Source organism: Platichthys flesus, chromosome 23 (assembly GCF_949316205.1).
Source record: "Platichthys flesus chromosome 23, fPlaFle2.1, whole genome shotgun sequence".
Lineage (NCBI taxonomy): Eukaryota > Metazoa > Chordata > Actinopteri > Pleuronectiformes > Pleuronectidae > Platichthys > Platichthys flesus.
This window is the reverse complement of record NC_084967.1, coordinates 2908123-2969070: the sequence shown is the minus strand read 5'-3', so window position 1 is coordinate 2969070 and position 60948 is coordinate 2908123. Positions and strand designations below refer to the sequence as shown.

At 44.5% G+C, this 60948-nt stretch overlaps 1 protein-coding gene across 3 annotated transcripts; it reads right to left on the bottom strand.

Moving 5' to 3' along the window:
- Positions 1-1895: 1895 nt before the first annotated feature.
- Positions 1896-49979, bottom strand: lmo3 (LIM domain only 3). 3 transcript variants are annotated; one of them, XM_062382416.1, is made up of 4 exons: positions 49554-49979; positions 43431-43644; positions 12685-12810; positions 1896-4058 (listed from the first exon to the last, which is right to left on the bottom strand). In XM_062382416.1, the coding sequence occupies exons 2-4, from the start codon at positions 43634-43636 to the stop codon at positions 3953-3955; spliced, it is 438 nt and encodes a 145-aa protein (XP_062238400.1). In that variant the 5' UTR covers positions 43637-43644; positions 49554-49979; the 3' UTR covers positions 1896-3952. The 3 variants fall into 3 exon arrangements, with proteins under 3 accessions (XP_062238400.1, XP_062238401.1, XP_062238399.1); XM_062382417.1 differs by lacking the exon at positions 49554-49979 and adding an exon at positions 47671-47894; XM_062382415.1 differs by lacking the exon at positions 49554-49979 and adding an exon at positions 46911-47065.
- Positions 49980-60948: the final 10969 nt, after the last annotated feature.

Here is a 60948-nt window from a genome sequence, read left to right as displayed (position 1 = left end):
CAGATAAAGTTGAAGCACAGCGTTGCATCATGATCTGCAAGGAAGAAATTCTCTCCGTGCTGCAGGAGTGTGCCCCTGCTCATCTCTGTCACTTGTCACACAAACTGTATTTAATTATTAATCAATGGTGTGGGATCATGAATCCAGATAGTTTTGTCCGCCTTAACCCTGATGTCCTGGTGGACGTTACGTCTCCTGTTGTGTGTAGCAGGTGAAATCAAATGAAAAATCAATTTTTTTTCAATTTGTTTAAATATGTGTCATGTAAAATCTGGAGCAAATAAAAAACCCACAAAGTAAACTTGAAGTCATCTACGTCTCCTAATTACTTCTGATTGTCGTCAGTGTTTATTGTTAACATGTAAATTGTGAGCAGGTCAGCAGGAGTGAGGAGAGAGGAAAAGGTATAAGGACCACCGCTGCTAAATGAATGTAGTAGAAAGATTAATATGTATGTTGTCACTGTGATGACACAATGCATAAGCTGTATATTGAAATATTCCATCATATTTCCATTATCATGTATTTTTATTGGGATTATTTAGCTGGTTTTGATGTATAGCCTTTGTCTGAATGTTCTATTAAAATTGAAATTATTTCTACTTACAATTTAAGGTTAAGTAAAATAATATTTTGTAGAAAACATTAATTTGAAAATCAAGTATTCAGCTTCATTCACAAACTGGCCACACTATTTTCCATAAACCAGTCTCTGTGCCACAAACCAGCCATGAAAACCTTATTCCCACCGTAATGGTAATTACACCATCTGTGATATGATTGTGATAGGTGCTTGTAAGATAAGTGCTTGTTGGATTCTACCGTGTGAGCCGACAACAGACATGTGTTTGCACTGGGCTCATACAAACACCCCCACTTATCTGCATATGTCGTAATGGTGCAGACGGCCTTCACATTGTGTTGCATCACCCCTGTGTCCACAGACAACACAGCGGTAATGATGTCACATTATCGCCCCGCTGAGCCATAATACCACATGACACATGTCTGCCGTTAGTGAGAATGCTTCTTATGGCTGCCACACTTTCTTTTAATTTGACGAGGCTGTAATCTCCATCTACTAAAGGACTTTCAACAGCTTGAGCCTAATCAAAGAGTTTCTCTCCCTTCTTTGTGTCTGTGGATAAGGAAATTCAATTAGCTTAATTGGCCTGGATATTATGCTCTGTAATGTGGTGTCGACAAACTTCACAGGGCACTTTAGAAGCACCCCGCTAATGAGAGCAATAACTTTAATCCAAATGTTTTACCTCGACATTCCAGATGATTCTAAATTGAAATCCAGGTAATTAGCTGAAACAACCCACGAGGAGATGGATGGCTTGGCCCTTCTTGATGCCCGCTAATGGCAAAGTATAAATGAGGTGTTGCATTTCCCCTTGTTCCACGTGTGACACATGACAGAACGAAAATAGAAAAATCCACTTTTAACTCCGGCAAGATGAAAGCCTGTCGTGTTTTTATAGCTGCACAAAAGGTGGATTTGAAAAAAAAACCCAGATAGAAATTGTGATCTCATTTGAAATGAGGAAATTTCAGCCCTGAAACCACAGCTCTTCACTCTGAGCTCCCTTTCATTTTCACAAAACTAAAAAGGGCATTTTACGAGCAGCAGAGCTGGGGATGTGATTTCAGATCAATCCTCTATCATAGGCTTCAGCATGCTTTGCTGGTTTGGTTAATGAACAGGGAGCCGGCTCTTCCGTCCACTGGTATTGCATGAAATGCTGGATATTTAACCTCAGCTGCCTCAGTAAACATTATGACTTCTAAATTAAAGTGCAAACTTTCTTCTAGTATGAATTTCTTCTTGTGAAATAACAGTCAAATCCATGAGAATGAGGGAGGGAAAAAAAAGAGGTCACACTCACTGGTAACACAATAAAACTGTATTACATTTGTGCTTAAAATTATTACAATTACAGTATTTACAAGCGTTGTCCTAAAAATAAACATCTCATGCTGGATGACACATAAAAAGAAATCATTGTACAATAGCAAGCAAAAATGAATATTTCTTTTATGTACACCCATAATTTACAAATTAGAGAAGGATCTTTTCTTTACCAGCTAAGAAATGTTGCTGAGCGCCGTATCACACGCTCAGATGCTGATATTTAATATTAGAAACATGAACATTGTTGAATGTTTGAAAGGGATGTGACTCCTCTGCAGCAGGGGGGGCCATCACGACTCAGATGACTGACCTGTCGTAGAGTGCAGGTGACTGAACCCAGAGCCATCCTCAACATAAGCCAGTGGTTGAGAAAACATCGACTGGATTTCCGTACCAGCAAGTCAAACAATGCAAAATCTCGGACAACTGGTGAAGCATTGAACATTTATCAAATAAATAGTGTACAAAAAAGTAACCAACCCGCCCTCCAACCCACACCGATCCCTTCACCCCCCAACGACGTCTACAACATCCTGCCTCCATGACCAATGTGAAAGCGAGATTTCAATAAATAGAAAGACTGTTTCCGGCAGAAAAAGAAATTGCACAGCCTTCCACCGCAGGAGAAGAGAGCCTGGAGTCCCAGTCCAACCCACTGCTGAAAGGAGCTCTGACGGAATGCATTTTAGGAATGGAACCGACTCTCGTCACCTCATGAAAGATCTCGCACAGCCGGGTGTTTGTCTACAGGCATAAAGTCTGGTCCATAACGTTTAGAGCTGCTGTAAATGTATTCTTTTATTTCATTTTCAAACAAGCTGAGGACACAACGTTTCACACACTGCAGCTAGGAACAGACTGAGCTTCATTTTTACACATCCAGCAGACAAAGAGCAACTTCAGCATCTCAATAGAGAAACAGACAATATTTACTCTCACTTTAGCTCCTCTTTGGTCTCCACCTACTCCCGTGATAAATATCTGCTCCGCTTCGGTCACCTGCTAGTTGCTGCTGACTCAGTGTGACTTGTGTGTGGTGGTGGTGGGAAGGCAGGAGGATACAAGCTCAGAGCCGAATGGTGGATAATGATGTTCACATTAGAATTAGTAAATGTATCCATGTATAATGATGTCGCCTGTTTTGACCTTTGAAAGGTCATTCCATTGACATTCAGACTTTCTAATCACACATTTATTGTTATCTCTGGAGTGGTGCGAACACAAAGTCACATCTACATGACACGAGTCATCATGGGTCGACAGTACAATGACTCTGTTGTGGAACAGCTTTGGAATCTTGAGGGTTCTGAAACGACTATATGGACCAGACCAAGCCTTGTGAGACTGCACTGCAGAGAAGTGCTCATCCTGTAGAGGGATCCACACACACACACATACACACACATACATACAGACACACACATTGCAACAAATCACTCATCCCAAGGCGTTAGTTTTGCCGCTCTTCAGTTTACATTCACCGTGCTTTTTAATCCGATATCAATACAGTAAAAAGGTCTTCATCGCAAAATTACATTGATTGACAATACCTCAGTGTGTTTTAAGATTCAAGTAGAAGTTGTTGACTGTGCAGTCATATGGGACGCTGTCTGTCCTTGTCAGATAAACGAGACAAGTCTGGTTTTTGGGTGGGTTCACTTTTTTTTCTTCCAACAACTGGGAAACACCAGTTGGTTAGAAATTGCTCTGGGGCCAGTGTTAGTTGGCCTGAATGGAAGAGGCAGCATCCGTCAGTCACAAACAAAGAAATGGACAAACTGTTGTTTCATAGTTGTAGTATGTTGTATGCTTCCAGGGCCTTTCCCTGCCACGCCGGCGTCTCTATGGCTATTTTGTACAGCAGAATGTGTCCCCTCCAAGGGAGGCTTTCTTAGTTATGTACATGTGGGGGACAGAAGATGGACAGGAGGCTATAGTGCTTTTTGTTGTGTGATTGCAAGCTCTCCGTCAGTCTCTCTCTTTCTCCCACTGCTCCTCTTCCTCCTCCTCTTCCTCCGTGCCGGCCTACGAGGGTCAGCGGACCTGGGGAGCGTAGCCCTCCTTCATCAGCCCCTCCTCGTAGTCTGTCTGGCACAGGATCATGTTGTTCTTCAGGAAAAACTTGTCTCCCACACAAAACCTGCACCACACAAAGAGAAAGAAGAGGAGGGGTGGGGGTTTACATAAGCATCAAAGCGAGAATCTGATCATTAGTTCTGAGCTGTAGGCTAACAGGCCCAGCCAGCTGCAGCGAGAGCTCTCCGACTACAGTGCTAAATCTCTACCTTAGCTACCTTCCGCCCCCACCACACACACAAACACACGCTTAGGCTGCAGCGGGGCCATGTGCAGACAAGGAGTTCTCCTCTAGGAAACAGTCAACTCAATTACAACGGGGGAAATGCAGGGCTTGGGGGGGTGGTTGTTAGTCTGAGTGGAGGGGTGGGGGCTCTGGTGTATACGAATAGAATTATCTGTGTTACAGGCCAGGGCTCCTTTCTACCTGCAGCTACTACAGAGCTACTACTACCGACCACGGCAATCCTGTACTGGTCCAGCCATGTGGAGAGGAGGGGGGTGGGGGGGTGGGGGGGGGGTGGGGGGGGTGGCACAGTTACGCTTGACCTTTCAGCACAGCACCAAGTGGAGATTATGTTGAACACGTAAGAGCGGTAACTCTCACTGTATTGTCCTGAGGGCTGCTTATCTCCCTCAGTGTGCAGGTTGGACAAGGTCGGGAAGCGGCGGTGCCAGTGTTTACCAGGGGGGAGGTGGAGATGGGTTGGGGGGTGGGGGTGGCGCTGGGGGCGCGGGGGCAGCGAGAGTGAGCCTGGCCCCCGTTTGACTTCCCTGGATGTCAAGACGGCCGAGTTCAGTGCTGGGAGCTGCGCCGATGCAGCCCAGGTACCTGAAGAGCTGTGTAGCATTTACTCTGGGCTGCAGGGCAGATTGAGAGCATGATTTGTTACATCCAGCTGGGACCAATTAGCAAGATTCAGATCCACCATAGGTACTGGCACGAAAAAAGTGTGAAACTGGTTTTGTTTCCTGAAATAAAGCCAATTGTTCAGAGGACGAGGTGGCTTTTATTTTGAAAGATGCAGGCTCAAATATGTATTTTCAATTCATGGACGTATGGAATGTGGATAAACATAACTCCAAGTTGATTTTAGGGATGACCATCCAACCTCCCAATTACTGTTGGAAATTATTGAAGTGGCCCTTTTATTCTGCTCTTTGAAAGCTTTGTCCCAGGAAACCGAAAAGCATTCTATTAAGAAAACCTTTTAAACCTATCTTTGTTGAAATTTGATCGAATTTAAGGTTTGGAATGGGAGCGCAAATTTTTTTCCTTACCCAAGTTAAGCGAAAACCTGCTTCTACCCCACGTCTGATTGGCTCACCCTGATAGTCTTAATCGAAACCTAACCAATCATCAAACCTTTACTAACCCGACCAACCAATCTTTGTTTTCCACTTGGGGTGGAAAAGAAGCTTTAGCGATGGCGTAATGAGCAGTAACTTTTCTCCAAAACCTGAATTATCTTAAAACATTTACATTTTTAATAGGATGATCTCACGACTCAGCAACTCAACAGCTTTTTAAACATATTGGCAGAGTGGGCTGTTTGACAAAGTGATTATACATGAGGTGAAGGTGTGTTTCACGAGAGGGTCTCATTCACTCCAGTAAAAATGTTGTGCTCTCTCCCAGTATCTGTCAGTGTATGTCTTTATTGACACGGAGCCGACTCCCACTTTAGCTTTATCTTATTTATTTATTTTTAACACCGTCTCTCCCATCGCTGTCATCTGAGCCCATTTCACACAGCCAAATGGTTTCTGCTCGGTGAAATGTCAACAGCATGTGTGTCATATGTGCACCAATTATGATGTGGATATTACACTGGGCCCATCACAAGCATGTCTAATAAAAGACCTTGTAATGCCCTCATGTTCCCACTTTCTTAAAAATCATCTGCGGGGCACATCTTGTGTAGAGTCCTCTGGTACAGTATGTTGATGTATTGGTTTGCTGCAACTAGAGATTTAAAATCCATCTATTAGTTTTATGGGGTAGTGTGGCCTAGTGGTTAGAGTGGTGGTTCTTCAACGAGAAGGTTGCCGGTTCAAACCCCACTCTCTTCCATCTGCATGCCGAAGTGTCCTTGGCAAGATGCTGAACCCCTAAATGGCCCCTCATGAATGTTGAGTGTACTAATTGTAAGTCGCTTTGGACAACAGCGTCAGCCAAATGACATGTAATGTAATGTTGCTCAGTGCTGATATAAACAATAAGAAAACATTTTTTACTGGGTTAGATCCAGCGTTATTAACGTGCAAAAACCTGCAACCAAGCCTGAGTCACTCTGGTTTGAGAAGCTGTTAATCAAATTTCACCTTCAGTCCAGCTTTTAGAGTTATATGCTTCCTATATAAATAGAAATGTTTAGACCATAAAAGGGCATGGGCTGAGCCTAGCATTTACACAGGAAATCAAATAACCAGACCAAATGTAATTAACAAGGTTCCTCTACCCAGTAATTTCAGAGTTTTTATCTTATTTTAGATCAGCTCCACATTTTCTTTATTAGGATTTGTACAGAATAGGTCTGCAAATGTAACACAACACATATACACTGATGAGGACTGTGTGGTGCTGTAAAAAGCTTATTTGGTCGAATACACAATGTCTCATATGTCCCATGTGTGTGTGACTCAGTTTGTGGTGGCAGGCTATTCACCCCCCCCCCCCCCCCCTTCCACCCTGCCGATGGAAACAGTGCAGAGAGTTTTGCCCTTTAGACTCTTCATGTTGTTTGGATGTTGTGTACTCGTTTATTTGAAGCATGTTTTGAAAATCTCTAACCAATGTGCAATTAGGTTGAAACCAGAAGAAGGTCAAGGCCATGACATCATATTCACACTCATCGTTTCAATGTTTTCCTCATGCCATGGAGGTTTTGTTCGTCTGTCCGCCTGTTAGGAGTATTTTGCAAAAAGGTACTAGATGGATTACCTTGGTAACTTGCTGGAAAGATGTTGTCTGGGTATGAAAAGAACCCATGAAATTCTGTTGCAGATACACAAAAATGTTTCTCTCTGTTTAACATTGTGAGCTAGAGCTTTTGCAACTTTTTCATTGAAGAGAAGATGGATCTTGATGAAAAAGGTTGACGTGTTCAGGGGAGTGATTTATGAGTGTATAGAATACAAGTAAAAATGTGGATCTAATGAAGTTAAATAAGGTTTCATTAGGGGACTGTAGGGCCTTGGTGGAGGTGTTAAATCTTCTGAGAGTTTTGTTTCGTATGATACAGATTTTTCCTATATTACATATGCTACCGCTCATCACAGGAGCTGGTAAAGACCACACCTTCATTAATCTTGGTAAACCTTTGACACATCAAAAAAAGCTTTATATATTAGCAGATTCTGAGCTTGTTCTCTCACTATCGGTGTTATACATCACATGATTAGGGGAAACTACCCTTTCTTTCCAGTCACGATGGTGTACCACCTTTGTCTGAATATACTATATAACTGCGCCTAGTGTAAAAAAAGTCTCCATAATCTGCTGGGGAATTTGTTTTCAATGTAAAAGCTGTATTTGGTGAAAATACACCCTTTTCCTTAGTGGGTTACAGATCAGAGATTTCTAGATTGCAAAACGAGGGGGCACATTTCCACTAACCCCAAGTAATGCACTCAATGTACATGTACCAACACGGGGGCTGAACGCTGGTAAATGTCCCCTCCAGTGAACTGACAAGCCTCTGTTTCCCACATGTGTTTGCACGTGTTTTAAATCCACCATGGTGGTTGTAAAGGCACAGCGAACCTGAGGACTCATGAAAGCTCGTCTCTAAACGGTCGAAAAGATATTTAATGTTTTGTTGTATCGATGCCACGATCTCCTTTTGGGGGTTACAGGTCTCCCTTAACACCACATCTGTTATCACAAGTATCGTATATAATGATGTGCCATCATATCACGGTTTCTAACTTTACAGGGCATTCAGTTTCTGCTGGAGCTATCTTCCCCGGTACCTGGGCTGCCTTCACTTTCCTCCCTCCATCTTCCTTCCTTTACTTAGAGGTGACTGTGACTAATGAGTCTTTGGAGACCTATTGTTGTAGGAGGAAGAGAAAGAATGGCTTCCACGGGCACACACTTAAAAGATGTATTGCGATGCCAGCCATTTGCCTCGGGGGCTCGTTTTAACTAGAGTATTCACTTTCCACTCAAAAGAAGAAACAGGCAGGGTTGTCAAAGGGAGGAAATAGTCTCAACTGCACCAAATCGAATTACTGTTAGGATGCATACAGGTTCAGAAACACTTGGCCCTATGACACTGATGCTTAATTGTGACGGTGTGTTGTAAATCTTCCGCGGCAGATTGCTGCTGGGCAACCAGCGGCGCCACAAGGACAAGTCGAAGATGAGTTTTTCTTTTGGGAATGTAACGCAGAGAATACAATTTCAAATTTGGAACGGAGGAGATCGACATTATTTATTTATCTAGTCTCCATCTTCGGTGATAAAAGTCTGCTGCCGCTGTTGGGTTCAAGAACACGGCTGGTTCTGTCTCCATCTAAGAAGTTCTGTCCAGGTGGATGTGGGGCTAATGAAGCCATAGTGTTAGACCCATGCAGTGGATGAGCAGTTTCTACAGACACACATTTGGGAGAGGGTTCATGGACTAGTGCACAGTCACAGTAATTTGAGATACGCGTGACATTTTGGAAAATAGATTTAGGGCACAAAAATATGGTGAAGGTAAAACCCACTCTTTAGCAGTTGCACTTATCTAAAGAAGAGGAGGTTTCCTTCCCAACAGAAACTGTCAGATCCATCAGAAATGCCCTCTGCATAGACATAAGGCAACAGGCAGATCTTGAGGGCAACAAACACGTGTGGGTCTGGTATTCACCACAAGAATTTCGCTATCTGGAGTAAACCACATTTGGTGCGACAAGGCTATTCCATTTCAAACGTTCCTGCAAATATAGCCCATTAAAAACGGCAGCCCCTTGGAATCCATAACTCAAATGGACACTAACAACATGTGCACAGCTTGTCAACTCTTTATGATGAGTATTGTCTGAAAAAATGGAGGCCTTGAAGGACGTGGCCCCCAATTCCTTATATATGAACAGGCTCCACCGGTGTAGAGATTTTGACATTTATTTTACTTATACATTTTGTCATTGTTACATTTTGATTTTTCTCCACAGTGCAGAGCTGTGTAGTTGGATTGTGTTCTGTAGTCAGCTGGCTGCACAGGCTCTGAGACCTCACCACCAATCATACACAAAGTGACAACTGTGTCCCTTATTGCCTATTAGGCCCCTGTCTAACAAGCCTAACTCATGACATACAAGGCACCAGTGGTTGAGCTTAGCTGTGCTGAATCCAATTGGTGTCAGTTTCCCCTTCCCGAGCTCCAGCGGGGAGCCTCCTCCCTATATCAGCACTGACCTTCCCCTGCACTGTCACCCATCCTGCTCCAGCTCTGCTCCGCACTACTCTAACCTTCCTCCAGCCTCCCCTAGACTGTGGCCTCCAGCTCATCAGGGGGAAATTGGGCCAGCACTGGCTAGATGATGAGGCTGGACGACAGCCCCATCGATTAGCTGTCCCCCAGGGCTGATCTGTGGCTAACTGCTTGCTGGATGGAGTCTCATATCACTTTCATTATTCCCATCACCCCCCCACCTTCAGTAGCACCTTCCAAGCTCCTGAGAACCAGCTCCCCGCCCGTTTGGCTCCCAGACCAAGCCGGTGCTTCCTTTCCTCAGCTCAGGTAGGGAAAATAACAGGTCTGAGTGGTGGGAAGGTCACGACGATAGATTTATGTCCAGTTTAAGAGAGTAAGGCCACAGTGGGTGCAGACATGAGCAATCAGAGCCAATGTAGGATCCTATATTTTCACTGATAGACCAGGGACAGGAGCTATTCACTGCCCTCAGCTTGATACCATTTCAAAGTCATGCACAGAGTGAAGAAGGAGGTGGCGGGGAAAAAAGGCTGTTGCTCTCTGGCAGATACACAAGTAAGATAAGTGGTCGGGCTCATCCATTTATCTCATTCTCAAGTCTTCTGTCGTGGCGAGCAAGAGACTGGGGACAATTTGATGGCGGTGATGACAAAGAACGAGAAAGTGGTCGCGGGTCGTGATGGCACTGACATGTCCACCCTCGGCTAATTAGTCTGTCATTTAAGCAAGGCCCCCGTAATAAGAGCAGCGCTCGGCACTGACCATTAGAGTCCTGCAGCGAGTCCCTGATGAAATCTGAATAATCCCTCGCTCTGGGTCCCTTGTCCTTGCTCAATGGGCTACAGTAGTGTAGACATACCCGTAAAGCTATCCAAAGCTGCATTAATGCATGAGCGAGTATATATGTGCGTGTGTGTGTGTTGCGGGGGGGTGGCTGTGTGTTCATACTTGATTGTAGCAATTCCACCTTCAAACGCCAACACAGGCCGCAGCTGACCTGCAGGAGCAGCGGATAATTACACGGCGTGACCCCCGGTGACCCCATGATTGCCTGCTCTGTTTATCAGATTTCACATTTTATGACAACGTTCCGCCGAGAAATCTCTGGGCCATTTGTGAGATGGATTAGATTGCTTTATCGAGAGGGCCCGTGGGGCCGGAGGGGAGGGGGGGGGGGGGGCTGTCGGGTTTTCATGTTTGTTTGAGGCCGGAAAACAAGAAGGGGACAGCGCGGGGGAGGGGGGGCGCAGAGCCGGCATAGATGAACAAGGCAGTAGATCGGCATGCTAGACAAAGATCAGAAGTCCCTTTCCTGCACGGCTGCAACAAGATGTTGAGAAACTATTCAGGGACTCTTAAGTGAGATCAGATCTCCTAATAGATTGCACGCTGGGGCTGAGAGAGTCTGCAGTCACCCACTTGCAGAAGACTAGTTTTATTTTGAAACTGTAATGTCGTCATTAAGAAAGCGAACTAGTCTGAACATCTTTAATATTTTCCTTTGAAATATGTTTTTTTGGGATCCTCTGAACGAATATTCCTGCACAGCTCTACCAATGTACAGAATCAAAATTGAAAACAAAAGTCAGAGGCGGGGGGGAGCAGCTTCAATTAAAGCCAGTGCCACATGATAAATCTGGTGCCGGGTCCTGGTGAAATTGTGATGGGCATCTGAACGGTGCTCGCAAAGCCACAGCGGACCGGGCGGACCACTCTGACGTCGATTTTATTCAACAGTTCAGCAGCTGCCCTAATGTAAAAAGAAAGATTTGCTCGCGCTTAAATGGGTTTTAATGTGCGGGACCAGAGTTGGCCAGCCTGGGCCTGGCTGATGAAGATTAGCTGACTTCTTCCATTAGGGGAGGCTGCCTGGTGCAGCCGGCTGAAGTGGCAAGACAATAACCGAGTGCTAATTGTGCGTAACCAGGTCCTCTGCCGTGTGCATGCACAATGTGTCTGCTCTGTGTGCGCGTGTGCTTGTGTCTGTGCGTGTGCGACAAAGTCGAATTTGGGGGCAAAAAAAATGAGAGAAACACAGGAGCCAGACCAACACTTAACCTTCCTGACGTTCCCCTGTAATGTTTACTGATGGATAGTATTTCATCTGACCTTCAAGAAAAAGCACTTTGATAACATTCTGGTTTGCTCATTAGCTCCAGGAATGTCCCCAGAGGGTGTTCGCAGGTTGCATTATGGTTCCATTAAAGTAACGTGATGATAAAATCTGGGAACATGGATCCTGTGAGGCCTTTTCAGAACTTGGGAGATGGAGAATGGTAATTGGAGGGTTGTGGCTTCTTTGAGCCGTGATGGCAAAAATCGCAATATTTGTATTGATATTCACAGAACTAAAGATACACAAACTGGGAGGCAGTGGGACTCAGCCAGTTGGATGAGGGAGACCTTTTGCAAGGTCGTATTAAGGAAAATAGGGTTTTAACTTTTAGTATAGTGTTTTGAAATCTGATCTGAATAGTTCTTCCACCATTGCATGCACTGTACTTCTCAACGGGGCCCTTGAAGAATTGTGACAGTGTTTTATTGTTGTCTCTTGTTGGCTTAGGTGTATTTAAAACTAAACTCTATTGGTTTAGACAATATTTGACTGTGAGACACCCTTTACTTTTATTAATTAGTGTAATGCACTCACAGTGATCATTTCAAAACACAACAATGAACTAAGGACGCAGCACTGTTTTACACCAAATAATTAATATTATAAGCACTGAGAGCAGATGTGTTGCAGGGCTGTTGTGTTGGATTGTAATAGGTAGTATCAGCGTACATAATAAACTCATTGTGGGGCCGCCATAGAAGTTCAGTCAAGGTGACACTGAGTTTCTTTAAGGAGGCTTTTCCTATGACGAAGCTCAGTGCCTCCAGACTGCTCCCTCTCTGGTGCTGTGGTCAGGAAACACTGTCCTGAAGTCTCTGTCCACATCCTGATGCACTCAGAGCCCTGAGTAATGAAGACTTATGGGAAGCATATGTATGGCCGTGTAACTGCACCTGTAGCTCGAGGCTGACACTGTACAGTAGTAGTGCAGGATCATAATCACTGCACTGGGCACGGCAGGCATCCTTAAGGCCTCGGAGGTGTCCGCTTGGACACCGGTTAGAGTGATAAATTTCCGGCTGTGGGATATTGCTTTAACTACGAGGAGCACTTGGGATTTCACCGCGCGGCAATCTAGCGTGCCCACACCGGCCCTCTACCTGCACGCAGGTACGGGAGAGGAGCAGGGGTGTGGTCCGATCGCTCACCTCTGATTGCAGAGCTGGCATGCGAAGCAGTCCAGGTGGTAGACGTTCTCCTTGGCCCTCATGACCATCTCGAAGGCTGGAATGAGCTTGCTGCAGGCCGCGCAGTTCCCCGTTACACCAAACAACCTGAGGGACACGCACACAGAAAAAGGACAGATGTTAGTCATCCCAGTACACAGTAGTAGGTTAGACTATGCATGTGTTTTCATTCTAAAATGACATTTTAAAACAAAACAATCTCAATCACGTCGAGCATTTTACCTGCATATCAGAAATATTCTCTGTCCATTCTAACACACCTGAAAACAGACAGATCAACTGACCACATGCAGAGGTCATGCGTGTGTCAGTGCAAACACGAAGCAGATTGTCTAGTCTGCTGTTGGGTGCTTAGTTGCACAAATTACCACGAGGCCTTCACTGCTGTTATTGAGTCGAGACTCTTCTGTCTCTGTTTTAGGGGCTTGAACACTGAAGAGTATGTTCTATGTTGTGTATTGAACCTTGTTATAACAGTTATAATAATAACTTTATTTGAATAGCACATTTAAAAAAATGCCACTACAAAGTAGACGTGTAAAAACGACATCAAAGACAACAAGCAAAAATATTAAAAAATGATAGCGTGCAAAATGAAGGACAACAATTACAATAATGGCAAAGGAAATGATACATATTCAAGTAAAAGTCATCTATTTAAAGTTCGTTTTTGTGGTTGATTTAAAACTGTTCTAGTCTGGATTCCTTGAGTAAAATAATCCAAAGGGTTAGAGGCTTTGAAGAGGCTGATATTAACCCTGACCCACTTATAAGGTTTTGGGCTGGATGGAGCATGTTTATGTTACTGTCTCAGCGCAGCACATTTGAACTTTTGAACAACGGTGACTCCACCCACCACCGTGTCCCACCACTGCATCCCTTTACATGCACCCACCAGGAGAGAAGGAGTGCAGCTGCTGCTTCTGCGGCTCCTTGGTGCCTCGGAGAGGGAGAGTGGCAGCTGTCATAGAGATTGTGACAGGCACGCTAACAGGCTCTGAATCAGTTTCAAAAATAGGTTGGACAGAGCCGGGCTACAGGAGCGCCCTATAAAAAAAAAATCGCAGTGGGCCATAGAACTAGATGGGACATGGCTGGCACTACTGCCCAGGGAGGACCCTATTATTTCCTCGCCTGCTCCAGAGACATTAATGTGAGTATTCATTAGGGATTCAGGGCTGTTACTACACAGGGACCCAGACCAGGCCAGCAAGGGAAGGAAATATCTGATAACGAAATCATATAACAAAATAACCTATTAGGCAGACTTCTTGAGGCACTTTTAGCCGTCGTTGTTAAAATGATAAAACGCCGTGCCACTCTCAGAGTCTGTAAGAGATCGCAATCTGATAAATGATCTCAGGGCTCGGGATATGCAGGGTTGTTTATTAACCTTCAGAAAGCATGTTTCCCAGAGGCTAAGGAAGCAGATAGATTGTGCCCTCATAAATACCTCCAGAATTAAGGACCACTGTCAACACACCTTGAGACAATGAGGGATATCTCTTGGAACATGGTAGGTGGGTGGAAGCACAGTGGGCCAATTAGATGGATTACTGCTGACTTAATTAAAAGAATTATGCCTTTTCCTTTGAGCAATCTAAATTTAGATACATTTGTGCTACTGCTTGTCCTTTCTCTTCTTCCGCACAAATGTGCACTGCCTGGAGGGCCTCACATGAAATAAATGAAATGATGATTTCTCTCCTTTCAAAGCTGAGTAATTGATCTAAAAGAACAAAAAAAATGTCTTTGCAAAAAAAAAAAATATGTGAGATATAGGGCGAGATAATGAGCGTCTGAGGACAACAGCGTCACTTTGTGCAGCAGCTCGGGACAGGGAGTCGTAACGCGGCCACCTCTCGCCGCGCTGGGGCCGAGTGTCCTTGTCTTCCCGTAACCTGAATCATTTTCAGATAGCATACACTCAAGGCCCTGGATTATAAATGATGGAGGGCATTTGTGTAAAAAAGCAGCGTTTTAAGCTCTCTGCCTGTCAGCTCGAATCAAAAGGGTGTTCTGTTTCACTGTTCGCCGTGTCTGTCCACGCTCCTCTCTCATCTCTTGCAAATTTAAGCTGGCCCGCGCAGCTGAAAAGGACTGTCACACTACTTGGCTCGGAGAAATCCTGGGTGAGAGTGGTCGCATCTGTTAACATCCCGCGTTTGTGTGCGTCTCCCGATCCAGGGAGTGCATGAACCGGTTTGAACTCTGCTCACACAGCAACCACAAAATAAATAAAACCATCTCAAATATGGTGTGTTTCTACCATGAGGTAAAACTTGTAATTTTACAAAAAATAACGTTGTACTTTTAAGGGAATAAAGTCATACTATCACGTGTAGTATAATCTCAGGCAAATGAAGTCATTGTTTAAGGCTATATGTCATTTTAGAAGATAGAGGGATACTTTATTGATCCCGAGGGAAATTTTAGGGGGAAATCAGAAGACCGGCCTGTTGGCTGGGTTAAATTATGACTTTTTTTCAAATTAATTATGACTTTATAACCTTATTCTTGTAACAATGTCTTTATTTTCATTAAATTACAACCTTACTTTACATTACAAGAGTTATATTACAACTTAATTCTCATATTATTGAGACGTTATTCTCCAATCTCAGAATCTATTCATCTTTATGTATTTGTTTATCATTATTCATATGTCCGGTTGTGCTGGGCTGGTGGAACTGCTGATCAGTGCAAGTCCCAAAAACAAATAAGATAGGAATTAAAATGAACAAGGTTGTTTGCTGTGTGTTTAGGTTTAAGATCGCCATTGTTTAAAAAGTTACAGATAGAAGGCGATAGAAGGCAGTGGAATCCAAGTGTCCCACTCAGTGAGATGAAACCGAATGAAAACGAACTCCCAACGAGCCTCAACAGAACTTCCAAACTTCTTTCCGCTTCTCATCCACTTGTTTTCTGCATAATTCATCCCCTACTTTCCCGTGCAACTTTAACCACTGCTCTAAATGATTAAGCCTCCCAACCTGTGCTGACTTATGGGAATACATATATCACTACCTTAAATCAAAAAAATTCTCAAGCTGAGGTAAAAAAAGTAGAAGTGCTGATAACGGTCTTCAGAACTGCAATCTGCGGCAGCCAAAGCATCCAGCCAGCCTGGCTTTGCCGGGCTCCTGTGTGGCAAACACTCTTCAAACCGCCGCACACAGGAAGCCCCGACTCGCCCTGTGGGGAGGGGAAGATAGATGGAGCGTACCTGCCACTCGTCTTTCATCGTTCCGCCAGTTTGATGCCACAAACGCTAATGGCTCTCAAGGGAGGAGTGAAATTAAGCATGGTTTGGTTATAATGAATTCAAAGGCACAGGCTAAAACCCAATATGAGCATGCTGGTTTTGGAGGCCCTGTGTGGTTGAGCCGGCGGCTTTTAGCTTGGGATTATAATTTGCAATAAATGTATAAATGTCAAATGCATCTGTCTCAGGCTGACACTGCTGCAGCTGTCTGCCATATCTAGAAGGAGGCAGCTAACTGTGGGTCTGCTTGAGAAAAAAAAAGAAAGAAAGAAAAACAGAATAACATATGTAGAATAGCTGGGTTGACATACACTTCACATCCATTGCTGACAAGACAGCATGTATATTTAAAGAGGCTCAAGATACAACACGGAATTAAAATTCAACCCTTGCTCAAATCTGAATTTGAAAGAGTATGGGGGCCGTAAGTGCCCAGCACCTTGTTTCAGGCGGGAGGCGTTCACTGTGCCTGGTACAGCTCAGTGCTACCTATTTGATGAGGGGGATAACAGACACCAATTAAATTATTACGCAAGGCTTTAGCCCAGTGGACCCCAAAACCCAGCCGCCAATCCACCCAGCCCACTCCTCCCCCCAGCCCCCCTTGGGAGAATGCAGTGGTGTCGTGCCAAAGCTTTTTCTCATCTTTGTCAAACTAATTCAAAAAATACAATGCTGCCCCCCCCCCCCGTTGGTGATAAGTGGGATGTAGGAAATAAAATGTATTACCCTTGACTTTGTACACGGAGCCGCGGATACTGTACAACACAAACATGACTGTGGGTGGAGGGAATTTTCTGAAAGCCTGCTCTCAGAATACAGATATACTATATATATATATATATACACAGTTATATCTGTGCCATGATTATTATTTCACGTGAGGATAACACACTGCTCGTGAAACCCCAAACTGCTGCAGCAGCTTTAAAGAGTTACTCAGCAGTGAATCACGGCTCACACACTACAGCTTGCCCGACAAAGGGAAAACAAATATGTGGCCCTTCACACCCGATAGAGAACACCTAAGCCACGGTAAACTGGGATTTATAACGCAGACTGCATGTCGTGTAGTCGGATCATGTCGGAGACCCCCTGACAAACAAACACACAAACACACACACACACACACCTTTCTGACATTGCACGAGGGGTACCTGCGCCTCAACTTTCCATCCAGTAAAACACAACTCTGTCAACTGCAAAGAAAATGTCTTTTGTGTGGATGTTACTGGAACAGACACATTCCCAGCTCTACAGACACTGGGACAAATACTGGTTGCACGTTTTCACACGGAGCTCAGTTGTGAACAAATGGTCCCGGTGAAAACTACTCACTGTGTCTCGTGGGTTATTTGGTGTGACGGGCACACTAATTCTGGAAAGAGATGTTGACGTTGAATGCATCAAAAGTGGAGGATAATTAAAGAGACAAACAGAAATATCTTAAGAATAACAATAAAGTCTTAGCTAAAATGTGTAGACGATCATGATAGAGTTATTTCTGAATATCTGAAACACAGTAATTAAATAGTAAACTGCAAATGTATATGGTACTCAAAAGGTATACGATCGGCTGTGACAACTGTAATATAAATTCTTACTTTCCTTTGATTTCCCCCAGAGGGATACATACCACTACTGCAATATAGAGAAAAAAAATACATATACACATGAACTGACCCTTTAAAACTAACTGTAGAACGCTGTCTATTGAACAACTTTGAAACCACTGGGAACCAATTTACCCTCCTGTCCCCGGTCCCAGCCCCCATCTCTTCCATCTCTCCCACCACTTGAATTGCTCCAACCCCGGCGTGCATTTATCAGCCGCTGGATTAGAATTTGTTTCCTCATAAACCATTGATCATCGGCCTATTACTAGGCAAATGACAGTTAATTACCCACTACATTAACCACAGGGACCTGGGGACCGACTCCCTGTGCCATCAGTCAACATGATGAATGTGGCAAGTTCAGTAATGCACGGCCGCTCCCTCGTCTGCCTGCCACGCCGAGAACAACACCTGAATCTCACTTCCAGGCACCCAGGGAAAATCTATGGCAATCTGCATAATTACAGGCTCAGGGTTAATAACGGACAAATGATTTGCTGCATCTCAACGTTGGCCTATTTCTTTTTTTGTGTGTGTGTGTCTCTCCTTTTCTTTTTCTTTTTTTAATGGAACTGCGCTTTGCCCATTTAGAAAGATCCACCCCGGCTCGCTCGGGAATTCAATCACGGACGACGTGAAGCTAAAGTTTCAAAAAGTCTGACCCATGAAACGGGACGAGAGGGGCGAGAAATAATTGATTTGATTTGGCCGTGGATGCTTCATTACAGGGAAACAGGGGGATGCACGCGGGGGAACACAAACCGAAAGGTGGGGCTGCAGAAATCCGAGGTGCTGATGCGAAGTGCGGCAGTCGGTGGGGGGGGGAGACAGTTAAGGGTGGCAGATGTAATCAGACTCATGCGTTGCTCAATTTAGTCCGCCCTGCATGTGTGATTGTCAGTGATTAAACAACTCTGGGGGCAAAATTATTTCAATTACCGCGGGCATGACCTGGGAATTGTCTCTGGGATAAGATTTTCCTCCTTGAGTGCCCCGACTTGCCTGGCTGCCGGCTCTATCAGTTCTCATCTGCACCTGGACTCTGATATCCTAATGATGAATTATGGCCCTGCTTTTTGAGAGAGTGCCGACCATACAGAGGAACATTCCTCTCGCCTGTCAGCCCCGCGGAGAGAGCCACCTAATTAGCTCCTCCAGAAACTCCTCCAAACACATTACACACAGCTGAAACTACACACGGCAGTCGTGTCCTGTGCTGCTGTGATCAAATAGTATCTAAAGTGAGGTGAAGCATAGACGAATGTAAGAGATTCAAGAGATATTTAGGAGATTATCCCTAAAACCTCCTCTTCCAAGCGTCACGTAATTCAAAATGTACCCCTGTTCTCCTGTCCTTAAATGAGAAATGTGACTCCAAACAAAGTGACCAGGAAAAGGCTTTCAGCGCGATGAGATTTTGGCCGCGCGGCTCGATAGGCACTTCCCGACGCCAACCCACCTGCAGTCCCGTCGATGGGTGCCAGGGTGTCGCACACTCGGCCCGCAATTATCTGCACCAAACACACGCGGCCCCACGAGTCATTGCTCTTCACAGCCAATTTAGCTAATCTCAACTGGAGGGGAAGGTCCAAAAAAATAATGTGTCCAGCCGACTGAGCTGAAGCATTTCAGTTAAAATGAAACTGTCTTGTCCCGCGCGGAGACAAAATGGTGGAGAGGAAATTCTGGAAAAATGCATGTATTTTTAAAACAATAAAAACATTGTGCAGGTTCATGACCCAGAATTAACAAAGACTGATGTATGGCTTTTGGAAAATACGTCAGGATTAGGAACGTGAGACTGTATAGGATACATATTCAACATCTCCTCCTATACTCTCAATGATTTACCGGAGAAAACAAATCAGAGAAAAAGACCAAATCCAACAACACCTGAGTTCATCTCTAAACCCTCCTGACTGTCTGTGCCACCAGCTTCCAGGCTTAAATGTAACAACCCACACATACACAGGATAGTTACATAGTTATTTGAGGCTCAGTAGAAGTGAGAAAACAGAACATTTGTTGAGGTTTATTTTCAGTGGTGAATCATCGCGCATTTCCCACAGCAGGAAGAGGTCAAGGTTAAATTAATCTGCACGCAACCTGTCTAACTTCTTTCTGAACCTGTCGCAAAAATTGTCATGGACATCTCCCTCATTTGAGCGACGTTATACGTTATAAGTTAATAGAATGGTTGAATGCGACTTATACTGTTAAGCATTTTGAGAATATTGGGAATTTAAATGATTGCATTTATTTAATTCAAACTTGAATAAGTGTGAACCTTTAAATGGAAAAAAATACTTGGTAAATGGTCTTGAAGCGCTTTACAGTTCAGCTTTGAAATTCCCCCGTTCACAGACGTCCATCCAGTGCATCTATGTGCAGCACTTTCTCTATGAAACCGGGCAATTTGGGATTCAGTATCGTGCCCCAGGAGACTTTGGCATGCGGAATGGGGAAGCCTGGGATCAAACCGCCGACCTTCTGCTTCAGAGGACAACAGCTCTTTCCCCTTTGCAGCCTCAATCTCAAACAGATTTCTACATTGTGATATTTCTGTGATAGTTAAATAAAAACTCTTAATTGAATTTTTTTTATCCCATCACACAGATATGTGTTTTGGGAGTGCTTGGCCTTGTGCATCACCTCCAGAGGGGTTTTGGTAATCCATTAATGGAGAAGCTGCTTCACTTGGATATTGGAAATGACAAAAGGCTGCTGAGCTTTTGTTAAGTGCTTTCTCCCCCAATCATAAAGGTTGTACTTCAAATGCGGGCTAAATGATATTTTTTACTGAAGGCCTATCATTTCCTTCCATCACATCACATTCCTCCTGTGCTTTTGAGAAACAAAACAAAGGCACCCCACTCTTAACCTCTCCTTAAGAAAACGCCCCCCCCCCCCCCCCCCCCCCCCTGTCATCGGGGACAATTAAGTGCTGGCTGAAAACAGACCCTCCAGTACGTGTGACCCTCCTTCAGACTCAATCACTCGTGATTACCGGCACCCAGTTTGACCCCTTAGCATTTTCAGATTACATGTGAAAAGCCCTATTTAATTACAGAACTTCAGAACACACGCATTTTGTGAGGCCGGGCATTATTGGGGCGGTAATTGCTGGATGTGTGAAGAGAATTGTGTTGCGTTGGGAGGTTAATGGCAGCCAAGCTTTCCCAAGCACAACATAACAATTATAGTGTGCTTTCAGAGCTTTTAACATCTATGTGCCATCTCATTAAACGGCAAACTGTGTTGGAAGCTGCAGAGAGGCGCACACACAAACACACACACACTCATAAATGAATGCTTTGTATTTTATTTTCTGCCATTTAAACCTTTAGTAGGGGACAAAAAATATTACAAATGACGGATAATTTAGAAAGGGGGTGATGAATGTATTGTAAAAAATCCTGTGCGAGAACTTCCTGTTCATGTTTGCAGCTTGCGATGGTCCAATCCCATTGAATTGTTTATTTTCTTTCTAATAAAAAACTAGTTTTCAACAGAAAATGAATGCAACGCACCTGACAATCACTCCTAAACACCCAAGGCGGAACCTTGTTATTACACCTCCAAATCAGCCTCCGGAAGGCGCCGACATGACACATGGCCCATCAGGTGAAATGCGGTTGATTGACACGTTGTTGAAACACTGACATGGATGAGAATATTATAAATATTCCCGGCGCAGCCTCCGCGCCGACTGTCACAATCTGTCAGCAGCAGCATCTTTTCATATTCATCCCGTTCTCTTATTACGCTATCTGCTACATATCAGAGGGAAATAACTGAAGCGTCTCGCCATCAGAAGAAGGTCAACAATACCTCTTTGATAAACACTGAAGTTGTTTCTGTCATCCAAGAGAAACTATTTTGCAAATACTTTAATTTGCCCTGTTTAAACAGAATAACTGAGTTTTCTTAATTACTGATATTTCCTACATTTACAAACAACTGAATCAGACTTGACATGATGAAATTGGTTACGATGCTTTTCACTGCAGTAGCTAAGTGCTGCGTATAACTAAGTGCTGCGAATAGATGCACTGTATGAATGTGTCTGTGAATGGGTGAATGTAAAAACTGTACTGTAAAGCACTTTGAGTGGTCATCAAGACTAGAAAAGAGCTATATAAATACAAAACCATTTACCTGTAACCGACAACAGTAATTTTTTCATAACCTAAGCTAATGGTTAAGTTAAGAAAACAAAGAAAACATAAAAATGTAAATCAAGTCATTTTTTTTATTTAAATTATTGGAACCCGGTTCATACGCCACCATATTGTGACCATCATACATTTTTAAAACCAGGGGCGCTATCATGTGGGTGTTTCTTCAGTCTGTATGTAAAACGTGTGAGAGTATCTGACAACATTTTCTGTGTATTTTCATTCAGTTTCTGGGTTACTTCTGTGTCCGAACGTGGGACCCTCATCCTCCTGGGCTCCTGCTAAACTTCGATATACATTGTTGCTTTTTTAGTCTGTTAAATGCGAGTTAAATAATTATTGGGTGAAAACCTTTGATTTCCAGGAACAGGTCCACTGAGGCTACATCTAGGCAGACACCCATGTCGGCTTCCTCATTGGTTCTAATCAGTCACGACTCGGCGACCAGCAAAGCATTGATGTGAGTTCCACCTCATCGTCGATCCATGAAAAGTAAACATTGCTCTTACTCATCACCATTGTTGTTCCTTCGCAGGGTGGCTAGGGTGGTCGAGCGGATCGTACACCAACCAGGGGGTCGGTGGTTCGATCGATAGGCGTACGATGGAGAAGGAGCTCCACATAAATGCAGTGTATTAAGTGAGTGGGTGGATGGGAAAACGGTTCTTTAAAGCGCTTTGAGTGTCGAGTCAAGACTAGAAAAGCTCCACAGGCATACAGGCCATTACCTTCTTTGTAGTATTTTCTGTAACACACAACAAACTGCAGAGTAGACAATCGGCTTCCTGTTTACACCACATGTGTACACGTGAATGGGACTTTCAGGTATGTCAGCTATGGACGAACATAGCTTTCATTTTAAAGGAAGACATATAAGTAAGTAAATAAGATCTACAAAGGGCTCATGTTAATTGTGATGTACAAGTATGGCCACAGAGACATTTTAGGGGTGAATCAGGAAGTGCATGGGAAAGAAAATCTAAATATTAACTCTGCTCAGTGTGAAAAGTAGGTTCAGATATGACAGTGAGGCCTCGCGGTCAGAAACACCTACAGACCCTGCGGCATTATGGGTATTAATCGTCCGAAAAATGTGGCGATGAGGCAAAACGGTTGTGAAAATGAAGCCAGGCAGGGCGATCACGATAATGAAGGGACCGAGTGCAGCCAATTAAATTAATGAGAGCCTACAAAGGTCTGGCCAAACCCAAAAAATGGAAAACCATTAAAATCCGAGGAGCTCTCTCCAGCAGCTGCTGCGGAGCGACGCTCGACTGTTTGTGTTTGGAGCGGCCGGAGAAGAGCTGCTACGTCACGAGCAGGACGGCGTGACTAAGACCCCGGTGGAACCACTCGTTCTGTCAGAGCACAAGGACAACGTGTGCATTATGAGGAAGCTGAAACAAGTGGTGTGGTTTCAAAACGCTTAGAACCAGCGTCAATACACCGGTTCTTCAGGGGAAAGTTACGACTCTAATCGATGCCAAGGAAAGACTTTTATTCTGATGTGATTTCAGTACCGCCATTTAGAATGAACTATTAATGATTATTATGTATGTTGTTATTGTTATTTTGTATTAGTTTCTCTGGTGTCTTTTTTTTTTTAACATACTTTGGTGGGTGTTTTTAAATGGGCTCATTCATTCTCATTTTAGAAATGACTTTCACTTTTTTTGTACACTAACTGATCAATGATGTTTTTACTGTGTCTTCATTGGCCCACACTTTAATGTGAAGTGTTATTGATTGATTGATTATTTATTTAAGCCTTTGAAAACACCTTAAGGAATAAGACCCTAATTTTCAATGGTGCCGAGGGTACAATGAACATTTAATACATTGAGAAAATAAATGAATAAATAAGAATGAAATAAATATGCATAATAACATACAGCAACACATGGGAAAAGGTCACAAACAATCAACCCTGACGATTTTATTATTGATCTTCTAAACAGCTCCTGAAATCTGGAGGATTTCGCGGCCCACCACCTCTGTCCGTGCGCGGTAAACTGGAGGGGCCCCACCCTCGTGTTCCCCCCCTCACCCCCCCCACGCCCGCTGATCAGGCTTTCTAAATGCGGTGCAGGTGGCTGAGAAATCACCTGGACACTGCTTGGACAGCACGGCTTTGATTGCCTCTTTAGCATTTCACAGATTAAAAGCGTATGGGAAAGTGGTGGAAGGCGCAATCAATGCAGCAGCAGCAGCACCAGCGGCACCAGCAGCACCAGCGGCCCCTCTGCAGTCACTGCTCCAGTCTCTCACAGCCATGTGCTCAGATACACATCAGATATACCAGAGACAGACGTGACCTCAGCAACACATTGATTCTTTTATACCCCCCCACCCCCAAAACCAATTATAGATTGGATGTCTTCTCAATAATGAGTCTTTGTATGGATTTACCCAGACTGATTTCTTGCAGGCTCTTGGACAAACATCCTAAGATGATGCTTTAAAAAACACTTTCAACTAACACTGTTATATTGAGACTTAGAAAATACATTTTTGGCTCCCTAGGTATAGCAGTACGCCGCTCTTGCATCAGCCGGCCCAGACGAAGCGATGCAGGGCCGGATGCTGTCAGGTAACTTAATGAAGTTGTTAATTCCTTTCCTGAGTGACTTGTTTGTCGATGTGCCCTGGCCAAGGGCAAAGTGTTGTGGAGAATTAGCATTCTTCTCTTTCTTTTTGCCTCCTCCATGAATAAATCAGGCTGTTCAAATTGCCGCATTTACATCTCATTTTACACAAGCAGCTACGAGTTGCTCGGGCTCGGTTACACGAGCCGGGCTCTTCCCTCCCTCGCTGCGCCGCGTCTTATCACAGAGATTCAGGTTTGACCCGTCACAAAGCATCAAACACAAAGCTCCATTCTGAGCACCGGGCTTATCACGATGGAGAGAACAACATCAAAACCATCACATTATGTTGGCAAAGCTTTGGCCCTGAAAAAAAAACAACAAGAGTCTGAAAAGTGCCTTTTGGTGACTTGAATAACTTAACCATTGCTACATCACCGGAGAGATCTGGCTGCCACGGAGGCAGCGGCCGGATCAGGACTGGGGGGGGGGGGGGGGGGGGGTGTTGGGGCGCACAATAGTGTCTGGCAGTTCCGCTAGGCCGCCCACTAATTGAGAAGTCGCTCAGGGGTTCAGCGCAGGCCTCACAGCTCTGCCTATACCATCCAAATAACGCCTGTAAGTGGGGCTGACACCGGCCAATCAGCATTTTGAAATCCCGTTTTCCACAGCGCTGCCCCTAGCCCGCTCCACCCCTCACTGTTCTAACAGCTGCAGCCAGCTCCAGTCTCCCCCGCTAACACTCGTCTCCACATCCTGCTCTCCTGCACCCCCCCACTTCATCTCCATAAAGGCCTCATTAACCAGGGGTGGCACAGAAGGCCTGGCTGAAGCCCACCAAACACACACACATACACACACACACCCCAACACCACCTGTCAGCTGAGCTGACTGACTGCAGCTCAGATTCAGTGCAACACATGCAGACGTGCCATGTTCACGCTCCCATAATGGGGCTCGACTCCCTCTCCCACACTCACGAGACGAGGTGACCTTCTTAGTTAAAGTTTAACGCCCCCTCTGACACCGAGGGCGAAAGCAACTGCTATGATTCTCACAAATTCTGATGTGCAGGTGGAAAGGTATGTAAAAGATGAGGTAGATCCAACAGGATCAAACAGGTCTCTGTGTTTCCTTCTCCCCTAAATAGATCCAACACCTGTCATGTGCATTTTAACTTGTTTGTCACATGTTCTTGAGAAGGCAATTATGCTACATTATATTATATCATATTATTTTATATCATCTAGATTCATATGGACTATTTGACCCAGTCACAGCACGTATCTATCCACAATGCTGTGGGCCTGGACTCGCTGCTGTAAATTGACATGCGTTTTCTTCTCAGAGTTCAAACTAATCCAGGTTGTGCTGAGGCCTCAGCCCACAGCGATGACTGGAAACACTGGGAGTGAGTGTGTGGAGGCTGAGCCCTGGACACAGAGGGAGAGAGAGAGAGAGAGAGAGAGAGAGAGAGAGTCGGAGTTCTCAGGTCACAGTCGACTGCTTGACTGAGTCTACAACAGCAGCAGCACTCGTCGCCCTGAGCCTCGCCGTGGCCTCGGCTGATCCCAGACCAGAGCCCCTACAAGCTGCCGCTGGTTGGATCTTCACTGGGCAGGTTTGCACAGAAACGTCACACACACACACAGACGCAGAAGTTAAAGGTCATACTAGAGAAGGGGAGTGTTTTAACTAACAGGTGCTCTTTCTCTTCCCATCTTCCTCTTCTTCTCTGTCCCCTATCCTCTCATTGGCGGTCACGGAGCCAGACCCTTGTCTGTCTTCATCTGCCCTGGCAGGGCACATTAATCATACACGCATCACGCCTGCCGGAACACACCTGGTTTTGTCACTTGGAGCTATTTAGCGAAAGAGAGAGAGGGAGGGAGAGAAGTGGTGCAGGTTCAGAGTATAGGGGTGGAGGGGGCGGGGGGAGAACCCGACTTCCCTCTTGGGCATCAGACAGGCTTCACCTTGCCTCACACCACAGTCAACTTTCCAGCAGTGTGAAGACTTTTTATTTATTTTTTTGGGGCTGACTATGAGCTTGTGTGATTATTCACACAGGCTCAAAACTGTGGATGACTCCCAAACACATAGCCCCCCCCCCCCGAAAACAAAACCAACGTGTGCCAGAGCCTGTGGGTGCTGAGGAGGAGGGCGGGGGGGGGGGGGGGGGGGGAGTCGCTGCATATCTCTGTGTGTCGAACAACAGGGCCGTTATCGCACGCTCACATGCCTGCTGAGGGGGGGCGGCGGCCAAATATGTGGCGGCGCTGCAGCCAGTGGTTTGTTGGAGGCGAGGCACGGGGCCCGGGCAGTGTAGGCAGTGCACCGCAGAGAGCCCCCTACCCACACACAGCATCACAACATGACAATAAATCACAGCAGCCAGGGACTGCTAATGGGGTCAGAGTTCAGCGGTGATACTACTAAATTAAATACATACAAGCAATTGACGTCTAACGGCACATGTGTCACATTTTGTCAAAATAATCATTGAAAAACCATGTGCCTGTGTGGATCTGTGCTGTAGCACTGATGTCCTCATATTTGTTTGGAAATTTTCAATTTAAAAAATATAAATAAATATGCCTCAGTGTTTCTGCTTTAACTCTCTGAGAATAAAGAAATTTGTTTTAAAGATAATAAATGGGATAAAGAATGAAGTATTTTTTTCACACAGAAATAAATCCTGGTGGTGTATTAGCATTTCAACAGTTAAATTAATTTACACACCTTCTATTGAAGGCACTGACTGCACTGCACTAATTTCAACATCCACAGTATCTTTATACACTATGTACACATGTAATACATTAACTAAATCTCTAAACTTACCTGTATGCATTGTTTTAAGTATTTTCATCATCACACGTACTGCTCTAACATATTTCTACTTCTATTATACATATTATTTAGTGTTTCTTTTCTACCCACACATGCGTTCCTCTCAGAAAATAAAATAAATGTAGGTGGCTATTAAAAACAGATCACGTGGCACCTCCTCCACAGATCCATCACGGAAATTCCAAATCTAAAATGTCTCTGTCTTACTCCCGAGGATCTCCTGCAGTCTCTCAAAAGGAGCGGTGAATCTTGAACGGTGCTGTTCTCGTGCCACAACACCACTTAAGGTATGGGTGGATGGTTGTGCGTATACGTATATATGATGCACGATGCGTCCTTTTGATGGAATACTGACACTGCCATTTGAATTTAAATGTATTATCTCATAAGGAAGCATCACACACTGCACCTTGATTGACACTGGAACAAGCAGATGCAGAGCACAGATTTAAAAAGAGAAGAAAAGCACGGTTGAGGTTCTTCGCCACGTCTACAGACAAAACACAAGCACTTAAACTCCACTTCCCCTCGATCATTTCCACTAAAGCCTGAAACATTTTTGCCTTTTCTCTATCAAAGAACTTCCCGCGTAACAGATTAAAAAACGGGTAATACTCGAGACCAAACCCTCTCCTTAATCTGCAAAGCCTTAAGGATCATTGCCTGAGAGGGAAAGGGCCATTAATATATGCATGGAAATGACCTGCAGCACTCCCCATGAAGAGGGGTCAGCAGAGGTCAAATAGCCTCCAAACTGCACTGGAGTTTAATTAAAAAGACAAAGAAGAGCATAATTTCGAAGTGGACAGCCATGATTACTGTTAGGTGAGAAGGGGAGCTGAGCTCCGGCTCTTCCGGAGAGCCCGTGTTCCCTTTCCCACAAGGCACGGCGCCATCTTCCCATCCCTTTGATGTCAATAGAGACCATTTATTAGGGCCATAAAGGTTAATCTGGAAGGAGAGAGGATATCAAATAGTTGGGATGAGGAAAGAAACTCACATGGGCTATCACTGGGAAGGGAAGTTCAATTTAGCCTGAGTCCAGTCAGCAGGTAACACACTTCCCAGCATCAGGTTCTACCCTTTTTTCGAAAATTAGAAGAAAACCTTGAACTAAATTTAATGCTGACACTCGAGTGCCCGTGACCAGAGGGGGGGGCGCAGCGGGCTTCACCCATTTAAAAGGCTTGATTTGCTTGAATGCATTTAACGCAAGCCGAGTCAATATTCATTACAAAGAGGTCTGCGTGGTCAGAGGGGGTTTCGCGCCTGGGACGGGCCGCATGATTTACAATATTACAAAGTATCAGGGGATGATGGATGTGTTCAATTGTACAAAGTAACTGACACAATGAATTTTTCATTACCCCAGTGGGTATGTTTGGGACACGGCGTTAGATAAGCCCGCTGATGAAACACAGAGCTGGGGATGTCTATCCGCCGGCCCTCAGGGGCATATACGAGGCAGCGCACTCAGAGGATATCCGAGGATACGGAAATATGGTCAGGTTCAGGTCAGTCGAACGCTGTGCTCTTCAAATGTGAAGGCAAACATGACCTATACCATAATATACAAGCATGTGGCTCCATGGTTACATGGAAGGAGAGAATGTTTGGAGAACCGCTGGCTAATTACCCTGTTGTAAACATTAACCCATGACCGTCGAGAGAGGAATTTTATGATTGCCTTTCACAGGTCTTTAAATGCCTGCAGAGCTATGAACAGATGCGTTTAATTTGTTCTTTCAATCCATCAAAGACTGAGGCTACAACAACCTTCTCTCCGTCGCTGGTGAAAAGCAGAAACGCTTTTTTTTTAATAAATTTTCACAAAAACAGAATCGCAGTATCTGAGGATTACATGTACACAACTCTTGTGGCTTTTCCAGGATTACCAACCCAGGCTTTAATTATTAAAAGAGGTTTCAAATTTGCACTTATAGGAAGAAATGATGAGACATGTACCAAAGCCTTATGAGCATGAGTTTCCATGGATGTCTATGTGCATGGCTGTATTCAAACTAAATAATAACCTATTTTTCTTATAGCTCTTATTCACAAATAGTAATTTATACAAAACTGATTATTCTAAATATTTCAAATCAAAACTAATTTAATTTATCACCCATAGCTAAGTACACGTGTTTCACACTCGCCCATTGGTGTAGCACTTTGTAAATACAGATGTATCACACACACACTCATGCGCTGTTGGCTCATCAGGGCTCAGTATCCCTGCCGAAGACTGTAGGAGGACGACCCGCTCTCCCATCTGAGCCACGGCCGCCTCCCGGTGATCAGGCAGGTTGGAAACAAACCAACTGTTTATAAAACCACTTCACTGGAGGTTAATTTCCATTTTTTTCTGTTTGTGGTTGTGTCGTGGGGGGAAAGCATTTGTTTAAGGACGAGAAATGAAGCTAATTCATCTGCACAACAAGCGTCAAGTATGTCTCAGTGTTAAAACTCTCGGAATAAGCTGTTCTTTTCACCTCATGCACATGAGGGGTAACTTTGATCTTTTACGCGTTCGCTCGCTTGCTCGTGTTGACTTTCAAACTTCCACTGAAAAACAAGTGACTCATCTTTCCCCTCGACCTGAACCCTATTTTAATTTCCACATTGCGGCATCACAGTGATAAGAATGAGAACCTTAAAGGGTCGATTTTGGCCCCTGAGGTTTTACCTGTGCCTTGTTAGATAGAAGAGATGGGAATCTGGTTAAACCTCTGGTGAAGCACTGGGTTCTCAGGCCTTGGAAACATAAATAAGTCCACTGGAAGATGTGAGGCATGCTAGAAATGAATACAACAACAGCAACAGCTACAAAATGAAGGCTGCAGGTGCGTAGACCTTCACCACACAGCTGACCACCATCACTTTGCCTTTGTTAAAGCATCAAGAAAACCCCCAAAATATTGTTATATTTATATTAATATTTAGCAACACAAATCACAGGATGAGCTGATGTATGTTCCAGTATTAATTTTACCTATACGTTTGACTTCAATGCTTTAATTTAGTTGATTGACGTAACAGCAGGGATTTGCTACCACACTTTCCCGATATTTGGCTTAATTTCTGGATAGTGGGAGGAAATGGACACGTGTGGTCCTCAAACTTTCTCTAATGCTTACAGATACGAGAGAGTCGCCTGCTCACCGTCCTCTATGGAAGCTCGCATTTGTCCTTTATCATAAAATGCCTCACAGTACTGCCACCAAACATGTGAACTGTTCAAATGAAAATGATCACAAATTCTCAAACACTGACAGTTAACTCTGCTCCGACCTGTTTTTCATTTGTGAGTGAGTGAGTCACACAAAACGATCTCACATGTGCTTCTGAGCCGATATTCGGCCGCTTTTAAACTGCACTGCGCAGATAGGAAGGCCAATATCTCCTTCCTTTCTTCCAGAGGTATCCGCCCATAGCCGACTGCTTGTATGCATTCCACTGGCATGGCGTGTATGGATTACAATAAATGTGCATTGATCGTTGTGTAAATTCATCTTCTTTCCCTGGGTCACAGTTAGCCTCCTGTGATCTGGAGGCAGGATTTAATCGCTCCAATCTGCTCTCTGTGAGAACTGTAAGAGCTTGCAGCTGCCCTCACACACGCTGCACATGGGGTTGTCTCAGAGCTGCCTGTCAATATCTTTGACTTGGAGGCAACTGAATACATCAAAATTTGAATATAATTAAAAACAACAATTCATAAACACCAAGTTTTAGGGTCTTCTCTGTTGCTGGAAAGCCCTTTGTAGTTGTTCAATTTACAGTTTCTTAATCTTAAAAAAAACCTTTTTATTTAAGTCAAATCATATGCAGGATACAAAAAAGAAAAGAATGGATTGTTTGTACACAGGCCTGTTCATTCATCACCTGCAGTACGTCGTGACAGCGCCGCTCTGGGTACATGCCAAGATGTTTTATCAGGCCCAAATACACATCTTACAGTGGATCAACTACCTTTTCGCCGCGATCTGGAAAGTAACAGAACAAAATCTTACAGACAATCTTTGTGATCGTCCTCTCACGTGAGAACCTGGAGCAGCGCTCTCCCTCCGCGCTGACCGTGTGGGAGGAATCAATGTAGCAGAACATCAGATCCCAAAAAAACCAACAGCCTAAAGTCAAACCAGTCCTTTTTAGGCCTTTGAATCGAGGCATGAAAACAACCAAACTATAGATGTTTTAACTCCACACCACGGACTTAAACATAGAAGTGTTGACGAGGTTAAAGCTTGGACCTGTGATGCATGCAAACCAAAGAAGTTACTTCACGAAAAGGCTGAAGGGAAAAATCTGTCTTCATTTCGTGTTTATCTCCTGAAATCATCTGATGGATTGGGCTGGAGGTGAGAACGCAAATGTCAGAGTGAGCTGCTGGAGTTTCTCCTGTCGGCCCTTTTGGTAAAAACTCTGGATAATTTTCGAGTGAGCCTATGTTCAGAATACATCAGGAGATTATCCAGAGGATTCAGTGGAAGCGATGAGGTTTCTAAAACGCAATGAAGCAAAACTGTTAGTAATTATAGTTGGACAATTTGAGTGTTTTTTTTTCCCTCAGTCTCTGAGCAGTGCATTTATTTTGAAATGAAAATAATGAATTCCACAGATCTCAGCTTTAATGTCAATAGTTTTATGTTAGTTTGAAAGAACTGTGTGTGAGACACAGCTTTTAACTCGGCTCCCAAATCGCAAAGTAGTAAAAGAACACTTGAGCCCTGGATGTTTCTTGGGCAGCTGAGTGTCATTTCGACATAAGTGCATTCACTAAAAGAGCTGATGTGTGGCTCGGAGGTAATTGAGAGTTAACATTCAGATTGGGGTGGAGTTGTGTGTCAATAAGAGGAGTGAAGAAAACAAGCAAAAATCTATCAGAGAGATGTCAGAGGTAGTTGGTCTGCCAACATCGAAACGTCTATATAAGAAGGTCCAGACAGAAAATAGAAGAAAATAGCAAACAACCTTGTAGAGAGGGGAGCACAAGTCTTAAGGTTGACTGGATAATATACGAAAACACCTTTTTGACTGTACAGCCTTGTCAATGACAAAGAGAAGATTTCCAGAAACTCGGGGGATTGATGAAGATGCAAACTCAGCAAAGGTCAGGGTGCAGTTCACAAAAGCACACACGCACAAAAAGAAACCGGTATGTGTTTGGTTCAACGGGAAAAAAAATCCAACCTCTGTGAAAAGAAGGGAAAAAGCAAAGTGAAGAGATGAAAAAGAGGAATACCTTGTGACTTAAAGCCAGCACGTCGTGTTTACAACTGCATTCTGTGCTCAGGTTCAGCCGAATGCATCAAAACTCGTTGGACCACATCTCATCATTCAGCGGGACAATGAGCCCAAACATTCGGCCGAAGCGACCAAAGAGCTTTTCAGCGCGAGGGGGGGGGGGGAGTGTCCGAGTCGGTCACATGATCCCGGTCCGACTAAGCAGCGTTCCACTTGGTGGGGACCGGACTAAAGGCAGAGAAGACCCCACAGCGAGATGAGGAGCTGAAGGAGGCTGCTGAGAGAGAATCAGCGGGGAAGACGTGGGTCCAAGACTTCACAAAGACTGAAATATAACTGAATCTGGCCGAGCTGAATTAGCAAATTTTAACTAAAAAATTGCAGGAGAGAATCTAATTTTGAATTAGGGTTAGGCTGTCAACACTAAAGCCATTTTCAGACAAGAACTGTGTACGATGGGGTCAGGACTTTCCCCCGAGTTTGCCTTTCACACATGAACAATGCAGCAGGAGATTCTCCACTCAAACGCATTCACAACGACACAGAAATGTCCAGGAGGTACGACGTAATGTATAAATTAATTATCATGTGTCAAAAGGATTACATCTGGCACACAGTTCCATATTGATGTAAATAAACTCAAATGAAAAAAAAAAAATAAGACCTGGCACTTTAATGCAGAATCCATTATGTTATTTCAATTTAAATGTAGTAGAAGGGGGGAAATGTTCAAAGAGGGGAAATGTCCAACTGTCCACGCGCTTCAGCCTGCACTGAATTTCCTTCTGTCAAAAGAAATATCTATCAGGAGCATGTGGGATTCAGATACACTGTATTCCGGCGCTGTCCCACTTTGAAGGTTGCCAGGTGTGCCACCAACTACATTTATCTACACTGCCCCTGCTGCACTGCTAAAATGACTATAAAACCCCCGTGAATTCCACCAACTATAGAGATGTCCCATAATTCGACTGGTGATTAGCATTTCGCCCGTTCTCCGTCTCAGCCCCCCCCCCCCGGCTCTGGACTCACCAGCCATTTGAATTTAATGCCGCCATCAGGATTTTAACGACAATGCAGGGGTGCAGAGAGAGAGAGAGAGAGAGAGAGAGAGAGAGAGAGAGAGAGAGAGAGAGAGAGAGAGAGAGAGAGAGAGAGAGACAGGGTGTTGAAAATGATAGCCCCAACCTGCTCATATTCTAACACCGTCAGCTCGGTGGTTAAAAGGTACCGCTCAAAAGCACCGGGTGGTGACATCTTAATTTTTCACGTCTCTCCCCTCTCTTCGACATGCATTATTCTTGCTTTAAGCAGCCTGTCTGCTCCAAGGGGAAAAGGGGGTGGGGGGGTATTGTTTTACAACACAGCCCCTGTCGCGGCCTACTTGCCTCGCCCGGGGTTCTTTTCAAGGAGTAGTCTTTCGGTGACCCCTCTCTCCAGCAGTTATTAATAATAACATGTGCCGGGGAATAGTTCACCTTGTAGCGCTGAGGCTGCCTCGCCACTCTGTGCACCTGTATATCCAGCCTCATGCAGGGGAGTCTCCGGGGGGGAGGGGGGGGGAGGGGGGTAGAATAGAAGGATGTCTGTGTGTGTGGCACGGTGAAAGCTATAGGAAGGCGAGAGCTTGAAAACACAAAAGACATCAAACAAAGTGCCCCCCCAACCCCCCCCACCCTCATGTACCGCATGTAATTAGAATCAGGTAATCATCTATCTCCTCCAAAGTGATGGAGAGTCTTGATTAGCGGCATCAAAGAAGGCCAATGGGGCTGAGACTTAAGAGGGAGATGGAGAGGTATGGTGTGAGTGTGTGTGTGTGTGTGTGTGTGTGTGTATGTGTGTGTGTGTGCGTCTGGAAAAGATGAAGGAATAAGAAGGTAAAGTGGCATGGCTGACAAACTGAGTGCTGCACTCTCCACCTAGAGGTCCCATTAAAAGCGGGGAGCAGGAGAGGCCCTTTGTGCATGCTGAGTGCTCCATTGTAATAACAAGCAGCGGAGACAGGATTCAATCTGGCGCCTGAATGAACTAACGCAATCCAGGCAAATTCACCCCCCCCCCCTCCCGCCTCCTGTCCACAACTCCCTCCTCCTCCCCGAGCGCTCAAGGGATTCAAACAAATTAAAGGGCCGCTTCTTGTCGAGGCCTCTGTAAAAACATTTTGTCCTCCGAGGGATCTTTCGTGCTGAAGAGGACGATCTCGATACACGATAGCATCTCGACACCGCACAACTTAACCTTCGGGTACACACGTGCCATGTAGCATGATTAATGATGCTGACGTTAATAAAGCGTTTGTGGGGAATCACCTAAGTGGACGAGCCAGAGCCTTGTTTTTCTGTCAGCGTGTGACCGGCTTGACTTATAGATGCGAAAACTGCCGCCATTAGCGGCGCGCGGTTGTGTTGCGGCCCGCGCCAAAGGATGAACGGCAAAATGTGGCACGGCGCAAGGACAAAGTAAGTAATGACGGTGGCATTCAGTGGCACAGTTGGCGCTGTGACCTTTTAGAGAGCCGCATCCTTCAGAAACACAAAATCCTCCTCCTCCTCTTCCTCTTCTCCAGGAAAGAAGAGACTCAATTAGAGCCAGGTGCAGTCAGTGCGGAGAGAGAAAGAAGTGTTTCTCTTCATCCGTTAAACAGGGAGGTGAAGAGAACGCGTGGAGCTAAACAGGCCCCTCCGCCAACTAAATTAAAGTTGTCCTTGAATTTTGAGAGCAGCTTTCATGAAACCTCTGCTGCTGCTGTTCCATTCTTGGTTTCTCGGCTGATGCTTATTTTCCAGGGTTTCCTTTTTTTTCAGGTTTAAACCAATCATCTTTAGTTGGGAGAAGATATGAGGCGGTTAACGCTCAAGGCCATAGTAATAATGGCAGTGACAAAGGAGGAAAGTCCGCTTTAGGAAGAGGTGGTGAAGGAGGATGAATAGATCCCTTGAAATTACACACTGTTTGTTCCATGACCATTTTACAACCTTAACCAAGTCAATTATTGTAACAATAATAATCTCTACTCCTTTACCCCAATCCAAGACCTTTCCCACAACCCCAACTGCATTCCTTGTTGTTACCTTCAATGCCTGCCGCTGATATGCTCCTTCAGGTTAGGGTTATATTATAGTATAGGCGCATAGTATTTTTTGACATGATCATGGTGTGTGCAGATGCTACACAAACAATCCTATGAGGTATTAAAGGGCAGAGGGTTTGATGAACTGCTTAATTGAAGTGGACTCTCATGCCCTTTTGCCATTTGGTCAACAAAAACCCATTAACTCCCACTAACATCTCGCTTTTGTCTGCAATGCGAATGGATACAATCGGCATCCACTCCCAGGTCAAAAGACTCTGCAGTAGACACGTGTTTTTATCGACTACGGCTCCAATCTGCGATGATGGAAACATGCTACACGAATGAACATGCTACCATCTTCTTAGTTTGAGCAGTTTTGGCACTGCATCTTTTTTTGGGGGGGGGGGGGGGGGGGGGGACTGAAAGGCAACCACTTCTACGATCGATGGAAAAGGATGTCATCTTGTTTAGCATGTTGACCCACGCACATGTTATATCGTAGACAACAGTATGAAGGTGGCACTTTGGACTTTGATCTATGGACTGATCTCGACTGAACTGGTTCCTTGAAGATAATTAACTGGGGATGGTTGTTTAGAAAATGCCTTCCTGTTTCTTTCAAAATACTCTAATCCTGGATGCATTTTTTTTAATCAAAGATCAAGTAGTGTGTGTTTTAAATGACCTTCAGGGTTTTTCAAACACCATCTTTAAGAGAAAACCATAAAATACTGGGTTGTGATGGGCAGTGAAAGATGCTGGTCATGTCCAATACAATATAGTTTGAGCTGTGTTTAACTTAGGCAATAAAAAACTTGTTTAGAGATTACAGGATGTGAATTCGGTTTCCCTGCATAAAAGTGGGATAAACTTCCCATCTAGCCCCGTCGCTAACTGTCTAACATGAACATTAATCATAGGGAGAGCAGACTAGCTTTAACTAAAGGGTAATAAAAACATTAGCCCAACTACATGGTTTAGGTCAACAATAATCCGAAGATAAAAGTAAAGTAAAAACACTACACTAGTTTTACTCCCATAAGCAGTTCCTTCGCTGCAACTATCGAGTAGAGAAGCTGGAGAGAAGTGAGCACCAGTGTCACCGACCAGAGGCCGGGCTCACGACGTCCTCGTGCCCTTCACCGTGAGTCTGGAGAACAGCCGAACATCTGTAGTCATTAGAGGGAGAGAGGCTGCCCTGAATCTCTCAGCCTGCAGAGAATCAGGGAGGAGAGAGCTATGACAAACTGCACCCAGCTACACGCGAGTCTCCCAGGAGCACGGATTTCTTTGCAGTGGAACTCACTGGTGTTCTGCTTCTCGTGACGTTGTTCCCCATCCATCACTGCCCGAGTCATGACCGATCTAACTGGGAGATCGGGCAGCTCCGTGGAATTAGCGTGTAAAGGCTGTATCTTTAGCCTCTCATTCACTCTGAATGGCCGTTGAATTAGCGCTTCATTAATCAGTCCGACTCTTTTGCGACTTTTTCCGTCACTATTGTGAGGTGAGACTTTAGTTTTTATAAAGGATTTGTGATATCTCGTGACTCGTACATACCCGATGTATTGGGATGAAAAAATCACTATCGCGAACAATGAGTTGGCATTGTCGCAGAATTTTTTAAGCTCCTAGCACAAGGCTCGTTTTTTGTTTCTCACAGACGCCCAAAAAAAACATCAGCATAGGATCCATTTTCTGCCAGTGGGCTGTGTATTGCAAAGAACATAGAGAACAAACAAAACCAGAAGGTATCACAGCAAGTTGGTTTCGCCGTTTGATGCCACAACACAAACGAAGACCTACAGTTCAGTTTTTCGGGGACAACAGTTTGTCACAGTGACGGCCTGGACCCCCGCCTCTGTGGTTCAAGCTATTTTTACCGAGCGGTTTGAGTAATCACCTGGTGTCACAAACATCATGTACAACAACTGCACTTTAATTTGTGTGGTTTTTTTGACTGGTTTTGCTCAGGGGTTTTTGCTAATTGTCCTTTTTAGTCGCCTTGAGCTTGTTGTCTTTGTCAGGGGTCTTTGTTGAGCTTGACCTCAATATGCTGGTCAAGCAATACAATTTGCCAACTCATACCCCAGTTACACTCAAGTTTGAATAAATAGTGTTTTGTCAAATTTGACTTGGTTGCAGTTTAAAATGTTCCGACATAAATCACTGAAGATTAAAACACAAATGTTTTAATGTTGACTAATATAATCATCATAAGGGTGATCATATCCATTAGAGTTTAATCAAACATTTATAAAAAGCTTAAGAGGAGATTTTCAAAGTATCAAAACAAATATCATGTAACTGGACAAATAGCGCAATATTGTTTGTAGGCCATAATGCCCCGGCCCTATTATCCTGAAGCTGAAGGAGTCAGTGTTGATTTAGCGAAAAATAGCTAACCCTCATTTATTTTGGCTTAAAGGGAGGCCGTGCAAAGTTTGCACTTAGTGGCTGTGATCAAATTGAATCCATGTCATTCCCAACTGGCTCTAATAAGGACACATTCACACTGGCCTCCCTTGTTCTAAGAAACAGTTGTTGTTTCAAACCACAGTTTAAATACGACGCTGCTGCGATCTCCCTGGTTGTATTTCACCATGTAGTGGAGCATAATGAGAACACTGACTGACAGAGTGGGGAGTTTTGCTGCCGGAGTGGTTTGAGAAGTTTCCGTGGACAGTTACACGCTCAGTTATTCTGCTGTGGAGACTAACATCCACATCCAGAGTTGACTGTTGTGAAAAAAAATAAGGAAAATCTGTTTTTTACAGTGTGCATGTACAGTCGGGCCAATGCACAAAGGATGCAAGAGGTTGTAAATTGAACAACAGACTGAGGCAAAGATGCATCCACATGCAGTGAAAGTGTTTCAGCTGCTTAGCTTGATGGCACCTCTTTTTCATCCCGAGATATTTGTATTCTCTTTTCTCATTAGGACATCATCCCGAGTTGGCAGGAGAACGGCAACAGCCACCTATTCGGACATTTGCGTGCTTTTGGATAATTTCAGGAGATTAGCCGGAGTTCTGTGCACGTTTGAAAGCAGCTATAGACTTTTCTTGAGTAAGGGGGGAGGTGTCAGAGGCTGAGCAGTTACACATTCAAACAGAGTCCAGCAGTCATGGAAACGATTTCTACCTCCCCTTCAACCTGAATGCACATTTAGCCGTTTTATTCTAAATGTTGTAAAAGGAAAATGTGCTCATTAGGCTCACAGTGAAGCTGCGTGGGCCAACATAGCGAAACATTTTAAAACAATCAATTAAACCGATTGATTGAGGAAATTAAAAGCTGCCGCAGACCAGAAGGAAAAGGAAACAAGCTGTGGTCTGATCTATGAATCAGTAGACGCGGCGAACACCTCCGAATTTGGATCAAGGCCATCAGCGCTTCATAGGAACGAGCCTGAGCTCAGAAAACTATATTTGTAAGACCTTTGAGAGCAATCACATTCCGAACAGTCGTTTCTATTAAAAAATGCGGTGACACATGTTTTGTCAGAAAGAATATATCTAAATGAGATTTCAGAGGGAGAACAGATGAGCCTCAGACGGCCAGAGCCCGGTCTCCTCACTCCCTGCCGCTCGTCGGAGATAAAGCTTCGACTTGATGTCACACTCGCGTCAGATGCCGACACACAAACTGACAATGCTTCATGAGCCCCGATGTGCGACGGGGGGAAAAGATACATTTTTTGCATTTACATTTACACATATGGTTACACAAGGTGGCTGTGGACTACAAAGTTGATCCTCGGAGGAGGAGGAGGGAACTGTAAGTTATTACACTGAACCGTGCTCTACATGTTGGTTATCTCCCGCTGATAGCCAGCTCTCTGTTAATAAATCCAGCCGTGTTGACAGCTCCGCCAGTTTGCTTGCATTTACAATCTTACTAAAAACCACTGTAGAGGAAAATTGAAGTTGGATTAAAAAAAAATAAAAAATGAATGAATAGATAGATAAATAAATAAGTGTTCTCCTAGTGCTGTCTTTAAAATGGATGTCTGGAATTTACAGTTTTTCATTAACTGATGCCCAACAGCTTCTTTTTTTTTAAACTGTGGCCTTGGAGCCAGCGCTCGTGTGTGCACGTGTGTGTGTGTGTGTGTGTGTGTGTGTGTGTGTGTGTGTGTGTGCGTGTGCGTGGCACTCAAGCAGGCCGCTGTATACCGCAGTCCTCATTTCCTCTGCCTTTTTTCTTTTTTTACCTAAATGTGTCTGTCTGTCTGCCCCCCTCCGTCCCTCCCCCCCAACGCCCTCCTCTGGGCTTTTTCAAACATTATCACCGTGCGCTGTGGAAATCGCACATCAGCATAAGCAGCGGCGGTCGCGGCCATTACCGCCGTCGTCAATGGAGGCTTTTGGTTTCAAGGGGATCATTTGTTGATTAAATGTTCTCGCTGAATTCCCCCATTATTTCGGAAAGGGAGCGGAGTACAAATCACGCTCTCGTAGATTATACTTATAATTATGTTTGTGTTTGCAGGTTTATGAGGGGACGGCTTGTTTTTCTTTTTTTAAATACACACACACACACACACACATAGACAAACACACACTCACTGTGCATCGTGTTTGATCACACAGGGGCTGCAGAAGCTTTAAGTCTCCTCTCCCTGTATTCGCTTTTTTGTCCCGCGTTGTGCGAGGATTATCATTTTCCCTGCTCATGGTTGTAGACCCCTGAAGAATTCTGTTACCCCTGATTATGCCAGGTCTAATAACATGCCACCCCCGCTAAGCAGAGTGGGATTGACTCGGAGGAGAGGGTGGGGGATGGATAATGAAGGTCCAAATAATTTCCTTTTTAAGCCAATGGAAGGTAAGAAGTCAATGTGAAGTCATCATTTCTTTTACTGCTCCTGTCACTAACCTGGGCTGACAGACGGCGATAAACATAAGTAGAAATGATATGTTCCAGGTCGCCTTTTTAGTCAGGGAGTGTGTGTGTGTGTGTGTGTGTGTGTGTATAAAACCACATTGTGATGTTGCAGCAATTGACTGGCTGAGTGATGGAGCCCAGCTCTCTATGTCGCTCGGCAGACCAGATGTTGATCTCCGCCGCATGCTACCCACTTGCCATTCATTAGCCAGCAGTGAGGGGATGTCAGGGTGCGTTCGCTAGCAGGGCCACACGCGCACGATAGCGAGCGTCAAGTCAATTCAATCACCTTGAACTTTTCGATGAAAGGATTAACATTTCTGAAGCTCTGCTCTGAGACGTGTTGGACTGTGGATGGACAGACGCTTAGAAGGGCTGGTATATTTACATCACATCACGCTGAAGCACGATCGTAGCCAGGGCGGTGGATGTACGAAAAAAATCATACGTATAAAATATAAGTCTGGTGCCACTGGTTTCTACTAATCATCTTTAAAAAGGTCTTACGTGTCTACTAGTCTCACAAAAGGACTCAATCAAAAGGAAAGAGGATATTTGTTTAGGACTATTTTCAGTGGTGGATGAATATACATTTTGTGATCTACTGTTTAATTGGGGTTCGGTGGTGGAAATGAAGGAACAGGTCTCTAGTTGCAATGTGCTTTTCCAGTTGGACTCTGACTCTATCTCTGGGAGGAAGTTAAAATAGAGAGAATAGAAGAGAATTAAAGACAGAGAGAGTTTGGGGACTTTTCCAAATTAGAACCCCAGTGACTGATTTTAGGCCATAAAAACATGCAGCACTGTATTTCCCTCCGTTTACCACGTTCTCTGATTCGTCATATCAGGAACGATTTCAGAAGAAGGTGAGGAGAAGGTGTCTGACAGCTCATTCACACCTCTTCTTCACAGTTAGCATTACAAAATATCACAGGACATCCCTCAAGCCACACAGGAAGCAAAGTGAACCATTACTCAACAGTCAAACATTTGAAGTAGTCCTTTGCTGACTTCACTGTAGGCTTACTGTAAAGTCTGCACCATGCAGCACTGAGAAATAAACTAAAGATAACACTGTACGAGCAGGAGGGGGCTTTTTGGAAAACACCTGGGAAACACTTAGACGGACCCCTCACACACACACACACATACACACACACACACACTGGGAGCAATGTCAGGATTCCGTGTGTTGCTCAAGGACCCATCAGCATGTGGACAGGGGAGTCGGGTACCAAACCATCAACCTTCAGGTTAGGCGATGAGCTAAAGACACGTCTCTCAGCACAAGGCGGAGGTGTGCCAGGGGCCTACGTCAGGTGCACAGGACACACACACACACACAGGCTGGAACATGTTAGCTGCTACTGTACATGCTCCCGGGCTGCTGTGCTACAGCGAGCCACAAACAGAGTGAGAGGGAAGGAAGGAAACTCACTCAAGGGAAACATGTCTCACAATATCTTTACACAGATCCCCCTGTCACCTTGGAGAAAAAGTCCAACAAGCATATAGATTTATAATTCTGATCAGCTCTATTCCCAGGGAGTGAATGTCCTCCATTCAGGTTTATTTATAAATGTTAAATTAATACCTATAATAAACACTTTATACACTATGGTGAAATCCAAGGAGCAAGACAACCTATAATTTTGCACTATCTTCCCTTTCATAAATCGATAGAGCCTTAACGTGCCACATTCAACAACCCTTAGCAGGCCTCACGCAACCACCACAGAGGCTCTGAGGACGAGGGCGATCATGTTCTCAGAATCGGATCTACATTTTACCCGTCATGTTCATAAAAAAAATGTGGTCACATCATTTCTCAACAGGAAGCGATGATTCCCCCGATAAGGTCTGAGAAGCAAGTGTCAGTAGAAACTAATAAAACACAAAGATTGGCTGTTTTCTAAAGGGCCGATGAGTCCGTTTTGACCTTATAAAGACAAGAAGTTGTCATAACTGTAATTTATATTTACCAAACTAAATAAGAGTTTGTTTAACAATGATCATTTAGGGAGTCGTAGTAGTTGATATAATAAATACACGATGAACGTCTGACAACGGATAATGACAATGAGAAATTGTAAAAGCAAAACCTAAGATGCAAATAAATGTTCTAACTTTACTCCCCCCGAACAGAGAGAGCAGAGTTCCTTCGCTCTGTTCTGTAAAACAATCCAAGTGTTCACTTTACTGAAAAATAAATGAAAAAAGGGAAAAATAAAAAGATAACAAATGAATGAGTCACATTCAGAATGTTCTGGTGTTCCACCCACTGTCAGTTAAGATGTCAGCAACACTAAAAACCACACATTTCACCGATCAGCTCGATTACTTTTATGTTACCAACTATCTATGATTTAAACGTGTATTTTTCATATATTCATATATATACTTTCCACAAGTATATAACCCCTTAAAATATTGATTGCCACTACTACTACTCAATCCAAATGTGTCTGTATTTTCAAATAACTGTTTATCCTGGAGAACAAGGTGCCACAGCAGCCACGTCTGAGGCTAATTAGAGACTTTGTGAGGAACGCAAATAGAGAGAGTTCACAAATGCTATTTATGGAAATGAGGTCACATGAGACTTGTGGGAGAGTTGCGCAGATATGTTCAAATAATAAAAGAAATAACAACAAAATATACAAAAATGCAGCTAATTAAAAATTGCTGAGTGATTAAACTCTATCTGATAATTAAACATGTCAAATTTGCCGCCGTCTAATTGCTGGATTACGGCAAATTCCGAGGCCTTAAACAAGGTCACAGGATAGAAACCGGAGAGGGGAATAAAAATCTGTCTGTTCCACTTCCCACAAAATAAAGGAGGAGCACGACTGGAACTCCAAATGTGTGCAGAGTTGATTTCAGTGACTCTAACTCCTCACACACACACACACACACACACGTGTGTGTGTGTGTGTGTGTGTTCGCGTTGACCGTCACACGGACACGGTGGAAATGTCAGCCGCCTCTCTTACCGTAGGTAGTCTCTCCGGCACAGGATGAGGTTGGCTTTGGTGTAGAGCGTGGAGCCCACCTCGCCCAGCCGGCAGTCGCAGCAGGCACACTTGAGGCAGTCCTCGTGCCAGTACTTATCGAGGGCCTTCAGCAGGTAGCGGTCCTTGATCTTCCGGTTGCAGCCGGCACAGCCTTTTGGCTTGGTGTCCGGCTGGACGGAGAGCATTTGTATACCTGGGAGACGCCGGGAGACAAGAGAGAGGATTTAGACACTCGTCATCCTGTACCAGCATACCAACAATTTTTGTCACAGAGAGTAAAATACAGGTTGTCTACGTGCATTTTCATTTATAATTTTAAATGACAAAATGAAATAAGTGAAAATGAGTATTCACAGGCTGTAACGTTCCATTTATAACGTGTCTGAAATTACTGTCTGGCATATTACTGTACGCAGACAACTGTGAAGAGTGAAGCTAAATGTAATCAAACAAAAAACACAGAATTAAATCATAAACCGCAACCCTCAATGGAGCCAGGAGTTTGCGGAGACATTTCTCACAGGATTGTACGATCTTTAGAAGAAATAAATCATATGAACACATAAAAACATCATGTTAAAAATCAAAAAGTCCTTTGTGCACTGGACAAAATATATCAAACCAATAAACGGATTAAAAAACTTTCATTCAAGGCATTATTGGCTTGTTATGTAAAAAAAAAAAGAAAAGTGCACTGAAAAAGGTAAACACTATTTTTTGACACACAGCAAAATTAGGGTACATAGAGAAAAGAGATCCTCATGCGTAGGGTTCTCGAATTCACTTCTTAAGCAAACCTATTTGCTCACAATGCAATCAAAAGATAGATTACACATGGTTAAGAGACAGCTCTGAAAAGGCGTGCAGAGTATGTCGTGTGACATGTGTGTTACAGTTCCTGTTTTAGATCATTTTAGATCAGGCCTGAATAAAACAACACAAAAACTATTTCTATGTTTGAGAACGCACGACGGCGTGAGCCTTGATTTGAGTCTGCCAACATTTGGATGTGTCTCCTCTGATAACGCGCTGTGGTATTGAAGCAGGTGGAATGAGCAGGTTGGTCAGAAGAGAGGACGGGAAGGAAAGAGACACATCCTCCTTCTTATGAAGAACAGAGTTTGAAGGGAGGCTAAATAAAACATCTAACTCAATTATTTTTACAGTATTATCGTACTGATTTTATAAAAGAGTTAACTTAAGGCAAGTGTGGACGCTGTTTAATTTGTTACATGAAGAGAACACTCACCAATAATTCCTGTGCTTTGAAGTCTCATTTAAACAACACCGAACTGAACCAAAGTCTGCTTCCAGAGCTGCCAGTAAATGACTGGAACTAGTCACTGGTTTTGACAATGAAGGAGAAGAAGAGCGTGCAGGCTGTCTGTCGGTCGCTACACTAACAGGAGCACTGTTTAACTGTTTACGGGACCAACACACACACAAATAGACACAAAGCCACAGTTTCACTCCTTTTTCCTGGACACTCTCCTTTTTTAGATATATGTTGACCCTCCCTGTGTTTGGGGGAGGCGTGGCTACAGGCGAGGAGCTTTGCGGCTGCCTGCATTGTTCGGGCCTGAGCTGACTGAGGAGAGCCTTTGTAGGCCGGTGGGGTGGGAGGAGAGGGAGGGCAATGTGGCCCAATGTGGCTTCGCACCAGGCTGGAATTAGTATTCTCCTACTATTCCCTGAGGACAGGCACACCCCCCACTCCCCTTTGTCCTCCTTTCACCACACACACACAAACACACAGACACGCACACTATATCTTAAGTTGTGGTTTTATTTTTAGCTACTTTTGGAAACACTGAAACTTTCCCTTTAACCGTATTTTGGTTTGAGACATGTCGGCAAAACTCCCTCAGCGATAGTTGCCAGTGTGAATTTAAACACCACAGTTGAAACCACTTATCAGATCAATGCTGCTGCAGCACTTGTATGAAGGTGCTTCACTGCTTGGGACGTTCTATCTTTCTTCCTCGAATTCAGTCTTTAAATGATTTCAACACTGAGAAACTGAGAGGAACTTGAAAGCCGCACAGCCTCAAGTGAAACGTGTACTGTCTTCTACCTTCAGGTTGTATATTGTTGTTTCAGTGATTCAGTGTGTGCATGTAAGAGCAGGCTGATGTGCACAGTCTGCACAGACCACAGGACACTAATGGAGTGAACGTCAACCTCGAACAGACTTTGTAACTCCCTCTTGTAAATGAATAAACTGGAAGTTGAAAAAGTTAAGGACAAACTTTTTTTTTTAACCCAGTAAGGAAAGACTACACCACATGTATTCCACTGGCGGTTGTTGTGCTTCGAAGAAACTGAAAGCGTCTACCACCGCACAAGAAAATAGATTATTTTTCCACCTGCTGCACATTATTTTAGAGCTGATATCTTGTATTGATTCTGGTAGGAGAAGGTTGTCTGAGACGGTATCAAACAGGTTGCAGCGCGCAGCGAGCAGCTCATTTGTCCCAGTGCGTCCTGGCTGTTGATCTGTTAATTGGCTGGATTTGGAGAGCGCGCCGCGCACGGCTGCCTGTTCAGCGGCACTGATCCGTCCAGCCGCCTCGTTTCCACCACAAAGTCCCTGCTACTCATTACCAAACCAAAAGGGAGGAAGAGTTTCGAGCACCGCCACTCACCCCTCTCCCCTCATCCCTTTTTACAGTGCAATCAACTCGGGGGGAGAAGGAGACAAGCATGGCAGGAATTCGGTCGCTTCTCCCTTCCGATTGCCAAGAAGGAGGAGGAGGAGGGTCCCGAACAAAAGCTTCCTTTCCCCATAAAGGAAGGGGAATCACAGCTGCTCGGAGCCCCGGTGCTTTCTGTTTTCCTTGCTCGAACCCTCCCTTCCCTCCTCTCCACCCTTTCACCGAGGCTACCGCCGCCGCCGCGCGCGCCTCCTCGGCCACATGTATCATCCTCGCAACCCCGGAGCGGATGGAGGAGGGTGATGGTGATGGTGATGATGATGATGGTGATGATGGAGATGGATAGGAGACCCTGCTATTTCAGTCGCCGTGTTCCGCATGCAAGCGAGATGCTGACATTTCACCCTATCAGTTTAATTACTGTTGCCATGGCAGCGCGGCGCCGGGGAAAGGCCAGTAACGGATTTAACGCGGAGACTCAATTTGCTCGTGCGTGCTTTCAACGAGCCCAGAGAGAGAGAGAGAGAGAGAGAGAGAGAGAGAGAGAAACCGGAACATGATCATCAGCTGCTGCTGCACGATCACACAACACCGGAGCCCGTCTCCTTACGGCTCCGATGAAAGGTTATCAGAGGGGGGGGGGGGGGGGGGGACAGATAATGGATCCGGCGGCGGGTCACATCCGGACGCGTCGGGCAGCAGAGGTGATGCTGTAACTTGGGTCGTCGCAGAGCTCACCGTCACACACAAACACACACACAAACACACGCGCACACACGGAACGAAGCGCAAAAAGGCGTCTTACCGAAACTTTTCTCCCTTTTCTGCATTTGTTGAGCCGCTGAAGCAGCCGAAGCACCACCATGCAACCCGAAGCCGCCGGGTCCGGAGAGCAGCTCTGTCTGCCGGGGAGGGGAACGCTGGGCCGATCGGGCTTTTGTTCGGAGAGGAGGGGGAACAATCCAGCACGGCGACCAGAGGCGAATGAAAAGAAGTCGGGGAGGAGGTGGGTGGTGGTAGTGGTGGTGGGGGGGTTGGGGGGGGGGAGCACCGGCCAACAAAACGCAAGGCGGTGTGTGTGTGTGTGTGTGTGTGTGTGTGAGGAAGAGAGGGAGAAGGGGGGAGCTACAGAGCTGATTCCTCGCCGTCGGGCGTCACACGGCGTTTGAGGGAACGTCCCTCACCGGCCGGAGCTCCGCGCACTCGTGCGCAGAGACACAGGCGGCGGATGACAGGGCGACAAAGGAGATGCTTCTCCTCATCGGGCGCGTGTAGCCACCATCTCCTCTAATCCCGCAGCACGGCCACAGTATTAATCACAGAGGCTCCCGCTGCGCCGCGCCGCTTCTCTCATTAGCGCCTCGCTGGCGTGCCGCCGGTCACCGCGCGCGCACCACCACAGGAGGGACCCGCTCCTCCAGCGCTCCCAGTTCTCACTCGCACATGTTTACACCTTCCATAGCCTCGCGTTACTCAAATCCCTAATCACCACTAGCCTCGTTTTTTAGCCCACTTGTCTACGGGTGGTTTGTGTCAGGATGCATGCGTGCCACAGTCTGGCTCACCTTTCTCAGCAAGTTACGCAGAAACCACAACACCAGCCGCGGTGAGCAGTTTCGGATTACTCCCGGGAAAGTTTACCAAACTGGCATGGCGCGTCGCAGCGCACCGATCGGTCAGGCTGGATCAACGAGGAGCTCCGCATGGATCAGAGCGACCACTTGGCGGGATGCTACCCAGCTACAGGTGTTCGTCCGCCCGGGGAGTGTGTTGCGAGGCTCAAGCCGGCGTCCTCCTGCGGCGGAGGGAGGGAGTGAGTCGAGCTTTATTACGTCCAGAAAAGAAAAAAAATCCAATCCTTCATTGGTGAGACATCGCACCCCCACGATAAGGTCATTCACTTGATACGAGGACGGAGAGCATGGATCGCGTGCGCGCTTCCGGAACGCCCACTTTTCTTTTCCCCGACACTCGTTAGCACGTTACGGAGACAGAAACACTTGGGCGCGCGTGATCAGGGCTCCGCGCACGGCAGAGTCTAGGTATCAGGTGGAGGACAGAGGACTGGGCGCTGTTCTCCAGTCATCACACCCGACGGATATCCACACATGACGGCGATGTTTAACGACAAAAAACCTCCCGAGGACCGATGATCCACATCATGACGTGGGTTTAAACTGCAGCCAGACGGACACTTTAATGGCTCAGATTTATAAGCGACGCACACACACACACACAGACACACACACCTATCAATTCACTTAATGCGCATTAAAGCCACTTGTCTGTGTCAGTCAAATGTTGGCTCATTAACTATTTGGGGAAAATATAAATAGTGCAAACACGAAGTTGATACAACGTGGACAACTATAAGTTTTTTTTTTTGTTGCTGAGGACACTGTTTCCTGTACCTATTATTTCTCAACGCGCGCACACGCACGCGCCTCGTGAGGTCCCGGTTTCCACTGTGGCTGCCCGGGCTGATTATCTCCTCTGAACACTCTTTATTTAAATCATCCCTGTAATTAAAGTACAGAATTATACTTCGCCCAGTTATTGCACCAGTGCGCCGCCCGGTTGTAACTGGATGAGGCCCCCGCGCACGCCCCAATAAAGTGCGCGCCCCCCATCACATCTAGCCGAACACCTTCGACCCCCTCGTCGCCTCACCTCGCGGCTTGCTATGGCTTACACATACACACACGCACACACACACAGACACACACACGCACACACATACACTCACACACACGCACGCACACCTCACAGTGCTCCAGTCCACAGCCTGACAAGTTAATAGTTGGCATTCGGCTCCAGCCTAAAATGCAGCGATAATGAGATGGGTTTTAAAATGCTCTCCGCGCCATTATGAGTGATGAGATGCATTAAAGTTGACAGGGTATTACCTGCCAGTAATTAGGTTTTGTCATGGATTGAATTATTTCAAGGCGGCCTATCTTGGTAATCATGCAATTTGCTGCGGTGTGTGTGAGAGAGAGAGGGGGGAGTGTGTGTGTGAGTGTGTGTGTGTGCCTGAGCCTGCCACGTCTCTCCCGGTGCCCTTCCACTCTCCTTTCACTCACTGCGTTCCGCGTATTATCCATCCTCAGTGCGAATGGGGGGATGCTGACATGAGGCAGCGCGGTGGAAAGTGGAGGATGCGCGGATCAAGTCTCCTCGCCCAGCGGGAGCACGCACCTCCACATAAGCCCTCAGATGTGCGCGAACGAGGAGAGGCTTGTTATGTTTGCACCTGACCCCCAACCCCCTCTGCGTCTGTGTATATAATAAGGTAATATAATGACAGCGCGGACCCGTGAAGCCCGGCGGCGGCTGCGTTCAACCGCCGGAGTGTCGGGATGGTGGAGGAGAAGCAACACGCGGAGCTTTACGCGGAGCCTTAACGCGTTGAAGTCACAACCCCAAACACAAAGATAACCGCACGTACCTTGAAGTAGAGCCAGGGATGCCCGAAACAAATGCTGCAGAGGTTTGTGAGGCGGTCGTCTCGACTTCTCTCGACTTTGAATCAAAAGTGGCCACGGGGCAACTTTCTCTCAGCGCTCGCCAAAATCCAGGTTGTCCGCAGAAAAAAAAAACTTGGCGACAAGGAGTTCTGGGGAAAAAAAAGAAAAAGTTGCACAAGTTGTTGGGATGTCGGATCCCCCTCCCCGCTGCGTCCCGTGCCCGTCTCTCAGTCTATCTCTCCCTCGCTTGTCTCTTACTCTCACCCCCCTCTCGCGTCTTCCTCACCTTCGCCTGTCTTCCCCGCAGTTTGTTGAACTGTGTGCGCGCCCGAGTGCGTGCGTTGCGTGCCTCTCTCTGGTTCTCTGGCAAGGAGGAAAAGCGGCGGAGAGTCGAGCCTCCTCTCCTATTTAAGCCCCTCCACCAGGTCCCCAGTCAGCAGCACACTCCAGCTCATCCAAGAAGCTGACAAGCACCGTTAGGGAAGGCAGCGCATGTTGCTCTAATGGACCTCATTAAGCTCTACTTACAGATGTTCTCTTAACATAATTGATCTGCAGCGAGTTGAGAGGACGGCAACCTATTCCCCAGCCCCCAATTATGGCCCGGTAATTAGATCCCCAACCTCCAGCTCTCCACACTCACCCTTCTAACATTCCGAAATATCAAAGTATCTTTCTCTCAAAGCGACCGCCCCCCCCCCCATCCCTCCCCCTCTACCACCTCACCTCCGTGTCTCCTCCCTCCCCTCCCTCCCTCCTCCTCCCCGCCTCCCACCCATAAGACACTATTGACAGTCAGATCTGCTAACCTTTGTAGTGTAGCCAGACTTAGCGGTGCACTGACTCCAACTGACAGAGCTCACTCACTCCTCTCTCCCCCCCCCTCTCTCTCTCTCCTCCACTCTTCTCTCTATCTCTAACCGTTGGGAGACAAGAGTGAGTGGCACAGATGGGGAAAGAAAGAAAGAAAGGGAGAGAGAAAGGAAGGGAAGGAAGGAAAAAAAAAAACAAGTTAGTACTTTCCATAACGGTTGTAATGATAATATCTGTCAGGGGAAAATCCTTTTTTTTCCGTTGTGTCTTTTATCTTAAATAATTCCTGTGATGGCAACTTTGCCGGGTTGGGGTGAGTGGGGGTGGGGGCTGCTGGGAAACCGGTGAAGAGTGATAGTGCAGCTTTTATAATGCCAATCAGTGCCACTCCTATCACCCATCCAATTAGCCAGGCTGCTAAAACAGAAAGCACTTGACACGTTTTGTGACGAGGTGCCATCAAGTATTTTCAGAGCAGGTGCTGGTTGATTAAACGTTCACACATATTTACTATATATGTTATCACATTTGTACTGCACACACATTTTTTTCCTGCAGGTCTGGATGCACAACCCAGATTAAAACGTGTCTTTCTGTGCATTGTTGTTTCTGCAGGAGTACGCATCAGCGTTATCTCCCTTACCTAAGGACAAATACCTTAAAAATTTGACGGTGACAGAACATAGGTACGCTTCAAGTACATTCTATAGAAACTACGCATATACTGTATGTTACATAGCTAATATATCAGCTAGTCTGTTGTTGCTCAAGGTATTTTGTCCTGTCACTGATGTCTATTTGAAAACTGTTTAAGTTATAGGCCCATATAATTTGAGTTATAGGCCTATAAATAATATCACCTCTCTCTCTCCCTCATATATGGTGGACAAGTACAACACACACATATTGTTTTTTTACAACTCACACCATCCTTGAATAGAATACTAAAGCACTGAATGTAGATTAAGCCACCACTTAACATAAACCATTACAAACGTACTGGCTCCTCTGGTTTGAGGAACTATTGTCAAAAACTGCAGTGGCCCTGTAATTGCAGCGCTTTCAAAAGAAAGGGAAAAAACAGTGAACACAAGAGATAAGAGGAAGGTGAAAAAATTGTGTGGTCCCGGGTTACACTGCGGGAACCCAACAAGGTCTAGAGTTGGGAAGCAGAGTTTCATAATTAAAGAAGCAGTGTTTAGGATTTAGTGGCATCTTGTGGTGAAGTTGCAGATTGCAATCAACTGAATACCCCTCCACTAACCCCAGGGTGGCCCTCAGGTAACCTAAAAACAAGAAGACGACATAAAGAATAAGGAGGAAATACAATATATGTATATGTCACATAAAAGCCATTTAAGGACCGCTGTGTGGGGTTTTAAAGGAGAAATTTAAGATAATAGTCATAGTGTTGTTTTCATCGGTGTAATCACATGAGCCAAGAATTAATGATTTAAAAAGCGAATAAGTGCTGCAACCAGAAGTCGCTGATTTGCATTTCAACCCTGCCACACATCTGTTGGCAGACATTTCGCAGGAGTGAGTCTTGTCCCTGGCAGCATGCAGACAGTTTGGGGACATACCCTGCTGCTATTTGATGCCAATTCATGACACGCCATGCGTTTCATATCATCATATATGTAAAATGTAATGTTTAAATTGATATGGAGGATTTGATCCTTGATCCTTTATTTCTGGGGCAGCGTATGGCCTGTGAAAAGAGAAGAAAGAATTAGATCTGTGATCAGACACTTTGCTTTATGGATGTTTACATCTTGAGGGATAAAAGACAATCGTAACTTTGAAATATTCCTCATCAAAATTTTGCAGCTGGCCTTGCTAGATGGGGTCTAGCTTTTTTTTCAGATATGTCATTGGGCCTTTTCCAACATTCAGAAACAGGAATGCAGCCCCTAGCTGTGGTTTGTTTGACCACAATTTACTACAGTCTAAAAAATAAACACCTAGCAATGATGCATTAATAAAAAATAATTAGTATCACATTATTTGAATGGTTGCTGTATAACAATTTTAAGGCCTACTCTGTCCACTGCTATTTTTTTTTTCTGTAGACACTTGTGGCTGGTGGGAGCTGTTATTCTGGACAGCACTGAATGTTGACATGGATCATCTGACCTGGTTGTACATCACCCGTTTCCTCACTATTGCCCTTCCAACAATTTAGTTTAAGGATCTGAGACTAGGGATTGGACTGTATGGAGGTTATATTCTACACGAGCTGATAAGATTTGGGCTTCATTAACTGGAGGGCCAAAGGGCTTGCTGGCAAACATCAGAATGTTATGGATGGACCCCAGCTCTGCAGTTGATGAACAAGCACAGAGGGAACTCTCAGATGACATAATTCATTTCCAAATAGTATTCTAATAACAATCACTTAAAGGTTCAGTGTGTAGAGTTTAGGGACCTCTGCTGGTGAATTTGCATGTTGCAGTGCCGGTCACCTCACCCTCCCCTTCCAAATATGAAGGAGAATCTGGGGTAGCCTTCAGTTGTCATAAAAACTCAAAAGGTGTTTAGTTTGTCCAGTCTGGGCTGCTGTAAAAAAACATGGCAGCCTCCGTAGAGAGGACCCACTCCTGATGTTGATATTAAGTATTTAAATACAAAGGGCCCATTCTAGGGTAAATAAAACAACAATTTGTACAATCTAGAGGAAACCCACAGTTAAAACATCACTATGATTATTTTATATAAAATGTGTTCAAATAGATCTCTTTCATCTAAATCTTACCCAATGAACCTTTAAAAAGTGACAAAAAAATGGAACATCAAAACTATACCTGAGGGGCAGGTGGATACCTCTTTGGTCACGGATCCTTTTCTCTATCCGCCCGCTTTTCTCTGTTCTTCTCCATGTTGAAAGGCTTCTAGGGATGATCTTTGTATCCGAGTTTATTATAATGAACTCTAAAATTCACCTAATTTGTGTACGTTTAAACCACAGATTTCCCCTCTAGGGCAATGCATATAAAATGTAAACAAATTCTAATACAATTCACGTGCAGGAGTGGACACTGCTAAGTTGACCCAGAATTACATTACTCAGTAAATAAATTCATCAGAGTGGTTTGCCCTCTTCCATCAATAACATAACTCCACATATCCTTGTTCCACTGCAGTAGGACGGGGACCAACCCTTTACTGACCGTTTTCATGAGAAAAAGATAAATGCTTAATAATAATACTTAAGAATATCGATGGTAAGTAGGGGTGCTGTAAACCCTTGGTTTTCAAAAATAACTTTTTATAAATACACTTAAAGCATGTATTCTATAGCTTAGTTTTTGAAACATGCCAAAATGGTTTGGCGCACTCGACTCTGTTCTTCTTCTTGGATCTGTATAATCAGTGGACAACAGAAAATGTTTTTAGGCAGACTGTTTTAAAGTCAGATGTTATGCAAATTGGGGTCAAGCTAACATTTACTAATTTAAGTATTAATTATGTGTGTTGCCCGCAGGAGGGGATTTGAATGGTAATTATTGGAAGCGTTAGTGTGTCATTGCTGTATAATATATGATCATAAGGTTGAAGAGTGAAGCCACAGAGTGGAGGCCCAATGATGCTGACTTACTGAAGACAGCTGATATGTTTGAATGGGCCTCTGTGAACCGCTCAGCAAGCTTCACCTCCTGTTGGGGCATGTTGAAACTTGTAATGAAGCCATTTCCTCTCCAGGACCACAGAGCTTCTCTGCGTCTGTCGCTTGTCAGAGAAACCCATATTGATACGATCTCTTTTGTGTGTTTTCGTAATGGTGATGTAGAGCAGGACCACCAGGGGTCCGCGGCCCCCTGTTGGTCCACAACGGCATTGCAGGGGGTCTGCGAAATTCAGTTGTAGCCCCAGTTTATGTTGATTGTTATTGATCACCATTCCTTTAACGTTCTCTCAACATGTCAGCTACACATCTGTACATTTAAGTCATTAACATTATATATTGACGTACATATGGTCCTGAGATGCAGTACAACTACAAACTGCATTTTAATTTTGTTTTCAATTCTTAAGCACTGAAAATCAAACTTTTTAGTAGTTTTTTAAACATTTTTGTAGATTTGTTTGAGTTTTTTAAAATAAAACCAACATGGATAACCAAATGTTAAAACTTCCTTCTATCCACAGGCACGCACGCACACACACACACACACACACACACACACACACACACACACACACACACGTAGGCACGCGTGCTTAGGCACATCAGTTGGCCGCGGATTACTTTCTAGTCAGAATGGTGGTCCCTGGGACAAAACCAGTTGAAGACCCCTGATGTAGATGCTTGACTGACCATACAACATAAAACTGTGTTGGGACATGGTTTTTGTGCAAACCACAGGCCTCCTCTAAGTCAAACTTGCCGCATGTGCTGGAGTGGACTCAATCCCCCAAGATGCAACAGGTTCCATTGATCTTTGAAAGTCAAGGAACTCAGTCTCCCAGAGGATGTAACAGGATGCTGCATGTCCTTGGGGTCAGGGCAATATCACACAAAGGTGTCAAGAGCCACCAGGGTCAACTCCTATTGGTCACTCTGGTCCAAGACCTGTGAGGTCACCAGTGCCAATAAAAGGAGAGGTCTCCCCAAGATCTTTCTCTTTCTACAATCCTTCGAAGGCCAGCAGGCTGTCCAGCCTCTCTTCTCCTACATCGCCAAGGGGGGGGGGCCTGGCTGATCCAGCTTCCTTCTCTATCCAACTCGCAACTGGAGGTCAGAGGTGCAGCTCCCCTGCCCACACTCTTCAAGGAAATCTCCTCGCCCTTCAAGCTCTACCAAACTCCTCGTAGCGACGCGATGTCCTGCAGGAAAACTTCAACCAGCATCTTAGCACACGGCTCGACAGAATCGCGAATGCAGAAATCTACGACCACAAAGCCAGGAGATGTCACAGAACTGCAAACTGAACAGCAACTTCTTTTCCTCTTTCCCTCGGACTGGTAACATAATCTGGGCTTAATAATTATACTACGCTAAGCAAGACTGTTTATTTGATCGGTGTGTGCTTATAAGTTTGATATATGCTCTGACGTTGAAGGCATAAGTTAAAGGAAGGTTACTAGTTAGGCTCGCCACAGGCTTTGTCCCTGACTATCATTATCTGATTAACATCCACGCAGACATAGCATCTCACCTAGTTAAACCTTCCCCCTGTGCCGTGAGGCAACCTCAGAAGAAGGGGGGGGGGGGGGGGGGGCTCTTATCTTAGGGAGCATTCTTTAAAGCATGCTAATTTACATTCACACACACACTCACACACCTCCTAGTTAGTTAGTTTGATTGTTTAGTAACTTGTGTTTTTATACTTTATTATGTTAATAATAAATGTTCTTCTTTCACAAATGTTCTGTCATTAATATTGCATAAGTGAATCTTGCCAACCGTTACACTGCTAAGAACTCCATAACCTTCATTGTTCATTATATAATCTTTAATGGTAAAATATTGAGATTTCTAATTGAACTAGATCTAAATGAGACTGATCTTAATCAATAAATTGGCTATCTTTTCCCTTCTATGAAGGGTGGTGCCCCGCGAGAACTTTAACCAATTAAAGTTATGATTTAATATTAATATTTTAAATATTAATGTTTTACATTTTATTTTGATAACCAAATTTATTGAGTGCCTAAAGGCACACCATTCTATGGTAACTCTTTTCAAGCACTATTGCACAACAACTGTCAGGAAAAGATCTACACAAGAAACAAAGTCATGCTGTTAAAAGTATTTCTACCACTGATTTCTGAGACAGTTGCTATAGCTGGTTGATATAATCACAAACTACAGCAACATTGTCCCCCAATTGTAACTTAATTTTCTTGTGCCAAAAGCCGTTGATGTATCCACACAAGACGTGTCCTGTCATTTTAAGAGGGTTGCTCCATTGTCCCAATGTTCATGAACTTAAAGAGCAGTGCAACTTCGGTGCAGTTATTTCCAGACAGGAGTATATTTGATGCTAAGATGAAGTAGCCAGCTGGCACCCTCTGCTTGAATGTAGGATGAGAGTTCCACTGCCAGACAAAGTGATTGTTTGGACAGAGATAAAAAAGAAGGGAATCAAGGCAAGATAGCATTTAGCTTTCAGCACCACTGACAATGGCTGCCAATTTCGTTGAGGCTGTCATCAACAGAAATAAGAGCAAACACTAACGGTGGAAGCCAGCAGACTAGTCACTAGTCTGATGCAGGGTCTGGTGTGTTGTGCACAGTGCTCCTGTCAACTATTCAAGTCCCCCCTTGCTATGCCTGAGCACAGGTGTCCTCACATGTGGGGAAAAGGGGCCAAGACATTGGTTGTCGTTGTTGTCATGCTCAACATCCCAGCAAAAGAAAATGGTGTTGAATGGAGTGCGGGTGGATATCATACTTCTCAAAGCGGTCACAGACATTGGAGGCTTTAACAGGAGCGCTGCCTATTCACTCTGATTTGGCTGTATTCTGGTTCTGTACATTCACTTGTGCGGCATCACAGGCAACTGCCAATCAAATCGTGTTGAAACAAATGCTCAAACGCAAGGCAACAACGTTAAATGAGCATGAAGAGCAGAGGCAGTTGGTGAATCCGGTTTGTGTTAATCTGTTTATTTGTAATCGTATCCTTCGAATGGACAGCGAAGCAATGCACGCTAGCAAGACAACCAGTGTTGTGTGTCTAAAGTTTGAAACTGTGGATTTTGCTGCTATGAAGAATACACCATCACCGAGCATCAAGCACAAAGAGCAGCAGGTAAAATGTTGAGGGAGGAGTGTCAGGCCTTTGCATTGGATGATAATGGCGTCAGTTGCGTCTTATCTCCCTAGATATCACCCTTCGTGAAACCAGTTCAGTACACACAAGCTTCTTCTGCTCCGAAGACTCAACCATGAAAATGAAAGAGTACATGCAAGGTTCATAGAAAAATCAATGGGTAACACCATCGTGGTGGCCATTATCATCGCCATTGTCTGCAAGGATGTCAGCCACTGCCTCTGTTGAGATTACAAAGACCCTGGCCAGTCAGTTCCTGATCATTTCTCCATACAAGGGCATGATGGATGTGCTGGATGGAAACATAGGATACTAGGATACATGCAAAACACCAAGGAGTTTAATCAAGGAATTAAAAGAGCTATATCAAATAAAGATTCCTGTGGAGGGGGATGGTGCAGCACAAGACTTCCTCCTGACAAGAACAGCTGGTGCTCACCAAGGCCTGCACCATTCGCTGCTCTTCATCACATTACATCAGCACTTGGGTCATTTGGATGTGCAGAGAACATTTGACCGCATTTGGGAGAGGTCCTATTGGCCTTAGTCCTCAATAAGTTGCATCATCAGATGGGCACAGAGTTGCAGAGCAGACTGACGGCTGGGCTGAAAGAACTGTCAGGCATCCAGAGCTCCCACACAACACCCTACCACCTTCTGCAAGGGGTTTAAGGACTCAAATTTAAAGTGCGTTTACCTTGGACATTGCAGTTTATAGATCATTTATAGCATTGCTGTGTTGTTTGGGCTGGTGATTATGCATTTCTGTATTTGTGTTAGTGAGGATCAGTGGAGGACAATCTGAGTGGCTATATTTCTCTTGCAGCAGAGCAGTCCAACAGTTCTCAGTCAGGATCTATAGCAGAGCTGATGTACAGTGATTTTCACATTACAAAGGTGGGATGAAAAAGTAAATACACAGCCCTCATACTGAATCATTGGTCACTGAGCATTTATGTTTTGTATATTTCAGTTTGACGATTTCCGATGATGAATATCTGACATTTGTTCAATGGATCCCAATCCCAGTGGTCCATTGGTTAGCGCTACACTCCCCCTGTGTGCAGCTGTGACCTCTACTTTCCTCCCACACTTCCCACCCAGGGGTTAGGTTAATTTTAGACTCTAAAGTGCCCGTAGGTGTGAATGTTAATGGCTGTTTCTCTCTACATGTCAGCCTGTGATAGACTGGTACCTGGGGACTGTGGCTCAAGAGGCAGAGAGGGTGGTCCTCTTAAGCCTAGTTCAAAATACAGGATTTTCAGACTAATTTGCCAGTCACCGATGACTTTTGAAATTGGGTGACGAAACCACCTGATTGCAGAAAAGTGCTGTATTAATCCATTTAGCATTTACCATTGCCTCTTGCCCAATGTCAGCTGGGGTTGGCTCCACCCCCTTGCAACCAAGGATACTTATAAATAATGGATGGATCCAAACACACTGTATGTGCATGGCTCTATCCATCTACTTCTACTGTATGTAAAATCAATGTATAAATCAGATTTATGAAGAGAAATGCCTCAAAGCCATGACCTAAAGGTTTTCTTAAACAGCTTTAACAGTGACAGAAAACAGGCCACTGGTATCACGGCAGCTGATGTGAGGGGGTTTGTTGCAATCATAACAAATCTCTGTAACTCTGAGTGAATCACTTCACAGAACACTTTGACATTTCCTAGAGGACACTCTATGCTCCCGCCGCTATCATTGTCCTTCCATTGTGGAGTCATCTCAGGCAATCCAGGAGCTTAAGGAGTGAATACCTCACTGTGGTCCTCCATCCCCACGCACACACTCACACACACTCACACACACACACCCTCGTCCAGCCCACGAGGATGTCAGGAGGAGAAACCAACTGCACTCTCAACCAACAGAGCCTCTCCTTAAAGACACTCTCAGTAACGGCTACCAGTAGATGACTCTTAAGTGGGGTCAAGGGATATAGAATTTTAAGGACAACTTTTCCGTAACAGACCCATTTTTTTCTTTTGGCGAAGGAGAAGTGGCAGAACTTAGTTCCAGCTCCATCTCTCCACAAAAGTCTTGGGAATCACCTTTGGTAATATGTCAGAGGGGAGCCTTTGAAATCTCAAGAATAGCCGGGCCAGAGAGTATTGACCCTTCTTATGACTCCACTGAGAGTTAATGGAGATTACTTAATTCAAGCGTCTATTCATTTAGCCGGAGTATAAAATGAGGACAGCAGCAGTCAAAGAGCTGGGAGGATGGTAAAGAGGCTGTCTTGTTCTCTGGGACTCTGAACGGGAAATAATAGACAGTGGCCGGTGACAAGAGGAAGATGAAAACAGCATTCAAAGAGAAACCACAGCTTAATCTTCTGAAAAAAACGCAGAACATTCACACATAATTTTTACTATATGATCTCAATGAAACATCTATAAAAATGTCATGCCACATTGTGAATCAAAGACTACATGTTATAAAACTCTCATTTTCTCTTAAAAGATTAAAGCCTTCGGTTGAACTCTTGAAATGGTCTATGTTGTGTATAGACTATGTACATTGATTTTAAAAAGGTGAGTTACTGTATCACGAATAGTTACTTATGCCTTCAGACCTTATTTGTACTCACCTTGTTCCCATGTAGAAATTAGGCTTAATCACATTTTTATGTGAACTCAATTTGTTATCAGTGGCATAATTATCATTACTACAAGGATTTCTTTATTAATGATTGTTAAAATCATGTATGAATTAACTATCCATGTGGGTTTGTTTCTACAAAGAAAATCCTAAAAAACTGCTTGTGTGAAAATACTCACGTCAATGTTTTGTATCAAGTATAGTGCACACAAGAACAATAAGATTTAACACCAATTTAGAAAAACAAGGCTCCAGGACTCTCCTGAAGCGTAAGGTTAAAGATGCCAACCACCACAATCCACAGAGTTAAGTTGATATAGAGGGCCCTTCAGCACCAATTTGTCTCATAGGATGTTACAAGGTGGGGCATCCTGTGCCCTTAATCCTCAACAAGAGTAAGAAAAAAACAACCAAAAACACCTTTAACAAGGACAACGAATTCAAACAATATACAATTCGTCAAATCTAACCAAACTGAACCAACTGATATAAACAGTATTGGTGATGTCTACCGCCAGGTCAAAGATTGAACTCATATAAATGTTTTGTGTACAAGTGAAGATGCTCACTCATGTAATCTGGAGCCATCTCCAAAGTGATATAATGATAGGTCCTTATATCACTGATTGTCTGTATATGTTTCTTCAGACCTGATGTTCAATGGTGGCCACCTAGGTCATGATGCACTTACAGACTGGGACCCCTCACTATGTTTCAGATTTGTATTCGTAATTGCAGTGATACATTATCACCTGTATTTAATACCACATCAGAAGCATAAATAAAAGTATTAAGTATAATTACACTGTACAATTCCAAAGCCTCAACATAAGGAAATGAGAGCATGCAAGGTTTATTGTACAATGAATGGATAAAACAATCAAGGTTTTGTATATGTTCAAACCGGACATTTATCACTTGAAATATATTCCACTTAGTTACTACAAAAGTTTGTCCAAGTTTATGGATATTGTATATGACTCGAATCTTTGTAAGGGAGCAGTGGGAACAGGCTGCCCAATACACATAATAATTATTAATATTAATATATTAATAGTGTCCATAGGGACTATTTCATCAGGATAAACCAGTTCCATTAGAAAATTGTTTCAGTCACATCTGTGTCTCAAGGATTTTTCAGCTACCTTTAGCCCATCCTATTAACTTCCTTTGA

Excerpts from the sequence above, each read along its gene's own strand:
- lmo3 (XM_062382415.1), bottom strand. The coding sequence starts at position 46,935 with ATGCAGAAAAGGGAGAAAAGTTTCG. Across the intron at positions 12,811-43,430 it reads TGCCGGAGAGACTACCTACG|GTTGTTTGGTGTAACGGGGA; the intron begins GTAAGAGAGGCG and ends CGTGTCCCTCAG. Across the intron at positions 4,059-12,684 it reads TGCCAGCTCTGCAATCAGAG|GTTTTGTGTGGGAGACAAGT; the intron begins GTGAGCGATCGG and ends TGTGTGGTGCAG.